This window comes from Ostrea edulis, chromosome 1, assembly GCF_947568905.1.
Source record: "Ostrea edulis chromosome 1, xbOstEdul1.1, whole genome shotgun sequence".
Classification (NCBI taxonomy): Eukaryota; Metazoa; Mollusca; class Bivalvia; order Ostreida; family Ostreidae; genus Ostrea; species Ostrea edulis.
This window is the reverse complement of record NC_079164.1, coordinates 44,508,614-44,573,018: the sequence shown is the minus strand read 5'-3', so window position 1 is coordinate 44,573,018 and position 64,405 is coordinate 44,508,614. Positions and strand designations below refer to the sequence as shown.

Sequence of the window (64,405 nt, the reverse complement as noted above, 5' to 3'; positions counted from 1 at the left end):
GTTCTTTCATTAATTAAACTGAGAATTACAACATCTTATCCGGGTTAAAATTCACGATGGGTTCTGGTCTTCTGGAGTAACGCTTGTTAAGCAGCACAGATGTTATATTAGCTGCAATAATGTAGCCCTATCCAATTTTTTTTTATTCTGACGGCTACAATTCCATAGGATCTCCGTAATGGTGCAAAATAATTTTATGAATAACCGATAATAAACTCTGTATTAGTCCCAAATGTTGTTTACACCAAAAGGAGTACCAACTTTCTGCTCGGGCATGTCTAATAAAGGTGTTTTTCATTAAATATAATGTACAGCATGCAAAATTCTTCGTCTGCTCCGCCATGCTTGTTATCGCGAGATCTCGTAGGTGGATCTAATGAAACCCTAAACATTGACAATCAGCGCGAAAATGTAGTTACTCGAGCCACTTCGACAAAGAAAGGAAAATCATATTGTTGCAGAAAGAATTTACACTCTGCTGTTCGGTTTTTAACTTGATATTTAATTCAAACCTTTTCAATACCGACGAAATAGCTTTCGCCTCCATACTTGTCCATTGGTGTAAATACTACCTTATATGGCATATGCAAATGACTTGACAATCGGAAGTTGAAACTTCAGTACATCAAACATGGCGCACAAATATGAATCGATGAATTGGAATTTATCGAAATTGTTGAAAACGGTAGAATAGAGCCTCACGAATCTAAAGTTGCAGGTTGTAAATTTATATATTGACTAAGAAACATAGAATATCATTTTATTTAGGTAAAGAAAGTCAGGAAATGTTTAGAATGAGCGCAAATGTTGCGGGAGTGAATCACTCCCGCATTTGCACCATTACGGAGATCCTAAGGAGTTGTAGCCCTCTCCCTAAAAAAATAAAAATCAGAGAGGGCTACATTATTGCAGCTAATGTTATATATATCTTGCAATTTGTGTCTCTTTGCAATTTTACTAAATGAAATCGGATTAAATTTAATTCAGCAAAAGCACTTATCAATATCTATCCACAAATAAAAATTTTCTGGATGTGTTATATGCATTATATTTTATTCCAACATTATTCTACCATTTATACATGACGATGACCGGTAATGTTATCTTGTTATTTCCCGTAAAGAAATCTAACTGCTAAATATCTCCGAGAGATCCACTCTTAACGTTAACGTTCACACATATTCGTACACATCTACAACAAGAAATCTGCCTGATGAATGGATTAGCCCTAGCCCCCCCCCCCCCCCCCCCCCTAACACTCTTTATGATTTTTATTTTTTTTTGCGGCGATCATTTCTCTAAAATGTGTGGATTCCGTCATCTCACCCCAAATTTGATTTATGTAATCGTTCCGCGCTTTCTGTAATTTAAGAGATTGGCCTTCTACTGGTATAATAGAAACAAATATTCGTAAATTAACACGGGTTCCAGGGTTTGGGACACGTTGCAGCAATGACAAGCGGCAGGTGAGGGAGATTTCATACTACAAGTCGCTTCAGCTCAAAACCCACCCCATTTCTTTCATTTATCACAATCTTGCGTGGATTGATACTTGACAGGGCTTTGTCTCTTCCACTGGCAGGCAAAGGGGTCATGGTATATGAATTTGTTACGTGTGAATAGTCCGCACTGACACTTTTCAGTCTCGGATTTTTCATCGTAGAGGAGATGGTTTACGAAACCGATGACAAAAAAACCCAACCATGCTCCAGGTTTCAAACGTTAAAAACAAGCAGAAATGGAAAGCAATGTGGTGATGTGGTACGACAATGAAGGCAGATTATTTAAAAGCAAAAAATCATATACACAAAAATAAAAATAAAAATCAGAAGGGGGGGGGGTAGTAGTATACATACTTCAGCTTCCTGTGGTAGAAGGGTAACACGCGTGAATCCTTTATCGGCGACATAGGGAAATTATAATTGTTCATTACACTTTTCTAAGAAAGATGCAGAGATAAAGTATTTTACACTTTTACTACATCCATATATGCTTTGCCAGACTTTATATGCAAAATACCTGCATACTATTTACTCAAACATACATTTTTGTAAGTACACAGCTGACATACACAAACAGCTCCACATAGTAATTTTACACAAGTCAATGTGAGTTCAAGTTGAGGGTTTTACACGAGCTGACGGAAGAAATTTTTCTATTTATTTCGGGAAACCCCTTATTACATGTAAGTAGTAGACAGATAATGAAGTTTACTACACACTCCTCCCCGTTCCAATTCTTTAAAGCTGCTTTGATGCATCTTAATGCAATAGCCGTGTTTCGAGTTCCTCCGGAACACGGTTTTTATTCTGTGTTTAGTCACGCCGCTTCAAAAATGTTCAGCAGGGTTACTTCCGGTTTCTCGTTGTTTAGTTTACCAACACGTTGTATGGGGGTACGTATTTGTTTGTCAACGTTTGATAAGCTACCATTGGTCAAATTCAACGGAAGACTTAGACAAGACGACGATGTTGCAGTGTAACTTGCATATCTGTGCAGAAGGCCCAACTGTCTAGGAATCCTAGGCCCTACATGTATCAAGTACAGTACTAGCCATAGTGGGACATGAAAAGAACGTATTAGACTCGGTGAAACATACCAAATAGGTAAATCAAAATAGTTACTACTTTTTTGTAGAACTTTATATATGATTAAACAAAACACAATGTCTTAAAGTGATTCATAAAGCCGACATCGTACCCAGTACTGACTTCTGTGGAAATGAGGGGGTTAGGATATTTATACAATGTATTCGTTCATTCCTAGTGCGGGTGTAAAGTCTCACAAATATTTCACTGCATTTTTTAAAGTGCAAAACTAAACCTGGACAGCTTTTTGTTTTTTCTATAAACAAATTCAACAATGTCATAATTTGTGGAACGCCTTTCGAATTTTACTGATTTTGATTTTTCTAACAATTTTATAAAAAATATAATTTGTTTTCATACATGATGTAAAAGAAACCAAATATAAATAACCCCCTCGTTTCCACAGATATTACACTATGTAAACTCAGATTGCCTAATATCCATTATTTTGTTGATCCTCATTCGTAATTAAATAATTTCATGCTGATTTGAGAAACTCTTTCTAAGGTGTAGTGAGACATTTTTGAAAAGTAACATTTGTGAATCAAAATTATATTTCTGAAGAATGTAGTTTACAATATATTATTTTTGAAAAATTTTGCAAGTACAACATGTACATTGGTGGAATTTTATCATTCACTGAAATTGGATTTTTACACTTTTCAAAGTTAATTTCATAAAAGATTTGAAATAGCTAAATCAAGCTCTATAGCTTAATATAGAGATTGTACTGGAGCTGTTCATGTACCTAAAGATTTCACAAAATAAGTGAAGCAATTTTGAACTTAAAATATTTTGTTCGATACATGCATGCTTGTAAAACCAGATATATATCTTGCAGGTGCTGTGATGGTGTACATATATGACCTGCTTTGGTCTGAATGGTTTGCTATTAAACTATGGACAGGACAATGGTATCATCTGTGAATGACTGACCATGCTGATTATATCAAAGCTGTGGAATATTTCTACATAAATGATCATCGTACTCATCAAAGACACAACAGAATGCGATGTATGCTACCAAAAATGACCAAGACAAAACAAAAATGTTATATGGGTGAGAATAATTTAATCATATCTACTAAGTTATAAATGATATCCTCCCTAACATCGATATTTGAAAATTATTATTTGTCAACTAATACTTGCGTCACAAGTCTTTCATTTATAAGTGACTCATTTAATAAGAAGAATTTTAGTATGAAAGTGACTCTAGTAGATACATGCATTTCAATGACTTTTCATAATTCCAATGTCATGAGTATTTGTGATCATTGCTCAAAATGTTATCATTGAACAAAATATATCTATATTCCTCTTAGTGACATCATTTCCATTCTGTGCACATAGATGTAGCAGTACAGAGAAAATCCATTATATGCATCAAAAGTTGGGAAAAGTTAATTGACTTGTATATATTAACAAAATTGAAAAAAAAAAAAAAGAATTAATGCTGTTTAATGCCATATATTGCAGAGGAAAAGAAAGAGTATCTAAGACCGTTTGTGTTCATTCAAATATTATGTTGGTAGATCTTGTTTGAGTCTGCTTTATACATGACACATGCTTAGTGCCCAGGTGGGCTCTTGTGATGAAATATGCACATTTTCGGATTCATGTCAGAAAATTGAATGCAAGCAAACTCCCATGAGTACAATGTATTAGGGAAATTAGATACATGTAAAATAAATATAATAAACTTTATTGATAAAAGTTATGAAAATTCATAGATTCAGTTTTAATATGAATGACTACATCTGATGTATTCCTGAATAAGTTCAAGAAATATATGCAGTTAATGATATTTTTCTAACAAATACATTAAATATTATTTTTGCATTTTCACAACTTTGCTTCTTGAATTGACAATAATTTATCGTCAATATTGTGGTATCCTTCCTCTTTTTTACAGGGATATAGGAAGTGGATCATCCATTTTCCTTGCCTTTCCCTCGAGGTCTTCAGACAGTGTCTCTATACATCATTAACCATGTTGGTTAGCTCTCATGATGTCATGCCATTACCTATAATACTGCCAGACTACCTATAATAATACCAAAATATCAGAATTAAAATTTCAAATACACTAGATTTGAAGCAGCAAAAGAAAAGAATTGCAGATGTGTAATACACAAAAGGATATTGATTCTTACCGGGCTGAAATGAATTAATAGTTGAACTTTCCCTCAGCTGTTTTACTGCATACCAGTCAATAATTCCAGTCAACATAAGGAGTACAGTCATTGTTATCAACCTGTGTATATATGTTGAATAGATTATGAAGAAAGAAAATCATTCTCATTTTTCTTACTAAATGAAAGAAGTAGGAGAGCACATAAATGTGAGTGGAAGTGTACATACATGTAATTTCTGATGTATACAAAGCACACTGCTTGGTCAAGTTGGAGCAAAGATAAATGAGAGTTCTTTGATATGAATTGAAATTTATTTGGAAGTAAATGAACTATCTGTATGGAGCTTGGATGAATGATTATTGCAAATCCTAATCTAGATCTGTAAGAATAGATCCCCCAATATTATAATTACATGCCCCCCCCCCCCCCCCCGAAATTGCCCATGAGCCTAAACCATGAGTTCGAAGTGTAAATTCCCTGATATATGATAATCTACTATCAATTTAGTGCCACATGATCACCATTGTAAAATGCATACATTGCTCAAATCTATGTGGATGAGGGTACATGTATCAACTAGGCCTGTTTGTAAAGGGCAGTACAAACCTCTTGGCTTTCTTAAAACTTGGATCACTGTTTGTTATCTTCGCCTTTCATATGGTGAAATGGCTAGAACAGGGATGCTTCTGTGTTGGTTCAGCTTTTACGGAATGTAGTAATCGCTCTAATTTTCTGCACTGTTCTGCTGCTCGTGGTTTCTAAACAAATGACGCCATCGTTTCCTCTGCGTGGATATTTTTTTCCAGGGTTGGGAAAGGGTGAACTTTAACATAATCCAAAGTAGATATACACCCCTTTCTTTCCATTATCTGAATTGCGACCTTTCGTGCCACAAAATGCATATTTTGTTAAAGACAGTTTTGTTACCAGAGTAAACAATATCAACCGGAAGTACCCCTGCTGAACATTTTGTTCATGTCACGTGATCGGCGTGGCTAAATGCGAAAAATCCCGGGTGTTCCGGATGAACTCGAAACGTGCCTATACACATGAATGTACAGAAAATTATACAAAAATAGATTGCTCATCGCATAGGAACCTGTAAATTAAAACATTACGTCCAACATCGACAATGAAATTAAATACAACAGAAAATCGAACGCTGACAATGTACATTAGGAAATATTTATATTGCAAATCACATTTTCCTCTATGAACCAACTGTAGCAGGTCTGGCGTTCGTATAGTCTGTACTTCGTGTTGTGTTTGTTTTATTTTATTTTGATAGTGACGACTTCGAAACGACCCAACTACACTATGATTTTAAATTTGAAAATAAATTCAAATAGAAATGAAAATAAGATAAATAACACTTTACGAATTTATTACCTGTATGAATGTGACAAATACACACTCCTAAAGCCTAGAACTTAGCTTAGAAACTATCAAGAAATATCCCAACCCAAAGGTAATATAATAATTTAGTAAGTAAAAAGGCATAGACGAACAAAACGTAATACCAAAATAGGAATAATGGAAGGAGAAGAGTAGCTAGCAAGGCCTGCTGTCTCGCTTCGACGAATAGTAAGCTGCATGGCTTTATATAGCAAATTAGACAATATAAACTCATTAAAGTTATTGGCTAAAAGATAAAGTGGGCGTGGTCAAATACAACGGGTGAATAATTTACATCGGGATCGAAATTCAGAAATAAAAGTAAAAGTAAAACCCAAACTACCAAACTCCCCGTCGAGGCCTCATTACGTCACAGTGCCTACGAATAGACCTCTCCTATGTGACGCACCACAATATACAGATTTGTATATTGTGAGTCCGCGATTATCACGCAGACAAATTACACTAAAGAAGTAGTTCGCAGTTAAAAGTCTGAAGATATTAATATTAAAAGCATTAATATAAAAGTATGGATTTTATTTTAAACATAAAATGATCAAAAGATCATTAAAAAGTAGGGATACTCTGTTCAAATTATTGTGTAAAGTAATGAATTTGATGTTTATGTTCTTGCTTTGAAAGTTGGTTACGTTTGACGTTATGTTTTTTCGTCATTCTACAGTGACGTCACAGTATACGCGGCCTAAGAAATCGCTATCCCATAATGCCTAAGTGGAAGAGTTTGGTTTGTGAGCAAACGAACTCTGGTGGAAGTTTGCCCAAACTACCACACAACCAATTTCAGCGCGCGACACAATCCGTTCACATTGATTATGAACGGATTATGAACTAGCTTAAAGCACGCGACTGAGAGAGCGTAATGGTTTGAAAAAATAGAACATCTGTTACAAAGATCTCGCAAGACACACCTTTGGATTAAGATTGTAAACTTACGTGGATTATCATCCCAATCTTGCGGTCTCCTACCTCCAAAATACAGTGCACCTTGCAATGTTGATAAAACAATGTGACGTCATGTCTATGTGTTGACGTACGTCACAATAACTACTGTTACAGAGGCTAGGAGTTCGTTTTAAACAAACGGTGTTTTAGTAAATGAATATAAATATAAGAAATGAATAGAACATTTCGCTACATCATCAGACTGTATCTATATAGCATTGGTGATGGTGGTTCTCATCAGCTCTGAGGGATAAATATCAAAATGAGCAGACATGTACACTGCATCTTCCCCTAGATAAGCTGAAGTATATACAATTGCACCTTCCAAGGGAAAGTAGGGTGCATCCATCTCCAATTAAAGCTTGTGTGGAATTGCACGTAGTCATTTCAACAGTTCATGGTCAAAGTTTGGGACAGAAGAATGGTCAAAGTTTGGGACAGCAGCTGTAACACCAAAACAGGAGTTACTTACGGAACTTCCTGGGCCAAGATTTTTCCCATGAAGCAGTGTGCAAGGATTTTCTGCTGAGGATCACAGTCTTCCTCCACAAGCATGAGGCACTGGTCAATATTTCGTGAATCTGAACTTAAATTCTTTACACCAAGTCTAATAAGTTTAAAACAAGTAACTAATAACTTTAAAACAACTCTGATAAGATCAAAGGTTTTCAGTACCCTCACCAAAGTAACTATGACAAGTCAAACAAGAGCAACGCCAACGTGGCATAATACGCCCGTAGATTTTGCTCAAGGAAAACATATTTTAGTGGGATTCATATTTTAGTGAAGTTAGCACTGTCCTCTGTGAGCTAATTCATTATTATGCTTGTAGAAATGGATATCAATATATAAAGAGGGATAGCCTTAGAATGCGCTACTTCATAAATATGCTAACGGTTCGGTTTGTATCCTGCCCACAAGGTTTTCCTAATAAGTGATACTACGACCTTGACCTTTGACCTTGAAAAACAATAGGCACCTTCCTCTCATTATGATGATCAAATATACCAAGTTATAATATCCTGGAGCTTACGGTTCGGTTTGTATCCTGCCCACAAGGTTTTCCTAATAAGTGATACTACGACCTTGACCTTTGACCTTGAAAAACAATAGGCATCTTCCTCTCACCATGGTGATCAAATATACCAAGTTATAATATCCTGGAGCTTACGGTTCGGTTTGTATCCTGCCCACAAGGTTTTCCTAAAAAGTGATACTATGACCTTGACCTTTGACTTTGAAAAACAATAGGCATCTTCCTCTCATCATGGTGATCAAATATACCAAGTTATAATATCCTGGAGCTTACGGTTCGGTTTGTATCCTGCCCACAAGGTTTTCGTATTAAGTGATACTACAACCTTGACCTTGAAACACAATAGGCACCTTCCTCTCATCAGGATGATCAAATATACCATGTTATAATATCCTGGAGCTTACGGTTTGGTTTGTATCCTGCCCACAAGGTTTTCCTAAAAAGTGATGCTACGACCTTGACCTTTGACCTTGAAAAACAATAGGCATCTTCCTCTCATCATGGTGATCAAATATACCAAGTTATAATATCCTGGAGCTTACGGTTCGGTTTGTATCCTGCCCACAAGGTTTTCCTAATAAGTGATACTACGACCTTGACCTTTGACTTCTGACCTTGAAAAACAATAGGCATCTTCCTCTCATCATGGTGATCAAATGTACCAAGTTGTAAAGTCCTAGGGCTTATGGATCAGTCTGTATCCTGCCCACAAGGTTCGGACAGACGGACGACGCCATACCATAATACGTCCCGTCTTCGACGGGCGTATAAAAAGAGGTTCATGAAGTCAATGTTTCGTCAGATAACGCCACATCAAGTGATGAAAGATCTACCGTTAGCGTCAGATAGATTGATGTTTTCCGCCACACTCAACAATTTTTCAGTTATCTGGTGGCGTCCAGTTTATATTGGTGGAAGAGAGAACCCAGATACAATGTACCTGAGAAGAGACAACCGACCTTCCGAAAGTAAAACTGGTAAACTTTCTCACTTACCGGCGAGAGCGGGATTCGAACCCGCGCCGACAGGGGTGAGAGGCCGTGTGATTTTGAGCGCGATGCTCTAACCACTCGGCCACGAATCAAATCAGCTGAAATATTCTATTAGTGTTAGATGAAAAGCGGGAAGTGGATATACAGTTCAATGAACTTTCAAAACAGACGGACGATTTCAAAGATGGCATTTTTTCATCATTGAGTCATCTAGAAAATATGCAACCAAGGTCGACAAACAATTCGACGAAACCAAAACGAAGTAGATCACCATCACCAAGTAGTGGTAGATGTTTCCATTGTAATGGCCTTGGGCATTTTGCAAAAGAGACTGCCCACAGAAAAATAGAAATGATATACCTTCCAAGCACGTAGCCTTCTCATCAATCTTAAACGAGAAGGGATCAGGTCAGCAGGATGATGACCTTCAATACACATAGAAACCTTTGATTATTCGACAGTTGAAATCTAGATCATCAATATAAGATTTCAATAATTATACAAGGAATAACTGTTGAAGGCGATATAGATAAAGCTCCAAAAGGCACCATCATTTCTGACAACGTACATTATTGATTACCAACTAAACTAGGCATAGTGAAGCATCTATTGCGTTGCATGCTGCAGGAAGAGACGTGTCCATCAAGGGATATTGATGGATTGTTTGTTTATTTTTCATTTATATTGAGAAATCAATGCTTAGCGTTCAGGGCCGTAGCAGTGAGGGTTCTTTAACGTGCCAACGCCTACCGCGACACGAAACCTCCATCTACAAGGTCATATCTAAAGATCCATGATTCCCACTTTTAAATGCCAAGAGTTTGGCGAAGGAACAATTACTCTTAGGTTTGACGCGGTCATGGCACGAACGAAGCTCGAACTCATGACCTTCCAGTTACGATTGATTGAAGAGAGAACCCAGATACAATGTACCTAGGAAGAGACCACCGACCTTCCGAAAGTAAACTGGGAAACGTTCTCACTTACTGGCGCGAGCGGGATTCGAACCCGCGCTGACAGAGGTGAGAGACCGTGTGATTTTGAGCGCGATGCTCTAACCACTCGGCCCCCATTCCAGTTACGAATCGAACGCTTTACCACTGAGCTACCGCGACTGGTAGAGGGGATATTTGCTAGCACCTATTATATTCATAGACGCCCAACAGACAATGTATAATTCATGTGTACGTTATATTTACTGTTTTATTAATCTTTTCAATGTTTCAGTTTACGTGCAATGTTTTAAAGCATGTGTTTAAGGGAACGTTTACAACTTTAAAAACTAAACAATCTGCTTTAAAGTATTTTTTTTTAACCAAAAAATTGAATAAATAAAAATACATGAAGATTGGACTATACAGTGTTAAAGGGACTAGTACCCTTTTAAGGTTTTATTCAAAACATTTCTAAAAATAAAACCCAGAATATTAACTAACTTTGGGAATGAGTTCTGGAGAACTTGTACCGAGAAATCCGAAACAGTGTTTCATAATTCTTAATGAGAACTTATGCCGAGGAATGGCTTCTCCAGAAGTCGTATTCAAACTCTGCGATACAAGTTTTTCTTCAGAGTTCGATACAGAAAATTTCCAGTCAACTAATGTTAAAGTTAGTAGGAAATATCGGTACACATGCTGATCTGAAATGTCTATCAAATATTTGCTTAATATGATTGAAGGAGATAGAAACACAAATAATGTAATTTATTTATCAAGACTGCCAGGGCCGTAAATTAACCTTCAATTTGGAGGAGGCAGGAAATTAGGCGGGGGTCTGGGGGCCGCCCAGGCCCCCAAACGCTGAGCACATTTTGTGCACACTGAACACGTTTCGTGCAAAATCCTTGATTCTAGGGCCTTCTAAGATGTTACTTGACTAACTCATTCTAAAAGAAAGATTTGGAATGCTTTTTAAGGGAGGTATCATGTTCTTAGTTATTGGAAACAACATAAATTCTAATGAACTTTAAATTTTAAATTTTTTTTGGCTCAAAAGTTGGAGGAGGCAGCTGCCTCCTCCGCCTCCATGTAATTTACGGCCCTGACTGCATGAAGAGCTTTAACAGGTCAGCATGAGATATACAAATACCATATAGTAATATCTAATATCATAATATGACCTATTAATACAACATTATACAATGCAGTGTATACACCCTGTCCTAAGTTATACATGTTTTAGCAATTCATTCAAAAACATTTTATGCTTATGTATGCTTCCTTTCAAATGTGGGGCATATTGGTTTGCACCTGTCAGTCGGTAGATCAATTTTTGACTGCTCAATATTTTTTATATTGGTTTCCTTAAAGAGTATATATGATTCCAAAAGGGTTTCAAGTGACAATCTTACTACCATCGGTCCTAAGGTCCGACAAAAATGTTCGTCATTCTTTGATTTATCAAAGGAATTCTTATCTTATTTCGTCATAATTTATTCCAGTGTACTATAGCACAATCTACTGCTTTGACTATCTTTAAAACTCTTTGTCTGATAATGATCAATCTTAGTATTATTGTTGTCCACAGATTGTGACATATTTCTAACTATCCTTAAATTGATAGTTCATCATTTTCAATATTGCCACATATTGCAAGCACATACAAAAATGTACATGTATGTTTCTAAAGCATTTTTGTTTTCATTTGGAGTAGCAGTACCAATGTGTCTACATCAACACCAAGAAAGGGTGCAAAAAGAACAATCATTCATTCACCTACTCCAAAAAAGTTGTTGGTTTAAACTCCAACCCCAAAGCAGTAAAAAAAAAAAAGACTCCATTTCCCTCTAGAATTGGTCATACTGATGAGAAAAACCACCTAGGAGACAACACAAGCAAGACTTGTTACCACGCACGGTAAAGGTATGCTCATCTTAAATTACAAAGTGTAGATGTATTTTTTTTTGTGAACCCTCTTCTACATTTAGTTTGGTTTAATGAAATACTCACTTTAAATTAGGAAAAGTTTGATCACACACACACGCACATACACAACTGTAGAACAATGTCTAGAATCCAAGATACTTGACATGATTGGTGCTACAGATGAGGTATTTATTCACTGCAATTCAATAATTCTAATAATTTAAATCATTTGTTGTACCTTTCAATGCAATGTAATTCTGTACCATCAATCTAAAATTAGCATGATCAATTTGCTCAACATCTAAAATATTGGTACAGTTTTCATCATCCCAAAGCTACATTGTAATAAATAGTAAAGCTTTGCAGCTGCTCTCTCGCCATGGTGTACAGGTATGTGTGGGTCCGGATGAAATTTACATAAAAAGAACAAATATTGAAGGCCCAAAAGGATTTAACTGATTCGCTCCTTAAATTAGTCCAACAACAGAAAGACAGGTATGTTATTAACAAGACAAAAAGCTATGATTGCTGTTAAGACACTACTGACAGTAGAGCATACAACAGTATAATACAATCACAGCAATCTCACAGGAAAGACAGGTGTGTTATTAACAAGACAAAAAGCTATGATTGCTGTTAGACACTACTGACAGTAGAGCATACAACAGTATAATACAATCACAGGAATCTCCAAACAAGTCAGCAGAAAGAATGTAATTTGAAATGAAGGTTAGCTCCGATACCCGTACATCTTACTCTAATTGTGAGCTTTCTACAAGTGTTAAGTAATCATTTTCCAGTGATTTGTCCAAGATCAAATCTGGCTTTCTCAGAACGGACTATCCAAACTATGTATGGAAGTGTAGTTTTTCCAAAAGTGTCAGTACATATGTTGTCTACTTCACCTCCTCTTAACAAAAACGGCGAAACTGTTCATTGATTGATTGAATATTGTTTTACGTTCCTCTCAAGAATATTTCACTCATATGGAGACGTCACCACTGCCGGTGAAGGGCTGCAAAATTTAGGCCTATACTCGGCACTTAGGGCCATCGAGCAGGGAGGGATCTTTATCGTGCCACACCTGTTGTGACACGGGACCTCGGTTTTTGCGGTCTCATCCGAAGGACCGCCCCATTTAGTCGCCTCTTACGACAAACAAGGAACTGTTCAGTCATCACCAGAGAGAAGTAAATGCATTGGTTCCCTATATAAAAGATGAAGATAACGAATAGTGATAAATTTCAGAAAACCCAGCATTATCCATTGACCAATGATAGGTTGTATTGGCAAACTGTATCGTCATAGAATTTACGTCCTAAGTGGAAAAGACCGGATGTATATCATTACATTTACCTTCACAAATATCACAGCAATTATGACCAACAACAATTTTATTTTTGGGGGTCAAATAATCTGCAATCATATATATGCCTCTTCGACATTCTGAATGGGAAAATACAATCTTCATTTCATGATCTTGTTTTGTTTTGTTTACACAAAGTTCATGAGAAATTTTCCCGTTCTTCCGAAACGCCCCACAAGTTGAATGAAAGTATCCTCATCACGCGGAGGGCTAACGTAAACACTGTTCTGTAAATCTCTTGAAATTTACCTCCATTTCAGCAGAACTACTCACTAAGACACTAACACATGTAAGTTTCCACTTCCATGTCTTTTCTAATATTTTTTTCACACCATCAGGATATTTACTATGATACATATTTACTAGTAGTAAAATATGATCAAACTCAAGGACTAGGGCACTGTACACAAGAGAACATTCCTTAATTGTATTACAGAATATCAGATCTTTGGAGAAATTTACAGCCACTGAAAATAAACTGTAAACTATTCACTACTTCAGAATTGTTTTTAACTTTTCTTACAGAAAATCTTAATAAGCAGAGCTTTCTCATTATTTTGCGTCGATTTGTGGGATTGCTGTTGCTGTTAATGCAAGTACTGGAGTGGAAGGACACACAGTTCTACGATTCTCCAAAAACAATCCACAAGGGTCCTCCTGGTTATGACTTTCAACTCTATAAATGTGAAAACAAAAACAACAACAAACTTATCATCAAGTGTAATGTGTCAGTGTATACCATTCAAGTGCTTTAAACTAGGGTTTCATTTATAAATGTTAAAATATTAAATGCCCTGAGCCGAATATCAATAAAAGAAACTGGTGCATGCTAAGTAATACATATACATGTATCTGCAAAAAACATATAGCTGTCTTACCATTGCAAAATAGTATGGGTTTCGTCCACAACAATCAGGCCAAGTTTCTTCGAAAAGACAGGATGGCGAAATGTATCTTTACACTTCGTTGCGTGTATGAGAATTTATGGACTTCCGTAAAGAAATTGGTATTTTCCCGCAATTACTTCACCCATGTCAATTTTAAGACTGATAATATATATAGCAGAAAGATCCAGAGTTTGAAGTTTTTCAACCTGTTCTTCCATAATACTTTGAAGTTGGGCTACCACAACCGTCACTATTTCTTTGTTCATAACACCCATACTTTCGTAGATGATCGTTTTCCCACTCCCCGTTTTAGTGCCAACAAACACATCATGCTTATCCAACAAAACTTCGAATGCCAGCTGTTGGAAATAGTTAAATTTTTCGAATCCGAATGTTTTTTGTATTATTTTCATAGGCCCCGACATCTTGTTGATAACTGCGTATATAAGCCGTTATCTCATTGGCTAATATTTTCCATCAGAATTATCGTTCTTGTGCATGACAGTGTAGACGGCAACACGTGTGACCTGCAATTTGGACGGCCAATCGACTAAGGGTTTCTGGGGAGCGGAGTGGACTGAAAACCTTTAGCTGGCGAAGATGCGGTTTTACTGATACAGTATGCTAAAATATATCAGACAGATTGTTGTATCTTGTTCTATTTGCAACAGAAGCAAGAAATCAAACAGGCAAACTAGGTGGAAACTGACATCATAACATGCAGGCACCAATGGTGCGCGTGTATTTGGATTTTATGGGGCCGTTTCCACTTCCTTCTAAACAAAATGCTTACATACTGGTGATGGTGGACCAATTTACTTATTATCTTTAGAGAAGTCGAGAGACATAGCCTACATCACATCTCTGATTACGTGAGCCTGCTTTTTTCTTAACTGGTCCCCTATTTTGACAGCTCCCAAGACCAGTTAATGTAAACCCGGGCCAGGGGACATGTTGAAAATGGATTTAAAGCAAGTAAGTGTTGATTTCCTTGTGACAGTTTTGTGCATTACTGTTAAATGTTTGAAAACAAGTTGTCTATTGCGTAAATCCAAGCACATACGAGTCGAAACGTCAGTCGAAGCATAAACCGTCACCGACTCCGGCATTTACACGTTTTCCAGAATCAAAATATGAATGCTTGCGAAGAGAAGTCGATGTAGACTATGCCTCTCGACTTCTCTAAAGAGAATACAATTTACTGTGTGTCATAAACGAATCATTCAGCTGAAGAAACAGCAAGGGCGACAATCAACCAATTTTTATATGGGCGTATATGTGTCATTTTGGGTTTCACAGATAGAGGTTCCAACTTTGAAAGATTGATTGATTGTATATTGTTTAACGATCCCCACGGGACTCCGGGTCGTCAGTACCCTTAGCTTATCGTAATAGGTGACTTAATGGGCGGTCCTTCAGATGAAATCGCAAAAACAGAGGCCCCGTGTCACAGCAGGTATGGCACGTTACAGAACAGTGGATGAATACTCCTCTTAGGCACCTGATTCCACCTCTGGTGTGTCCAGGGGTCCGTGTTTGCCCAACTATCTATTTTGTATTGCTTGTAGGAGTTATGAGATTGATCACTGTTCGTTATCTTCACCTTGCATCCTTCTCTGTTCAAAGACCGTAAGCACCGAGCGTAGGCCTTAATTTTGTAACCCTTCACCGGCAATGGTGACGTCTCCATATGAGTGAAAGGTTCTCGAGGGGGACGTTAAACAACATTCAACCTTTCAAAGTACATGTAGTCCTGTGGGGATCCGAGTTCAAACAGGTCCTCAGTACTCCTTGCTTGTCGTAAGACTAGAGGCTACTAAATGGGGCGGTCCTTCGGAAGAGACTGCAAAAACCGAGGTCCTGTGTCACAGCAGATGTGACACGATAAAGATCCCTCCCTGCTCAAAAGGTCGTAAGCGCCGAGCGTAGGCCTAAATTTTGCAGCCCTTCACCGGCAATGGCGACATCTCTATATCATCATATGAGTGAACAATTCTCGAGAGGGACATTAAACAATATAGAATCAATCAATCAACCTTTCAAAATTGAACCTTTATCTGTGAAAATTTGGTAAAGGAACCCAAATTGACCAAAACAATTGGTTGATTGTCGCCCTTGCTGTTTCTTCAGCTGATTGATTTGGTATTGACACACATTCTACCCATTTCAGTAAATTGGTCCACAATCATCAGTATGTAATGTAAAACTTATATGGTACCAATTTTGATGCACCAGATGCGCATTTCGATATCCTGGAGCTTACTATACGGTTCGGTTTGTATCCTGCTTCGAATGTTTCCCTACTAAAAAAGATACTGCGACGTTGACCTTTGACTTCTAACCTTGATAAACAATAGGCTTCTTCCTTTTATCATGGTGATCAAAAGTACCAAGTTGCAATATCCTGGAGCTTACGGTTCTTTTTGTATCCTGCCTACAACCTGGGTTTTTTTTTTTACTAAATAATACTACGACTTTGACTTTTAACCTTGAACAAAATGTGTTTGTGAAACACAAATGCCCCTGCTTATGGCCAATTCCAAAGATGGCCAAGGTCACAAGAACAAATATCTTGGAACCAGTAGCAATACCTTGTCACAAGAAATGCTCATGTGCAATATGAAAGCTCTAATATTTACCATTTAGAAATTATTACCAATGTCAACTTTTTAAAAAGTAGGTCAAAAGCCAAAGTCAAAAGATTTACACAAGGAATACTCATATAAAATATCAAAGCTCTAGCGCTCACTGTTCAAAAGTTATTAGCAAGGTTAAAGTTTTTAAGTAGTAGGCCAAACGTCAAGGTCACAGGGTCAAACATGTTGCTACCCACGGAAAGGTCTTGTCACAAGGAATACTCATGTGAAATATCAAACCTCTAGCACTCACTGTTCAAAAGTTATTAGCAAGGTTAAAGTTTTTAAGTAGTAGGCCAAACGTCAAGGTCACAGGGTCAAACATGTTGCTACCCACGGAAAGGTCTTGTCACAAGGAATACTCATGTGAAATATCAAACCTCTAGCACTTACTGTTCAAAAGTTATTAGCAAGATTAAAGTTTCAGACAGGACAAAAACAATATGCCCCCGATCTTCGGGGCACAAAAACAAAAGGCATCTTCCTATCATCATGGTAATCAGATCAAATATACCAAGTTGTGATATTCTGTAGCTTACGGTTCGGTTTGTTTCCTGCCCAAAAGTTTTCCTACTAAGTCATACTACGGTCTTGACCACTGATCTTGGAAAAAGAATTGGCATCTTCATCTCATTATGGTGATAAAATGTACCAAGTTGTAAAATCCTGGAGCTTACGGTTCGGTCTGTATCCTTCCCACAAGGTCCGTACAGACAGACGGACGACGCCATACCATAATACGTCCCGTCTTCGACGTGCGTATAAAAACGAATGTTTCGTGTCACCGTAGGTGTGGCACGCTAAAGAATCCACACAGACACAGTCAATGGCCGTAAACGCCATCATAGGCCTACATTTGAAGCCCTTCACTGATCTTGGTGACGTCTCCATATGAATTAACAATTCTCGAGAGGGGCGTTTTAAACAAAATACAATCAATCAATCGACATAACTTTACAATACATTGTCAATCCAGTATACAGACTGGGATACCCGTGCCAACCAGGATGTCTTCAATCATAAATAGTTTTAATTTGAAACCATTATTATAAGACTGTGATTAAATAAATTGTTATGAAGATGAGTTTCAGTGAAACACAACATGTCAAAGTCATGTACTATATTATTAAGATGAGCTATTTTGTTTCTACTTCCAATATTTAAGTGTTGTAGTCAAGGACGTAATTGTCTAGAGTTGGTCCAGTATTTACTTCGATATCTTCTTGGTACCAGTAAAATAATTTCGTCAGATCTTCGTTTATTTTGATGTTCTTGGTTTTCTTTTGAGATATTAGCTTTTTGGAATTACGAAGAAGTCTGGATTTGGTATTGACCGTTTTCAAGCGTGCGATCATTTGGGGATGTCTTGTAGAACTTTATGTGAATTGATTGTATCATCAACAGGTAGATCAATCCCGGCTTTGGTTGTTACCACCGGGATTTTGGCCTGCGTGTCTTCGGTGGCAGTCTCGGGGATACAAGAGAATCCCACCAGCGGACGTCTTCGATATTGTTCTAACTGCATTCTAAATTGTCTATTTTCTGTCCGCAGGTCGTCTACCTGGGTGCACAGAGGTTCCACCTTTTCTGATATCATCCGAGATATCTCCTCATAAAGGGATTCTCTTACGGCGACCTACACAGCCTCAGCAATCCTTTCTGTCTTCTGATCAAATTGTTATAGGTGTATTAACGACATACAGAGGCTGAAAAGCCTGTTGATGAGGATCTACATTAATATCGGTGGTTTGTGCAGTAGTATTTGAATGCATGACGGGTCCATTGGACGATTAAGTACATGTGTTCATGATTACATTTGGCGTAATATATTGCTCATTTGTTTTTTGGGCTAAGCGAAAGTCTTTTAGCGTTCTTATGATTGATTAAGTCGCACACAAATCACGCATACGGTTACTGCATTAAGTATAGTACAATTTGGACATGTGTTTCATATCCATATCAGTGAAAAATTCTCAAGTGGGACGTTAAACAATATACAAGCAATGAAAGGTGAAGATAACGAACAGTGATAAATCTAATAACTCCTATAAGCAATACAAATCAGAGAGTTGGGCAAACACGGACCTTTGGTATACCCCTGTATATACCAGAGCTGGGATCAGGTGCCTAAGAGCAGGTATCCCCTGTCGACCGGTCACATCCGCCGTGAGCCCTATATCTTGATTAGGTAAACGGAGTTATCCGTAGTCAGAATAAGTGTGCCAAGAACGGCCTAACAATAGGTATGAAACACGTCAGACAGCATTTGACCCAATGATAGGTTGTATTGGAAAACTAGATCGTTATAACGACCATAGAATTGCGAAATGCTGACTTTAAACGCGACTGTTGGAACCCCTGCACCATCAACTTGTTTGTCAGTAGCTTGCTGCGATTTAAAAAATGACCATAAGCAGAACAAGCTCTTGCGTATCGAATCAATCATAATTGGGAGACCACCGCGGTGCTCTAGAGGTAGAGTGTTTGCCCCTCATATGGGGTTCGAATCCCGGCCGCGACAGACCTAAGTCGTTAAAACGGGTAGTGGCAGTTCCATCGCTAAATGCTTGGGATCAGGTGTGAATGTCACCGGTGTGGCACGCTAGAGAACACTCACTGCTCAATGGTGGCGTTTCCATGAGTGATCAATTCTCGAGAGGGACGTTAAACAAGATATTGATTGTATGATTGTAACGATTGGCTAAAATAGTAAATATACCAACAGTGTAGACTAACAACCAATCAAAGTGCTGAGAACTATCTTCATTAATTGCACAAGTTTTGTTCCGATTCGGATGACATTCGCAAGTCTAGACGTTGAAATATCTTAAATGCAGAGCGGAAATGACTTCAAGAGCTCATTTTCATGGCGTTTCAAACAAAAATGAAATTCATGTGTAGACGCACGGTGCACCTTGTAATTTTAAGTATGTGGATTTTTTCAAACATGCACATGTCACGAGGTAAATAACCTACGTCTGAAACACTGAAACATCAGTCACTGTCGTTCCTAATGCTATGTTTCCACTGTCCGATTAACCATTTGTAGCTGATCGCGGAAGTTTTCTGGAATTTCAGGTACGAGGTGTTGCAAATCAAAACGTTCTTGTAGAATTTGTTGAGCTTTGATGCGATAAAGCCACGATATATGAATTTCAGGTAATACGATGTGCCACGATCTGAACACCCGTTCAGATACGATCGCATACGTTCTAAGATTGTCCCGATAAGTTCACGACTGGACCTTGATATCATACGATCACCACGATCCGGGTCCCCCATTTGGGACGATCGTGCACATGCAAATATGTTCGTGTACGTGCAAATACGTTCGTATACGTTACGATACGTTAATAGCGAACCGATGCGTTACAGTATGTAGCGATAGGATACGATTGTGATAGCGATGTCTTTCACGATCGAGGGTGATCACGGTTTAAGCTATACGATTGGATCCCGACGGGTATATATACAGCCCGACTGGTCATTGACTTCGTGATTTTTTAAACATCTGGAGAGTGAACAGTACAGTCCAAAACCACTGAGAGTGGCGGAAGTTGAGGTTGATGACAAAGTGGTATTTGCAGCATATGTCGATTTGATATATCCCTGTGAGCTCGAAATAAAGGACACCACAGAGTCGTCCACTTCTGCTTCATACTTAGATATTTTATTGAAAGTAGACATTAACGGCAAAGTGACAACTCAACTGGATGACAAACGGGATGATTTCAGCTTCTCCATCGTCAAGTTCTCATATTTATGTAGCAATATTCCATTATCACCTGCATATGGTGTTTATATATCTCAACTGATTCGATATGCAAGAGCTTGTTCTGCGTATAGTCAGTTTTTTTAAATCGAGGTAAGCTACTGACAAACAAGTTGATGGTACAGGGGTTTCAACAGTCTCGATTGAAGTCAGCATTTCGCAAATTCTATGGTCGTTATAACGATCTAGTTCGTCAATACAACCTAGCATTGGGTCAAATGTTGTCTGACGTGTTTCATACCGATTGTTAAGCCGTTCTTGGCACACTGATTTTGACTGCGCATAACTCTGTTTACCTGATCAGGATATAGGGCTCACGGCGGGTGTGACCGGTCAACAGGGGATCCTAGGCACCTGATCCCACCTTGGTGTGTCCAGGGGTCCCTGTTTGCCCAACTATCTAGTTTGTATAGCTTACAGGAGTTATGAGATTGATCACTGTTCGTTATCTTTACCTTGCATTACTGTATACTTATATTATAACAATCGTGACAGATCGTGGGGTGTCGCGACATAGCGTGGTGTTTATCTTTTAATACCTAGTGCTAACTGTCGTGATTGCCACGAATTACCATTCGTAGTTGATCGCGGAATTTTGTCTAGAATTTCAGGTTTTGATACGAGATGATACGAGTTAATCCGTTCTTATACGATTTGTTGCGCTTTGATTCTGTTAAGTCATGATAGATAAAGAAGGTGTTGCACGTCTCATGTTAATTTCCCCTAAAGGTGTTGCATGAAAAATCGATAAAATTAAGTTATTCAAATATATGATAAAACCAATTGGAATGTACATGTATGTCGGTCTTGATTCAATAGTTTTTGAAAATAAGTTTAAAAGACGTGTATTGACAAACATTAGCCAGAATAATTCGAGTTTGAATCAAGCAATAACCAATTTATAAGATTTTTAGCGTTAAAAGTGAGGGGTATCCCCGAATTTCAGAAAAACTTCCTCCGTGAAACAAAATAAATTTAGCATGAACATGTTCTTCGCGTTTTCGTCTAAAAAAAACCAAAAAACAAGAAAAAAAACCTGTCGCTTAAAAATTTTGTTTCACGAGGGCATTTTTTGTTGTTGTAAATTTCAAAGAATCGAATCGACTTTACTGGTATTATTATGCCCCCCTTTGAAAAAGGGGGCATATTGTTTTGCACCTGTCGGTCGGTCGGTCTGTAGACCATGTGTTGTCCGCTCAATATCTTGAGAACCATTCACTTGATGATAATGATATTTCATATGTGGGTTAGTTATGAGTAGAAGAGTATCCCTATTGTTTTTCAGGTCAAGGGTCAATCTACTCTGGACATAGGAATATAATGTCCGCTCAATATCTTGAGAACCCTTTGCTTGAGAGACATCAAACTTGGCACACTGGTACATCCTAAGGAGTAGATTACCCTTATTGATTTTGAGGTCATATGGTCAAGGGTCAAAATGGGCATAGGAATATACTGACCATTCAATGTCTAGAGAATCCTTTGCTTGACAGACATCAAACTTGGTATGCCAGTACATCTTCAGAAGAAGATGACCCCCATTGATTTTGAGGTCACATGGTCAAAGGTCAAGGGTCAAACTGGACATAGGAATATACTGTCCGTTAAATATCTCGAGAACCCTTTGCTTGACAGACATCAAACTTAATACACTGGTACATCTTTGAGAGAAGATGACCCCTAATGATTTTGAGGTCACATGGTCAAAGGTCAAGGGTCAAACTTGACATGGGAATATACTGTCTGCTCAGTATCTTGAGAACCTTTTTCTTGACAGACATCAAACTTGGTACACTGGTACGACTTTAGGAGAAGACGACCACTATTGATTTTGAGGTCACATGGTCAAAGGTCAAGGGTCAAACTGGACATAGGAATATACTGCCCGTTCAATATCTTGAGAACCCTTTGCTTGACAGACATCAAACGTGGTACACTGGTACGTCTTCAGGAGAAGACGACCCCTATTGATTTTCAGATCACATGGTCAAGGGTCAAACTGGACATTGGAATATACTGTCAGCTCCATATCTTGAGAACCCTTTGCTTGACAGACTTTAAACTTGGTACACTGGTACATCTTCAGGAGAAGATGACAACTATTGATTTTGAGGTCGCGTGGTCAAAGGTCAAGGGTTAAACTGTACATAGGAATATACTGTCCGCTCAATATCTTAAGAACCCTTTGCTTGACAAACATCAAACTTGGTACACTGGTACATCTTCAGGAGAAGGTGACTACTAATTATTTTAAGGTCACATGGTCAAAAGTCAAGGGTCAAATTTGACATAGGAATATACTGTCCGTTCAATATCTTGAGAACCCTTTGCTTGACAGACATCAAACTTGGTACACTGGTACATCTTCAGGAGTTGATGACCCCTATTGATTTTTAGGTCACATGGTCAATCCACTCTTGACATAGGAAGATATTGTCTGCTCAATATTTTGAATTGATGATACTACTCTCAATTAAATGATGTGTGTGTGTATAACCCTTTTCAATTTTGCACCATGGGGGGGGGGGGGATATGTGTTTTACAAACATCTCTTGTTTTCAGTTTCACTTATACGTTAATTTTCCTTAGCCATGTATGGTCTACTCCGTGGTTTAGTGGGTAAGGTCGTCAACTCTAATATGTAAAGATGTTTTCTATTTTTTTTTAAACGACCGGGTTCGAATCCCACACGAAAACATTTTTTTTTTCATATACGTTTTCCATCTATATTTTTTTTTCTTAATTGAAACACGCTTCTAGTTTTTATAAATGTTTTATTCAAATCTCTGTTTATTACTATGTGCCGAGTTTGAAATCAGCTTCCAACCTGGACACTGTTTAGTTTGTGAATAGGACTCGCAACAAACACGTCGAATATAGCATGCAGTACTTGTGTTTTAATAGTCAAGGCTGCTAACGAGAACTTGTATGTTTTTCTGAATGAAATTTGTTGACAAAGGCATGGTGCCTTTTACGAAAAACCGTTGTGAACTTTGCAAAGCAATGGAAGAAAAACTTTAAGGCCAACAAGGTAAATAACCGTTAAACAGTTTGAGTGAAGAAGATTATATGTATTCCAGTAGCATATTGCTATAATGGTGAATCAATTCTTACAGGTGCAAGTACTTCGAATGATGTTGAACTTTATTAATGCGTATTAAATTTCCCATATTTTGTTTTGTGACCAGAGTCATGTACAGTTGCCAACTGTTGGTTGTAGAAAATAATACATACGAGTATAAGAGCCTTTAGACTGTAGTAGTATATTATATTAAATATTTGATACACTCGTAACATGTAACCGTATATATTGTTGCATCTGATACTCAGAAAAAAGAAGACAATTCAATTTCACGATTTCAAAAATTATGTTTAGACTACATGTATAATGTATTGACACATAAAATGTATTAGGCTTGTCCTTAGTACTTGGGAATCCTACAGGTATTTAAATGGCAAATATGCATTAAGAATATAAATATGAATGAAGGTCAGTTCTTCGTCACGATTAGGGAAAATCCCCGCTTCGGTGCAACACCCTCTTTCAGTTGACACGATCTAAACACCCGTTCAGATGCGATCGCATACGTTCTGATAAGATCAAGTTCACGATTGGACCTCGATATAATACAATCATCACGAACCGATGCGCTATGTTGCGATAGGATACGATTGTGATCGCGATGTCTTTCACGATCAGGATCGAAGATGATCACTGTTTGAGCTACGATTGGACCCCGGCGGGTATATATACAGCCCGATTGACCATTGCCTTCATATTTTTTTTTTACATCTAGAAGGTGAACAATACAACCCACAACCACTGAGAATGGCGGAAGTTGAGTTTGATGACAATGTGGCATTTGCAGCATTACTTTTAACTATCGTAACAGATTGTGGGACATCGCAACAAAGCGTGGTGTTTACCTTGTAAACGTCACGATTTGGGAGCACGATTAGATGCGACATGTTGCGCTTTATTACAATCCAATGCGATCTGATGCAATCATAACGACTGAAAATTAATCGTGTTGATCGTAGAAAAATGTTTGACAGTCGAAAAATTTTCTACATCAACACGATTTCAATCTTGCTGGTAATCGTGATAGTGGGGACGTAGCATAAAGACATTTAATGAAATAAACATTCACATCACCAATATATTCATAGTTTTACTTTGCATCAACTGAAAATATACATTTGTAATAAAATTACATCATATACAAAAACTATATGTAATGCATGGTTTGAAAAATATTTTCCCGAAAAGTCTAGGCATACAGACTAGGAAACGAACTTTATACAGTCTCTTACACTTTCTGAAGCAAATATTGTTCTTGGCGAAAAGCTTTGCTGCGTATAGGTTTTCTCAGTTTAAAGAATCTACATAATGTTTCGGGTCAGTAGTGTCCGAGACTTGGCTCACACAAAGAACTTTTTCATCTGTTAAGCTCTGAAAAACTCCCTCAAATAATTCCTTCTGTTGTGTAATGTCACTGTGTGTATACTTCTGAAAAGTCTCCGATCGCAGTGAGTCTTCTTCACATTGGATAGGCTGTTTCAGTTCACAGTTCTCGTCATCTAACTTGTTTATCAAATAATCAGTATGGATACCTGCAAAGAACATTTCCACTGGATACAGACATTGAGACAGATCTACTGTTCCTGGTTGTGGGAAGTAAAAATTTAAAGTCAGTTCTTCTGAATTACAGAAGGTTGTGTATATAGACATTGTTAATTAAGTTATTGTAGCAAAGATGGGGAGAAAAATGTTTAGATCAATCGAAGGCCGAACCCCTGAGCTAACTACGCTGTTAGAGTGATATACTAAACTGTAAGATTTATACCTATTAAGGAAATCATACAAGAACTCTTCTTATTTATGAGATGAAGGGGAAAGTTTTAGGGGGGAAATGGCAGAAATGTTGCGTATGACCACAACAACAAAAACTGAAGTGCATTGCCGATTTCACACCTTTTCTTCTACAGATTTACAAAAGTAACTACTTATCATATGATAACTGCTGTAACAATGCTCCCGATACATATCCATTGGGAACTTAGTAGTATTGAAGTGACTTTTTAAAAATGCCAGTTTTAAATGATTATAACTTGACCGTTTGATCACCATCTATAGAACGCTGGAATTTTAATTTTTTATCTATTGCAATTTACTTAAATTCCATACGTTCATTAAACTAAGTATTTACTGAATTCTTTTTTCGAAATATCGTTGTACATATCCTCACTTTTCTTAAACGGGTTTTTCTGGTGTGCCATATTTCCTTAAAAACTCGCTTGTTTGTTTCCAGACCTACCTTCAGTTTTTCTCATCGTGTCCAGAAACGGTGCTTCTGTGTTGCAAGGTTGGTCCAAAATATTAGTTGCTGTCTCTTCAGCACCAAGCAAAAACAACAATGACAGTTATTTCTCAATACATTTAAATGTAGATTGGTTAATTAATTTTTTTTCTGATATCGTCCATCATTTCATTTGGATTAAACATTATAGCATGTGGAAAGACAGAGGCATGTCGGTGAAATGCTTTGTTTCACAAATGTATTAAAAGAATGAAAGAATAAAAACTAATTCGCATTTCCCCGATATGCAATAAAGTGTTTTGAGTCCACGTGGTCATTATTAATGTAAAACTTATACGGTACCAATTTTGATGCACCAGATGCGCATTTCGACAAATAATGTCTCTTTAGTGATGCTCAACCGAAATGTTTGAAATCCGAAATAACAATGAAGTTTTCGAGCTATTATAGGGAAAAACAGTGTGCTAAAAAACGTCTAAGGATAAGAGCCATGCGTGAGGGAGATAATCCTTAATTTTGAAATGAATTTCTACATTTTATAACAGCAATTAAATATACATCCGTATTTCCAAGCTAGTAACGAAGTAAATAACCCAAAGAAATATGTTTTAAAAGTATTCAAAATTGATTTTATTTGCAATTTTATATAGATTCGGAATTTCATTGACAGTAACAAATAATTCATTAGAAATACATGTACATGAAAGCATGCACTGTAACGTTTTACGTCATACATCATGAATCGTGATAGCGCTTTATGAAAAGTACGCCGGCGTGAAGCGATTCAATCCATACCTTCATTTATTTTCAAACATGAAATTGACATTTTATATTTACATTTTACTTTCATTTCTGCCGGAATCCCTGCCGTTGAAATAGACGTACAATGCACTATATTTATCAAGATTCGTGCGCACATAATGAGGAAATGGTTATCACTACAAATGTTACATATATAGATGGCCAAAACTATTGCAATACATGTATATAAGACATGTTCTTGAAATTTTCTTGCATGTAAAACCGTTTATTACCAATCAATGGAAACTCTATAAATCATCAATTACCAATGTAAACTCGAAACATTTTGTAAATTCATTCATAGCCTATAATAATTTCAATCGGGAGATACTGAAATTGTTCATTTCTTGCCAAGGTTATTTCATCAGGGGAAATTTTCTCATCAATATCTTGATACATGTAGTTTGATAGATTATATTGCAGTGGTGCTGCTGAATGATAACTTCTATCTCAATAAAAACTTTCAACCTAATGAGACGGAAGAACGACGTATGAGAACTCCCATCGTTGGATATTCACGCCCAGAGTAATTTCGACTTCGTTTTTCCAACTATCGTCCATGGACAAACTCGCTGAAAAATCCTCGTTGATGATCAATATGTACAGATCATATAGGATTTGAAAAAATCATAATTCGCGTTATGTATACATATATAGTGCCCCCTGATACCTAGCATTCTATTATCTTTTCAATTTTAACCATATTAACGTTAAACAATATGCAATCACTGGTAGACGTACGACAAACCGATTAACGATCTATTCTACAACACTAAACTTCGTAATTTCGAGATGATTATATGGATTTGACATGTTACTTTGGACCAATTCTCCTATATTCCTTACTGATCCTCACCGCAGCGGTAGTCTAGAGGTAGAACGTTCGCCCCGCATGCGGAAGGTCGGGGTTTGAATCCCGGCCGTGACAGACGTAAGTCGTTAAAAAGGTAGTGACAGTTACATTGCCAAACGTTCGGCAAGGTATGAATGTCACGGGTCCTCGGAGATGAACTTTTAAAAAATGAATGTCCCCTGTCACAGTAGGTGTGGCACGCTAAAGAACCCTCACTGCTCAATGGCCGTAAGCGCCGAGCATAGGCCTAAATTTGATATCTCTAACCGGTATAGGTGACGTCTCCATTTGAATGAAAAATTATCGAGAGGGACGTTAAATAAGATACGATCAATCAACCTTTCCTTTAAAAGGCTGTTAAAATTTGTTTTCACCTAAAACTGTTTTAACGTCTTCTGCATTCATTTAAAAAGTCCTTGGTATTCAATTCATTAGGCATTAACAATGGTTTACGTTTTCGGATATTCCTATGTTAAACTTTGAGCCTATGCCTAATGTGTAAAATTCAACCCCCTGGTGTATAAAATTTCAAACCCTTTCGTGGCCCCATTAAGACCCCGGGGTCATGGTATGAACAAACTTGATTCTATATTAAATGGGGATGTTCTACCAATACTGTACCCTTTTCATAAGACAAAATTTGGAATGAATCACTGCCTAGTACGTTTCTAATGTAAATAACGACCTAATAATTGGTATGAATTTTATGAAACAAGTCAAACAGCATTTGACATAATAAGTATTTGATAATTAGATCATTATAAGGGTCTTATAATTTGCAAGATGTTGACTTTAAACGTTACAGTTGAAACCTCTGTAACATCAACTTCTTTTGTCAGTTGCCTGCCTCGATTTAAAATTGATCATACGTAGAACATGTTCTTGCGTATCGAATTAGATGAGAAATATACCACTGAAGATGCTCCCTTACAGCTGTTTTAAAACTTTCGTGAGGAGTAAAGATAGGGGCTTGATAGAACATTTACTGGATCATGCGATCTTCGAAATGGTTTTTGTGAAGTTTCATATAGCTGTAGTATCATCTTATAGGCATCCACACGGGTTGTAACTAATATTTTGTAAATTGAAAAGTTCCAATTAACCGGTATGCTTATCATAGAAATCTCTGATTGGTTGTTTCTAATCCACAAACTATCGTATTCAACGTTGATTTTTAGCGAGTTTTTCTGTGTGTGATGACTAGAAAGAAGAAACCACTCGTGAATATTCGACGATGGAGAGCACTTGAATTTCGTTAGAAGTCAACACCTACATTTGTGTCATCTGCATTCGAAACTTTACAAAAACTAATCATTAACCTTACCTGATGAATCATTATATGTAGACATGTATGAATCGTCATCTAAAGATAGGCCCGGACCACTGAAATTTCCTTGTCGTAATGCCTTCGGATCGTTTGGATGAAATATCCCGGGCTGCTCGGTTTCAGACACCACTGGTGATTTAGGTGTCTGCCTAGATAAGACGTCTTCTGTACTTTCAGGCATAATAAGCGGTCTGGAATAACGAATAATTTCTTTTTATTATACAACTATCCTTTTCACTGACCCGATAAAGTCAATAGTCCGTCTATTGATTGTTACGCATAAGTTGAAGCAGAAACGTCCCATAGTTCACGTAAAATTTGTAGAATCGAATTTGTGATGGAGTATGATCAACTACATATTGTGACTAACAATCCTGCAAAATTTGAACAAAACCCGTACAGTGGTGTATGAGGAGTTGCATCCACACAGTGTTCCCATAGCGCAGAATGCAAAATACGGTCAGAATTCCAGAACACCAACAAAATGTGTCAAATAAACATGACGACAGGATATTATGTAGTACATATGGTGATTTACATTCCTGAAAAATTTGAATTAAATCGGAGCAGTGGTGTTTGAGGAGTTCTTATTACAATAGTGTAACATGTACAAATTCAACCAAGTCCCATAACTCCTGTAAAATTTGTCGAATCAAAAAATGGCAGCACAGTATGATCGATTACATATGGTAACTAACAATCCTACAACATTTGAACAAAATCCGTTGAGCGGTCGGTGTCGGAGGTGTTTCATCCATAACGTCAAGTGGGGCGGACGGATGCACGGACACAGGTATTTCTATGTCCCCTTCCACGTTGCGGGAGGGGGGATAAGCAATTTTCTGTCAGTAAAATTTGTAATATCTGATTAGTTATCGCGATGTAAGATAAACAAAATACATTGTAACTGTCTCGAGATATATAATTAACTTTAACTCCAGGTCGAAAACGTGACAGAGACCGAGGCTTGTTTCTTTGCCCACACCCTTGAGACGTTAAGCGCGATACAATCAATCATACAATGTTTGTCCACACCCAGAATTCACATATATTTCAGTGAAGTCAGTAACCGTGTATTTTATATAAATCAGAATAGGAATTACTCAGATTAAGGAAGTTGACATCAGTTTCATTAAAAGAAATCAATAAATTTAGGAAAAATACAATCCCCAAAATATAGCCGGATCTGAGTAATCTGACACAGTGATGGATATTCTATTCACCTAATACTAACCAACAATTGAATTCTCCTGTCTACGTCACTGATTTAAAGCAAGGTTACGTCCTGTTTAATCTTAAGTACATGTACCTTCATCTAACAGTAACTGTCAACCCCTCTAAAAGTTGGTTTTGTATTTTTCACCTTTGTAAGTGTTTATCATGTATTCCTCTTTAAATGTACATTATATCTCAGTGAATCTGAATTTAAACTAGATTAAAACATTTTTGTTACGCAATCCTTTGTCTTTTAAGGCTTTCATATAGGAGAAAGTCTACTTGTAGTGAAAAGGTTACCTGTAGGTGTCCAATAAGTTGACAATTGCTGTCCATTATTTTTAAGAATGGACAGATACTGTCCGTTCTTAAAAATAATGGACAGTAATTGTTAACGTATTGGACAATGCCAGGTAAACCCAATACCTTATTAGACGCCTACAGGTAGGCTGAAAATAAGATAAAGACAATACGTTTGTCAAAGAGATACAAATTTACTTTTAAATTCCCTACAAGTAAGAATCAACACATACATGTATATATAAAAATCACTGAAACACTTAAAACGATATTTCCCCTTAGTATAATTCTCTGCTTCAACTTTAAGATTCACAATTTTTTTTTCAATTTCATCGGCTATTATTATATCGCATCAAAACTTTTAAAAATTTGAAAGACATATTTCCATATTGTATTTGAATTTCGCTGGATTCAGAGGCACATTCCAAAATTTCTTCACAACACATTTTAATGTTTTCTTTATTAACATATCCTAATTCTGAATTATTATTTTCGCTTTCATGAATAATGTCATTTCACGAGATGGGCATATTGAGTTCTTTTGGCTGGCGTTAATTATTTCCTCATCCAAATATTCGAAAACACAGTGCTTTTCAAATCAAAATTTGGCTCCATAACTTTCTCACCTTTCATATCCAGAATATAACACTCATTAAGATAACATTTGCAGTACTTTCATTAAAATCCTTAAATTTTGATTGTGCAATGAAAGTGCTCTCCCCATCAGAGGAAGACATGTTGATATGGCTCAGTACTACAGAGTGAGTGACTATAAAACCTACAGTTCAAGACTACTTAGTACCTAACACTGCCCAATAATTGAACAAAAGAAACATACTTTTATGCAAGACTGGTTATATTGTCAAACTATTCAAAAATAGCTTTATTCACAATTATCATTGTCAATTGGTTTACCCGAGACTGTCCATTCTTAGAACAAAAGATGTAATGTTTTAAGTAGGATGTAAGCCTCAAACTGCCCATTCTGTGAGAGAAAGTTCTTTCTCTCACAGAATGGACAGTTTTTGGCTTATACCCTTTACGTATTCCAAAGAGCCTATCTTGTTCTCGATGGCATCAGTAATCACTGAAGATTTAAAAAACCCGCGGTATATCAGTGATCAGGTTTTATTATAAGATTGTCGTCGGATTATATGATGGCGCTGTCCGTCCGTCTGAGGTCATATTTTCCGGTCTTTTTCCGTATAACGGATGCATGTACGCCGTTGAAATTTGGTCACCAATTCCCCCTCAAAAAGCGCAAGAGTGATTTTGCACTTCAGCAGAATTCGTTCACCGTGACCCACTTAAGGGCTAAAAGAAGGTCAAACAGTTTTCCTGATTTTTTTTTATAACGTATGCAGATATTTCCCTGAAATTTAGTCACAAGCTTTCTTCGGAGGAATACATGTTCAGTTTGCATTTTAGCTAGATCCATCCGTTTGTCCGTCCGAGGTCATGTTTACCAGACTTTTTTCCGTAATGGATGCATCTACAGCGTTGGAATTTTGACATAATTTCTCCCTTAAGAAGCGTAAGAGTGAATTTGCATTTCAGCTGGATTGGTACACCGTCACCAACTTTAGGGCTAAGAGTAAGTCAAACAGTTTTCCTAATTTTATTTTCGTTATGGATATGTAGGTATTGCCCTGAAATGCAGTCACAACCTTTCTCTCTGTAAAATATAGATTAAGTTTGCATTTCTGTTTAATTGGTGCACCGTGATCTACATTAGGGCAAAAAGTAGATAAAATAGTTTCCTGGACTATTTCTCATCGATACAGATATAGTACTGAAATGTTGTCATTACTGTCCGACGGGCGTATGATGTACCGTTTGCGGTACTATTGTATCAAATGCGAAGGAATCGGTTACCATAGTATACATTAGATGACCTTATACATTCGATGACCTTATACATTAGATGACCTTCACACGTGCCAAAAATGAAAGTTCTGTCTCTCACAGTGTCAAAGTTCTAGAGTGTGACAGACAAAGGGATCCCTAAACGTCGTATGCTTAGCAGGCAACACAAAATGAAAATTTAAAAATGAAATTTCTGTGGGAAATTCACACATATACCTACTCACATGTTCATGGCTTTACCTTGCAAGCGGGGTCCTATTTTCTGCGACAACTTCACCTGAAAATTCTCCTGCCTGTTCTTCATCACTGTTGGCTCGCCTTATATGTCTGTCTGTAAATCAACGTCAAAGAAAGCGATTTTAGTTGTGAAAACTCTTACTTTATGTAAAAGGTAATTGATGAAAAAGACTTTTACAACATGAGTTACCTGTCCTCTGTTTACTTATGTACTTTTTACATATAACCATCACCACTATGATGATAATAATAAAGACCAGAACTCCTGCGCTGGATCTAGAACAATGATACAAATTTACTGTTACTATCGTAGATTGTGTGCAAAAAAGAGGTATTCGAAAATAAAACCACCGGCTATATCTCTGATTTACAGAAATAAATCATGTTGAATTCTAAGAAAGAAACGTTTCATTTTAATATAAGTATCATCTGCTAGTTGTAGCTTAACCATATCAACATCGCATCAGATATTTCTTACATTGACAATATTAATACATTTGCTTCCATAACAGGACCTGCTGGAGTGGTGGTCTTGAAAGTGGATATTTCAGAGATTCCAGTAGAAATATCTGTAGCAAATGAAAATGAAACAATTTCATTTCAAAATCCAAACTGTATATTCCACGAATTATTAATGTTTCTTATGATTGCAACACTATCTCTTATCAAGAGTTACATGTACCAACATTATGATTTAATTAAAGAAAAGATAATCATGTTTTAAACATGAGTTTAGTCTTCAATATCTAATGTATACTAGGGATGTAAACGAGTTCTCGACTATCACTCGGTCATACCGATCATCGAATAAAATTTTCATAATCGGGTACTTGTTGAATATAGCTTTTATTTAGTAATGTTCATAAATCCTTATCGCTTCAGTGTTTTTGTGAGTAAATATCATAGAGGGTAAAGTCAAACCGGTTTTAATTCGTTCATGTTCAAATAAATCCTTTGAATTTGGATGTCGGTCTGTAAACAGGCCTCCGAAATCCACTGTTTGGACATACTTTAGAAATCTCATGATGGAAAAACGGTGAAATGTACATTATGTGAAACTGAACTTGCATTCTGTGGAGGGACGACAAACATGTTAAAGGCCGACATCCGTCAGAATCACCGCTGAAATCTTAAATTGAAAATTTCCTGGTGACTTCGTCGCAAAAATGCATGTTACAGATCCCGAAATTATAATGGTTGCCATCACAAACACATACGAGTCATTGATTCATTTGGAGCTAGGCCCCAGGTGATAGTGATTATGGGTCTAGTGTATAATGCGCCCTCGTGTATAATGCACACCCTCAAAGTTAGGTTAATTTCCTAGAAAAAAATGCACCCCCCAACTTTCTCAGTAAATTGCATGTCCAGTGTTTATTTCGCATTAAAAAAGATAATGAAACGAAATTCAAAACAATCATACATATAAATAAGAAATTAAAATGAATTTCTGTCTTATATTGCAGGTTGATATACTTGTCATGCTAGTTTACTTGAATATAGATAAACCTAAGCCTGCCTGTCGTAAGATAGTATCGCATTGTTCTACATGTAGCTACGTGCAATTCATACGCTGTCTTTAATTCAATATTGAACAAATTTCTAAACGGCTATCCAGACGAACTGGCGTTATATCGGCAGCCTTTCATCCCGTGAAGTTGGCTATCCGTGTGCGCTGAGGTGTGACTGACGACGTATATCACTTGTACTCAGTCAGTCCATTCATTTTACCGAGTACTCGACTATTGCAAGATGAAAGCCTCCGAGTATTCGACTAGGCTCTCCGAGTAAAATGGAAATCCCTAATGTCATGTAGTTCTGATGTTAATTTTCTAAATATAAATTAAATGTTAAGCTAGTAGCAAACCGAAAGTAGTTATGGGTTCCACGGGTGATGGGTTGGGAGGAGCGTATGGGTAAATTATTTCGCAAGGTCCACATCCGGTGTTGTTTTTTCTACTACCTTCTGGACACTTCTTGCAACCTAATGAAAGATAAAAAACCGCTTAAACTAACATATTTTGTTTCTTCTTCTTGGTAACGTTACTATTGCAATTGATGAAATTTTGGAGCAACTCACTTGGAGAACTTCCATCCAAAAATAGATATTCATCTTTGGGGCATTTGTCGTCAAATCGGTTGCAGATGCATGGATTGGAACCATACCAACACTTGTACGGGTCACATTGACAGATAGCTGCTTTCGGGCATCCAATTGTGGCATTACCATTCCGGACAGGTATCTGGCCTAAAATGGATTGAATATCAAAAATACGAATCGTCATATGAAATGATTGATTGGTGTTTTCCGCCACACTCAACAATTTTTCAGTTATTTGGTGGCGCCCCCTTCATATGAAATGATAAAACATGCAATGTTAGTGAAGTGTAACCATTGCTTATTTGGGTGTAATAAGAAGTCCGTTGGGGGGGGGGGTGTTCTAATTAAAACATTTTAATTCTAAAATTATTTTTATGTGTAAAGACCGCAAAGCCCTTGGTAATAAAATTACCTTCTTGACAGTCTCCTTTGGGTTTGAAACATTTCCTATCTATTGATGGTGTAGTAACAGATTGAATTTGGAAAGGTTGAACATATCCGTCAGGACAAGACTGGCATAATTCTTTTGTACAGTTCTCGACACAGGTAATTATCTGGTGACCTAATAAGGTATTATCAAAACAATAAGCACTGAAACGTTATTCACCTGCAATACACGATATTGAAATGACAGCAACTTGAATTAAGCCAATGTATCTGCATGTACGTACAATATTTGGAAGATTCAAAATGTAATGTGTCAAAATGATATGCTTATATATAATGAAGATGCTTCAAATAGTTATGGTGGAATATATCTGTCATCACTTGTCAGATAACTATGTCGACTAGTCAAATAATTATGTCGACTTTTAAGTTAATTATACACTGTATTAACTTTTCAGATGCTTTTGTCTGCTTGTCAAATGAAAAAAGTCTTAAAAGTAACTTTTAGAAATGCACAACCACGTGACCCTGGGCCATGACGGTCGTGCCGCAGTAGGCTCCGGTGTTTTGGCTATTTTTGAAGTTCTGTGAGGGGAATTTACTTTCTTCATTCAGGATTTTCATTTCTAACTACAAACTGTAAGTCCATATAGTGAACATCCTGTTAAAAACGTGTTACTATATTTACATCGAAGTTTACCTGTTAATTCCGTCACGCACGGTTTACCTCACGATATATAGTAGTGAACACGGCTCAACTGACTTAGTTTTTTTCTCCTATTTTGTATTATATATTATAAAAATCTCATACAAACAATCTACCATGGAGACTGGGATGATCAAACCTGTCTATATTAGAAACTCTGACATTGTAATTGGCAACAATACTGTTACCGATTATGAGATTCTAGAATCTGTTATCAAATGCACCAGTGATATCAAATGTATACAACGAGATCGTGGACTCTGGAGAATCTACGTAAATACTCTCCAAAGTAGAACCAAACTACTGTCTGAAGGTTTCGACTTTCGAAACACAAATGTTTATGCTTTTGAAACAAACCCTTTCTCAGCTGGTACAAACTCTCCCAAGGAGGAAGTTTTGAGAATCACAATCAAAGGAGTTCCTCTATCCGTTGATGATGGAGCAATTATAAAGATGCTTGATAACTTTGATGTATCTCTTACAAGCCCAATAAAATATGAAAATATACGGCATCCAATAACCCGGAAAATGACAAGTATTCTAAATGGAAACAGGTTTGTCTATGCCAAACCTCTTCCCCAGGGAAAATCTTTGCCAAGATCAGCTATTTGTGCGGGCTTAAAATGTCTCATCTATCACAAAGGTCAACCTTCAAATAAACAGACGCCTATGTGTACTAACTGCTGGGGCGAGCATTGGAGATCCCAGTGTACGAAAACCAAACGCTGCAGAATCTGTCTACAAGAAGGTCATGATCCAGGATCTGAATTATGTGATGCCTTTGTAGAAAACCAGAAGGAAGTCATGTCTTTTGCTGGTTCTGAAAATCCTCTTTCCAACTTTTTCCCGTGCTCCCTACATGTATTTGGCGTTCACCATCAATCCTCCGAACACGCATTTCAGTATGTCAAGGCCATTCGAAATGGAGACATCCAAAAAGCGCAGGCTATTCAAGATGTAAACTCAGCCTTAGAAGCCAAAAAATTGGGGAAAGAGATTCACAGCAGTGATGAATTCCTGTCTAAGCGAGAAGAAGTAATGGAGGAAATTCTAAAGGCTAAATATAATCAAGTGGAAGAATATCACGCTGTACTGAAGAAAAGTACGCCCTCCACTATATATGCTGAAGCCGTCTACGACGATTTCTGGGGCACTGGCCTAAATCGGATAGGAACGGATCACACAGATCACAATAAATGGCCCGGCAAAAATATCATGGGTAAGCTTACTCACAAAATCGCTTGTGAAAACAGACCCCCGAGTCGATCAATATCCGTCCCCAGGAACACTCAGTTGTCGGACCAGAGGAACATCTCAGACATGCTCAGCAGCATTCAAAAGAACGATGCTAAAAAGCCGAGAACTGGACGAAACTCCCGAAACAGGAACACAAAAAATAGTGTTAATTCAAAAAAAGAATGTGATCAATCTGTCAATACGCCACATACCAGTGACAACGGATAGGTAACAATCATATATTGCGATTCACGGACTGAAACTGGACAATGGAATTAGATATCTACAACTTATACAAAACTATCTTTTTATATTTATTTTTTTGCAATTTTATAGATATGCAAACTTTCTTCAACTTATATACATATACATGTATTTACATATTACTGTATTTTTCCTCAAATTATAGCCTAAATGGATAAGTTTGAAATACTGTCGGTAAATGTTCGAGGATTAAACTCGGACGAAAAAAGAGTTAAGTTATATACATGGTTAAATGATATGAATGTAGATATTATCTTTTTACAAGAAACACACTATATTGAGAAAAATATATTTAAATATGACTCAAGGTGGTTTGGTAAATCGGTTCATTGTTTTAGTGATTCACCTTTTAGTAGAGGTGTTAGCATTCTTTTTAAAAAAGAATTAAAACTAGAAATAATTGAAAAACACGCATCATTGGACGGAAGAAGATTGTTTTTAAAAGCAAAAATACATGGAAAAATAGTTTCACTTGTAAATATTTACGCACCAAACACTATAAAAGAAAGATGCACATTCTTTAAAAAATTGAACAATTTTCTGCAAAAACAAGATTTTAACTGTAAAACAGATAACTTTCATGACCAAAGCAATCAACACATCCAACTTTTAAAGGTCATACATGGTGTAATTCAGAGGATATCCCTAGTAGTAGAATCGATTATATATTTCTGAATAGAAACTTTACATTCGATTTAAACAATATAATCATACGAAAAATTCCAGGTACAAACTTTGGGAAAAGAATGTCTGACCATAGGTCATTAAAAATAACGTTTAAAATAGATGCAAATAAAAGGGAAATGGATATTGGAAACTTAATAACTCCCATTTAAATGATTTAAACTATAAAAAAGAAATTCATAGAATTATCGATGAGATACATAATGAAGAATTAGACCCAGTAGATAAGTGGGAAACATTCAAAATAAAATCTCGGGATTTTTCTATTCAGTTTTCAAAAGAATCAAATCTAAATACAAAAGATCGCATTAAATCAATAGAAAAAGAAATAAATGGTATAGAGGAGCTTGATTCTTATAGTATAGATATGAATAAAAAACGTAATCTAGAATCAGAACTAGATAAATTATATGACAAAAAATGTAAAGGTGCCTTCGTAAGGTCACGATCAAAATGGATGCTGAAAGGCGAAAAATGTTCAAAATTCTTTCTAAATTTAGAGAAAAGTAGGCAGAAACAAAGTGTCATAAAAGAATTGAAAGTTAATGAAGATACTCGCATAGAAAACACCAACGATATTTTGGGTGCTATGTGTGATTTCTACAAAAGTCTATACTCGTCTGATAATATATCAGATGAATGCATAGATAATTATCTATCGTCTATTAATTTAGAAAATGTACTGAGTGAGAATGATGCAAACTATTGTGAGCAGTTTCCATCTCTTGAGGAATGCACTGATGCTGTAACAAATCTAAAAACGAACAAATCTCCAGGACTTGATGGTCTTACAAACGAATTTTACCAATATTTTTGGAATGACATAAAAGACCTATTTTACGAAGCGCTAAAAGTAATATTTGATAATGGTCAAATGACTTTTTCACAGAGAACTGCTGTTATCTCCCTCCTGTATAAAAAAGGAGATGAAACGAACCTTAAAAATTATAGGCCAATTAGTTTGACTAACACGGATTATAAAATAATTGCTTTTATTTTTGCGAGAAGACTTCAAAAGGTTGTAGGAAATATCATTAATGAACATCAATCGGCATACATTAAAGGAAGATATATTGGCGAAAATGCTAGAGTAATTTTAGATATATTCGAATATTGTGAGGAAACAGAAACAGACGGAATATTGCTATTTTTAGATTTCGAAAAGGCGTTCGATTCAATAGAATGGAACTTCTTATTTAAAACTTTAGAGAAATATCATTTTAAACATAATTTTATAAAATGGATGAAAATTCTTTATAAAAATCCGCTATTTCGATTAAAAAACAATGATCTCAAAAACATGTCCCATGTCGAGAGGCATAAGACAAGGGTGTCCTATTTCGGCAATTCTATATCTATTTGTCGCAGATATTCTAGCCTTAAAGATAAAGAAAAATGATAAAATTTTAGGAATTAAACCCTCTGAATTTAGTAAAGAGTATAAACATGTTCATCATGCAGATGATCTGACACTATTTCTTAAAAGTGTAGAATCTTTAAAGGAGGCTTTAAAAACAATCAATGAATTTTCCAAACATGCAGGATCAAAGCTAAACGTGGATAAAACCGAATGTATATTGACAGGTCCACATAGGTTGCATCGTAACATAGAAAAACTTGAGGGAATAAAAGTAAATACATCATCTGTAAAATGCCTTGGAATATATATTGGCGTAGATAAAGAAGAATGTTACAAAAGAAACTGGATTGATAAAAGTGAAAAAATGCAAAAACTGTTTGAGTCATGGAAGAAGAGAAAATTTACAATTTTTGGTAAAACTGAAATAATTAATACTTTAGGCATAAGCAAATTCATTTATGTTGTAAATTTTTCTATGAAATACTTTTGAGTAAATTGTTTATATCACCTAAGCACCATAATTTATATCACAAAGAATATAATGTCAGTAAAGAAATGTGGAAACACATTTATCAACAAAAAATCAAGTTAGCTTTATATAGAAATATTGCTGAATTTAATTATAAACTGATGCATAATTTGCTTTCCTGTAAAAAATACATGTTTAAATGGAAAAAAGAATCTTCTGACAAATGTTCTCTGTGTCTAGAAACAGAAGATATGAGACATCTTATATATGAGTGTAAAAATGTTTCATTGGTTTGGAATATGGTGTCTTTGGCGTGCAAAGTCAATATTCAATGGAAAAGTATTGTTATTGGTTTTTATTTTGAATGTAATCAAAGCACACGCCTGCTTAATAACTTTATTTCCTTCATTGCTTTGAAGATATACAAATATAAAATGTTTTGTAGACTAAGTAATCTTGAAGAAACTGAATATAGCATATCAAATCATGTCAAGAAGTGTACAGTTTTGTGGTGTAAAGTTATAAAGTATAGTAATTATGCATTGAAAACAAATGCTATTGAACATTTCATAAAACTGTTGTAATTTGTATCTATATTTTTTCTGCAATGTATTGCATTGTACCTGTGCTATTGTACTACTGATGGTATTAATATGAGTAATAAACTATGAAATCATAAAAAAAAAAAAAATTAAAAAAAATAAATGCTATAACAAACATAAAAAAAAAAAAAAAAAAAAAATTTAGAAATGCGTTCACACTCAAGATGTGCTATCCACTTAACAACACAATCTGCAAAGTCGCCATAATGATCTAACAAGTCAATATAAAGATCTGACAAGTAAACAAAATAATCTAGCTGACATTGTGATTTGACAAATCGACATAATGACATGCCACCGTAGAGTGTAAAGATCACCACGAGCGGTGTTATCATTACGAAGTGAAATATCAAGAATAAAACATGGTTCAGCAATTGATCCAGAAATATATTACCTCGCGGGCAGTTGTAAATTTTCTGACAATACTTGTTTCCCCTCTTTATATATTTGTTGGGATTCCCTGGACATTCCTGACAAAGAAGAACCTGTAACTGCATCGTAAACGTCTCTGTTAAACAAAGATTTCTTGATCATGGATCATTTGATCATTATGGTATAATTTTTAAGTAAGAATCTCATTTAAATTCCCCTTTGAGAAACTTTTATTTCACTTGAAAATCCTTTATCATGATTATCATTGGACATTCGTTTAATTAGATGTAAAAAATATTCTAAGGAAACATGTCTTTTACCTCGTATATCAGCAAGCTAAAAATAACCCTATTATTCATTCCGGAAACGTTTCATCTCACCGAAACATTTCATCTCAAACATCTTTCAAGGATATACAATAGCGGAAGGTACACGATTATATCAATATCTGCAAAAGCACATGACAATGTATGAATGAATTGATTGTATTAGTTCATTTGATTGATTGTTTATGGTTTATTGTCTTGCACCGTTTTGGCAATATTTCAGCAATTGATTTGATTTGAACATATCTTATTGTTAACTTAAGATGTTCACACAAAAGTTCTTAAAACCTATGTACGGTAACAAGTGATATCACAAAATATTTTTCTACATCGAACTACAATGATACCATAGGTAATTTTATCATATTTTACATGAAGCACTAATGAAAATTCTGACAGTAGATTTTACAGGCTTGTTGATATGGTATATACAAATACGATAGGAAACTCATAAACGACCAGATCGTTTTATAAACAATTGTATATTAAGAAATATTTTTTCATTGCCAGTAATACTAATGGAGTCGTCTCCCTATAGTAATATACAAGTGTCCATCACGTGTAAATTATCAATTCTAAAAATAGCATTGAATTTCTGGGAGTATAATACTTAGTGTAAAAGAAAAAGAAGTGGTATGCGTCCTTTGTTTTACCACAAGAACATAGAGGACTATCAATGGTGTTACATGTGAGTAAGTCTTTATCTGATACACAATTATGTCTCAGCCTCGTATGCATTACATTCCAGTAGCGTTCTCCATGCGAAAAATAAGACGGAGGGGTGTTACTGGAGGGATGTAAACCTTTTTTTAACAGAATTGAGAGAAGTTGGTAGTCTTATTTCCATGAATACTGAATTTTATTCATCTAAGGGAGAAAGGATGAAATATAAATGTGTAATCTACATTTGGGAATCCTATAATTTTGCGATTGCCTTGTGATATAATTTGACTCATGTGAACGTCATTTCACGTCGGTTAACTAAATGAAATTTGATCGGTATTGGGTTTTGGGAGGTTTCCTGTTGGCTCCCAGTGAGACCACTCTTTTTTCGAAAATCGGGGAAACGATCTTTTGCGTGGCAAGCGGGTGGTGGTCATTGTCCCAGGGTTCCTTTTCTAGTCCCATCCGACGGACATAAAAGAATTGAAAAAACAAAATATGCATACCATATCGTGTTTAAAAAGCAGTTATATCAAAAAAGTATTCAGAGTTTTCAGTAAAAATTACCAAAATTGTATAATGATAAGATAGTCAATATTTGTAAAAAGTTCTTACATTATTTGCTCATTATCAAAAGGTCTATTTCTTATGGGCGAAAATTCGTTATATTCTAAAAGAACATGATGTATAGTAATGGACAGTCACAAGATATGCATGTACATTCAGGCTGAAGTTCTCTGTTAGGTAAGTAGGAATGTATCGATTTGGATTGACCGATAAGTCACTTCATCCTGCCGTTACAAGGTTTGTTTTACTTTGTTTTGAATAGAATAAAGTTTACTTGTGTCACAGAAATCCCAATAGATTTACCAAAGATAATTTACATATATAATGGAGCTAGTTCAGCAAATAACATCGTCATCATCACGTGACATAGATTCGGGGTATGCCTTGCCATTACATTTTATTTATAAACCATATGACACTTCTGAAGCATTACTATAATATTGATTTTTGCAATGTATTGAAATTCAAAATCTAATAATATCCATGTTTGCTTCATTAGCATACCACAATGATTACACTTTTTAACATTTAATATCGAATTGTCTTATAAGCAAGGACGGATTTAAGATTTAATTTCAAGGGACATAGGATAAATCTGAAAGACAAGGGGTCTCTTTTAGGTCCCCATGCAGTTCGTCCTGGTGAGGACCCAGCTCTCGTAAGTAACATCCCGTGTTTAATTGTATTTTAATAATGAAATCTGGTGTACAGCTAACAGAATTTGCAAGTACACATGCTGCAATCTAATTTGAGAATAAATAATGTTTCAGTTTTAAACGTCATCCAGCCATGTTTGATAAAGCTGCTGGCTCCATGTGTCCAGCATATTTTTAATAGACTGACTTGGGTGACTTCCTAATTTTTTTCTATGTTTTCTCTTAACTTTCTCGATATACATGTTGTAGCACTTGTAAGTTTAAGTTTTTCTGAGGCGCAACTGCAGATTCTAAAATAATTTTATCTTAAATTCTGCTGTAATTTTAACCTGACACATCCGATATTGAAACCTAAATTATGGATGCTTCATACATTTATTTCTTTAAACTCTTAAGTGCTTTTACATAAACGATATAGTCCGTGGGGATCTGGGTTAGAATAAGTTCCCAGTACCCCTTGCTTGTAAGAGGCGACAAAATGGGGCGGTCCTTCGGATAAGACCGCAAAAACCGAGGCCCCGTGTCACAGCAGGTGTGGCACGATAAATATTTCTCCCTGTTCAAAGGTAAGCGCCGAGCATAGGTCTAAAATATGCAGCACTTCACCGGCATTGGTGACGTCTCCATATGGGTGAAAAATTCTCGAGAGGAACGTTAAACAATATGTAATACCAACATAAACCATACTACATAAATGTTTGATTTTTTTTTAAATTGAGATTTCAAATTAAATTGTTTCCTGACGAAATAAAATATTTCATATTACATTTTCCGTGTGTTTCTTTAGAACTAGTTTAGGATAGTTAATATTTTAGCGGCTGATTTAATGCTTTTGTAAGTATAGATAAGAGGTGGGCCATCTTCTCTGTAATTCATCATTCAGTAATACAAATCAAATATGCATTACAGGAAAACACAGACAAAATACCATGCTATGATCGATGATAAGAAATGTACTGGTTATATCAAAAGTAATAGCTTTTAAAAATATTACAATAATACTAATAATAATACTACAATAATAATACTATTCCAATAAGTTGTGTACAGATTTCAGTGAAATGTTTTTAATGGGTTTAATTTCATTTTATGCAGACGACGAATTTCAAATGATCATTGATTGCCATCAGATCTTATCAAGGATCTGTTTTACATCAATGACTTCAGAAGTTATTATGGCTAAGCATTGCTTATCTACATACAAATGTACGAGGGAAATCTGAATTCCATCCCGTTATGTAATATCTCATTTCTAGTTTAAATGCTCTATGCAAAAAAGTATCTAAAGTTTCTCAAGATTTTATTAAAATGATTAACATTAAAGTTTTAATGCAATACCTTCCTATTTCTTTTATTCCATTCTTACACAGACATTTTTTTCCAAATAGAAATAATACATCGATTACAACATTGAGTATGAACCCAAGGCCGGGAAAACCCCACCCCCTATAGTAAAGGCCTTACTATATGTATAAGACAATTACATGTATATCATAAACAAGAGAGCGTTCGTGGTTAATCGTTGATGATTGGTTGTATTCCATACTAAATCTTATACATGTAAATGTTACATACAATATGAACAACAAATACTCACATACAATAAAATCTGTAGACAAAACAGGTATGAGTCACACATAGCCCTTTGTTCATCAAAAATGAAAGTAGATAGTTGTTGAATAATGAGCCCGAACAATTACAATGACATATAGTTTAATAATATTAGTGAAATAAGGTCTATTCGTGGGGTTCTGGGAGGTGAAAACCATTCTAATAGCTTTAAAGATCCACATTTTATTTTTATAAATGGAGAAAGCGCAAATCATCTACATTTAAGTAAGACTACATAGCAAATCGAGTTGATATACTGGTGAAGTGGTTATCATTGGCAAATACAGGCACAGTTATTCGACGACTTGACCTAGTTTTTTCCTTTTAAGATATTTCTTTCCCTCCTTTAAATTATATACCCCATCGAAAATTATTCCGTTGGTTTTTTGGTTTGTTTTTTTTATTGGTGTAAATTTATACATCGAGGGTTAACTACGTCTGTGTGGTTTGCAATTTTGCGACAGATATTGACAAATTTCGATTAATAATGTTTAACAACTTTTAAAATTCAATTGCAATATCCTTTACTAAATAATATGTACATCTACAGAAATGAACATAATGTAGTGCCTCTCATTCCTTTTCATTAAGAAAATTTGTATTTCTTTACATAGCCAAATGATACATTCAGTTTATATTATAGATGCTTAGTACGTTATTTGGAGACACTGTAGGGTGTCTATCAAGACATACACTGTATATACCCCATTTATTAAAAAAAAAAACTGAGGAGGAAATTCCATTTCACAATCAACCTACAAGGTACAAAACATGGTAATATACTATTGCTACTTGTTTCTTCGCTATTGGATTAGGTTGTCAAAAACACACAGTAATCTATCAGGCATTCTCTTCGTAGTGCTTTTGACAGGCGGTGAACAAAATTAATTGCATATATACAGTGTATATCAAAATGTAACATTGTTGAGCTGAAACAATGGTCGTCTTCGGATTTGAGTCGGTTTGAACTTGTGGTCCGCTTTAAGAGTCTAGGAGAGAATTAAACATTCAAGAGCACATTCATCAAACAATATTGATAATTTTACATCTGCAAATGTGTTCCTATATATAACAATACTAACGGAATTGACGCTCAGTTTTGTATGGGAAATACTGAGTCATGTGATCAGAGTAGATCATGCTTAAGAATACATACTCTCGCTTCGAAGTGTATACTAATTTCACCTGATTTTCTGTTTGTGCAATGGCATATTAACGGCATGACAAATAGAAGCACTCGCCTTTAAGCACATATCAAAACATGACTAAAAATTTATTTCGTACGTATCACATGTTTACAGTCAAAAAGTCAAATGTACGATCTTGTAACCTGTAGCTCGATTTTCTACTTTAAATTTGTTTGGATTTGTGACATTGTATTGTGTATCACTATATGTATTCCTTCAAAAGTCGCGTATATTTTGACATGTCTCTTGTCTAGATGTGTTCCGATAGTTAAGTTATTAATCAACGAGTTTGGAGCAATTGCAAGTCATTTAACGTACATTTTCATGTATTCCTTTGAATATTCCATATTATAAGTACTTGTTTTAGTTTCACGAGAGGTAGTGGGAGTAATAATATCGGGGAATGGCAGGTGGATATTTAGATTTGATGTTTTGGCTGACATCATCTTTTTACGAATGCAGTATCACTCGTCATTTCCGGTTTGGTGACGAAGACATTTACAATGGTTGTGAGATAGTATTTACTGTATGTATCATTTAGACATGTGAATTAATATTCTTTAATAATTTGATTGAATATTGTTTAACGTCCCTCTCAAAAATATTTCACTCATATGGAGACGTCACCACTGCCGGTGAAGGGCTGCAAAATTTAGGCATATGCTCGGTGCTTATGGTCATTGGGCAGGGAGGGATCTTTATCGTGCCACACCTGTTGTGACACGGGGCCTCGGGTTTTGCGGTCTCATCAGAAAGACCGCCCCATTTAGTCGCCTCTTACGACAAGCAAGGGGTACTGAGGGCCTATTCTAACCTGGATCCTCACGGGACTTAATTTGAGGTTAAGGCATACATGTACTACATGTAATCAGTCATACCTGAAGGAACTATATTTGTTTAAACTACCGTTGTTAGTAACGATATTCATACATGAAGGCACACAAGACATAACATGTTTAGCCCACATGCACGAGATATTGTGATAATCATTTTCTTGTTTATAGTCACTAATTGAACTCTTTAATGTGTGTTACTTAGCTATGATTATTTGTACTTATTGATATTCTTTTCGTGCTTGTACGGTAGTCTGTACGAGGAAAAGTAGTCTTGTGTAGGAGCTAATGCAACCGTACAAGTCACTGATTGGTTAGAGGCCTGTATGACACATTTATATTTGTTAACTATACATGTAGCTATGTGGTCTAGGACTGAAGGCTATACAGTAAGTTTGCTACGATATTACGGCAGAATTTTACAAGTTGTACGGTGGTAAAATTCGCATCTCTTAAAGAAGGAAATTCGCAAAGTGAGATTACTCATAATGTAATAATCATAGTAAAAACTTAGAAATCTCCTACCACACTCAGTCATCTGCACTACTTCTGTTCTTGTCATTGTGCCATCCACGATCTCAAGACCCGTCGATGAAAACGATCCTGTCCCCTTTATTTTAAGACCCACAATTTCCATACTGAACCCTCTGTATTCCTAATATGTATATATTCTCTGAGGTTTTCCAAACTGTCTAAGTCTGTATCTTCCACTTCAGTAATTTGCCAAATTTTGATCGACCAAATTACCATCGGAAATATTTCACTTCGGTCTATCCGTCTTTTTCAAATGAAACGCTTCGACTTGTAATTTCACATATTTTTGGTCATTTGTCACTCTGAATTCAGTCATCTATATTCAAAATTGTAGCAAATGTTATCCTGAAATTTGTTTTTAAAAAATCTAATGAACTATGCTTACGAACTAAGTATGGAAGCTCAGGAAAAACACAGGTCAAAATAAAAATATAGATAAAAGAAATAAGATATCATTTTTGAAGGTGCATTGGGATATGGCATGCATTTAGTGCTTGATCAACCTACTATAAAGTCCTTCTGGCGTTAAAATATTTGATCACGTGACCACCTGTATGTCGTATCTCAATGCAGCTTTAAAACATGGTATCTTATTTTTCAAATGAAACAACACACTATATGCATACAAATACTCTCTCTCTCTCTCTCTCTCTCTCTCTCTCTCAATGAGAAATATTAAACACAGACAGACAGATAGATAGATATGATTGATACAACAGAAGAAATCATCCATATGATGTATATAATATAAAGTATGGAAGCGGTCTGTTTTAATTATCACCTCAGTGCTCCCAGTCACAACCTGCTGTAAATAGAGTGGCCTAATTTATTTTTTTTACAGCAACACATTGACATATCCCATTCCCTAAAGTGTAAAAACTTTGAAACATGGAAAGTGTTCATTAGACTTCATCTCTCGGAATTATCGTGAAGAACCAACCATTAACACTTAAGGGTAACAAGTAAGACCAATTACGATTGCTGTATAAAGCTACATTGAGAACAGTTGTCAGTATTAGGGAGATTATTGGTACAGGCAGCTCTTCTGTTATGATCGATGATGACTTAATAAGAGGTAGGGCTGTATTATATTCACAACGGTCCAAGAAACTGTTTAAGACCGTCGATGTATATGGTGAGAATACGGAACCGTCGATATTTTTCTATTGCGGTTGGAAGTGTGTTAGTGACACGCGAAGAACGCTTTGTTGACTCTACATAATTATAGCTTTGTTAGAAATGAACAACTTTTATCGTTGGTAACCCGGGTTAAAAGAACATCCGGACAGCAAAAGGATTCTCAATATATATACATGTATATAATATATATATTTATATATACAAATTATTCATGAACCTAACGGGACTAAATATTTCGACCGATTTGGTTCTAGATGCGAAGTGGAGCTATTCCTGGAAAATTTTAACCTTTGCGTCAGTATTTCTCTGCATATTTCTTGTGATCGGAGTGTTAAATGGACTTTTATTTGTACACTATAGGAAAAGGACAATCAAATTACGGGATGTGTTTCTGTTAGTCACATACACAGAAATAACAAACATTTCTTCCTTTCTTTCAATGGCGCTTCTCCTATTTGAACACGCAAGTCAATACTCTGATTTGGTACGAAGTTTCTCTTTTCCTTTTCTCATCAATTGTTTCTGTCTGACACAGGTGATCATTCTCAGACTTACTCGTCTTCATGTTCGGCCTATTCAGTACAACGGGATCAAGTGTGTTCTTTTCTCAACTTGCGGTATGCTTTTGATAACGTCAACTCTCCAAATCCTAAAATCCATGAATTCCTTCGATATGGATCTCCTAATTATATCGGATGTGTCTTTCATGTGCTATGCTTTATATCACATGCTGTGTTTTATTTGTGGTGCACCAAAACTTTTTAAATACACACAGGAATTACGGAATGTTAAGCGCGAAATTAGTATGCATACCCTTTCAAAAAGAAATTATTCGTCCAGAGAGCCGTCTATGAGACGAGTTAAAGCTCCTCGACTTAGGCATTGTGGGAACTTAGTGAAATTGGTGAGTGACTCTGAATCTTCCGAATGCTTGACTGAGCATACTAAGTCATCGACTGTGGAATGCAATACTTGTAGACATGTTTCGCCTCACAGACTAGTTTCTAAATCACCAGCCTGTAACTTTACAAAACGTGATAAAGTGAAACGAAAGTCAGACACGAATTTATTCTATGAATCTAATGAGGAGATATTTTCTTTAAAGATTCGAATGGACTCTGAGGGAAAAGCCGATCGTACGAGTGGCCATAGGTCAATGTCATTTCCCCGAGAAGGGTCTGACCTTACACCTTTGACCTTAAAAATTCCACGATCTTGTTGTAATTTACATAAATCAGATACCTTAACTGTCAATGATCATACAGCTTTTAAGAATAACGTAAGTCCTGCTTCCTCAAACAGTTCAGGTATTACAAGAACTAGCAGGAGAAACCTTGGCAGCGGTTACGTTGCTGACAGCGAGATAATAAGTGTGAACTCTGAGGGTAGTGATAAAAGTCAGCAGCCGGAAGTGCAGTCCCCATTTGCCACCACCTTGCCCAATTCTCTATCATTCCTAAGTTTCTATCGTGTACAGCAAGGCTGTCTGCTTCACAGACTACTGTGCATATGCTATACATTAACACTGATACTTGGTATATCCTCGTTGATCAAGATCTGGCATGTCTACAGCTTTTGGAGACTACAAGAAGAGAAGGACATCCATAATCAGTTGACAATACGATGTTTTGACAGGTAAATTCTTTAAAAAGAAATGTTATCCCGTTGCATGTGTGTAATACATTACTGACGGGCAAAGGTACCGAAAGGAAATTAGATACACGTATCATTTCATGACTAATAAAGCTGCATGACACAGCATTTGCATCAAGGAAATTGATTTTGTTATCATATATCTCAATTTTATTCCAATAAGTAACTTACACATTGGTAATAATTTATCAGATTAGTCTTCAGTGTAATCACTCTACAGTTTATTCACCGTGAAGCTATACATAGTGCCGAGCTATATACATGTACAGCAAGTAAGAAGAAGAATTGTGATCGGGGGATAGTAGAATAAATAACAGGGTAAAAACGAAATTCTAAACAAGACAACTACAGAGAACCATACGAGAGGTCTAGATAATTCCTGCAATCCCCCAAATGTATACTCTTTGATAGCCTTTATCAAAGAATATGAAGGGTTCTTTTCAGGTTGTAACGCCAACATTTTTATAAACGGCACAGATCGTCAAAACATCTGTAATATGTTAAACGTATCCATTTTTCTTCGTGAGATTCCAGATTTCTGCTTGATAAACTGGACCCAGTTATCGATAAAATAAGAGTTTTTAAAACATGCAAGTTTTTGCGTCATATATCATATTTCCTGTAGACAATAACAATGAGTCGGTCCAACAGTATCAAAGGAAATCAAACATTTGGACATCTAGTCGATATCCTTTTGATCATTTCGAAGTCTGTAGACAAGTCTCACTCACTATAAATGCATATATAGTAGATATTTCTCTCTGTAGGAATAAATATTTCTGATTTTGAAAAAAAAGTTTACTGTTTGATTTTAAATTTCAATCAAATTCATCATCTACTGAGAAATTTACTCATTGTATAGCATTTTTGTTAACTATTCATGCTTCACGTCAAACAATCACCAAATGTATTTGTTGTCGTTGTCTTCATCACCATCGTTGTATAAAGGCTGGAAAGAGAATATTTTCTTTTTCGAAGATCATGGTAAATAGAAGGCCTATTCAAAAGAACGAGACAGATCATTCTATAAGCAAAAGAGTATAAATATTTTTTGAGCATACAATCTTATAAATCATTATCAGGAAAATGTAAACCTTTTGTCAAAACTGCAAATTATATCTTATACATGTATATGCAATGTTTAAACTTCCTCTTTGAAAAAAGGTGTAATCGTTTATGCTTACGATGCTTTTCTACCATTTGGTGTAAAATATTTTGCAGCTATCATACTTATGGTATTCTTGAGTATCTATACGTGTCAAATACATAGCCAATACTGACAAAGAACTAATTTTCTTACGCAATCCAATAAAATGGAGAATGATGATTGCAATTTCCCCTTTTTCAGGTTGATGGATGTCTGCGTTGTCCTGCTGACTACGAGTGCAGTTCGACTGGTTGTTCGGCATAGAACTAATCGGAGACGAAAACCCGACATGTTAAAGACAGAATCTAACACTGTCACGTGATCCTGCGTTTCTTCTTAGAGTAATAAATGTGTCTATTCCATGTCTTAAATCAATCATTTTTGTATTGAATGTGAAGGTTTAATTATTAATATCCCGACTGACTATGTCCTTGGTCTGTGAAATATTCATTTGCTTGAGATTGTATTCTTTATCACATTTCTAGAAAAATAATATTGATGGTTTGTACTTGAGTTCAGAGATGCATCTTCAAGTTCAATTTATTACACTTCGCCAACAAATATTTTTAGATTGACATTTTATGATTTGAATTTATAAGTCTGAGCAGATCTTGAATCAAAGTATTTGCTTCTTCGTCAATCAAAATTCATACATGTTCAAAATTCCGAATTTTCTTGTCAACTTGTATTTGATATATAGTTCAATACCCTTTATTGTTTGACATATCTCTTTAATTGCCTTCATAATGTCCATCTCAGGTCTTTGATAGTGTTTTAGATATGATGTCCAAAATTAGACTTCGCATGTTGATACATGTATGAAGGTCTTGAATGTTGTGATCTCTCACATTAAATCCGAAACCTTTGTTTGAGTTACAGTTTGGGTTCTTTACAGGTTCACAAGTTGATACCATTCCAACGCGGCCAAACATCTGATGAGGCACGTTCATGAAGATCTATATTGATGTAGATCGAATTCCTCCTCTCTGATTCATTCTATTGCCCATCTTATTTTATGTGTTACTGTGTTCCTCCTAATGAATGAAATTTTCCTCCCAGAACCATATCCTCAACAGCAAATAAATTAGAGCTTGCCAAGAAGGACGGTAGACTGCATGATTCCAATACTAACAAGAAGATAAAGCTTAATTACGTGTTTTCCATAGAAACACTTCGCTCTGGGTACAGTATAAACAATTAGTTATTTATAAATGTTCATGCCATCTTTTACAATACACATGCATATATTTACACTAGAAGATAATTGAGGTTTCAAAGAGTGCCCTTGAGAATACTAACGTCCCTTAGTCGTAGCTCAAATGTATTCGGTTTTTTTGTTGTTGTTTTTTTGTCTGCTAAGTTTTTGTCTTGCACTCTAGTTCCATTTCATACGTTCACAATTTCCATTGAGTTTGTTAAATGTGATGAAAAAAATGATTGTGGTTATCTCATTCTTTTCTATAGCTCCTAGCAATAAAATTCAGTTCGTTGATTAAATGTTCTGTCTGGCAACTAATCAAAACATTGAGATGAAAATATCCATACAAACTGCCAAAGAAATTGACGGTGTGGGTTCCACTGTCGGATGTCCGAATAAGAGACCTAGTGTTCAGTATATTTCTCTTGGCACAGATGTATATTTTCTACGGATATTATATATATGGCATACCTTGTAGAGGCCTATGTAGTGTATCTAGTAAGTTTCATATTGTAAATTGATCGCTGAGGGCCTACAATTAATTCACAACACACTCGCTCTGTTTCAGCATTCAAATTCTGGATAATTAGCGGAAATAACTTTATGTTTTGATACATGATATTATTCTAAATATCATTACATTGCTTGCTTTAGAAATGTGATAAATGCTTTAAAATACGATGCAAACGTTGGTTTGTTTGTTTTTTTTAATTTTGCCTCACCTTGATTTCTTTACATCTATCAATATAAGGGATCCAGAAATAGCATCGATATACACGGGCGATCGGCTATAATATAGTATTTATAAGTTTCTGTTAAAGTATTGGAATGTGCACTACCATCTATAATTATAACCTTAATGGTTTTTATCTTCATGAAAGTAATACGACAAAAATATCTATTTCCATGACAATGCACTATTAACCCCATCTGAGGACTACTCTCTGTAAAATCAATGCTACTCCCTGGCTACTCATTAACGTAGTTCCACCCTCTTGTGACGTCATAAGATGTCACAAAGTCAATGATTTAATCAAACCTTGCCAACCATACAATATTTAAAAAGTCTAAGTTATATATGAATATTCAATTATTTGTTTCAAAATATTGAATCCAAGGGTACATATGTAATTCCATTATGCGATAGATTTCCTTTATTTTTCATAAACATTTTGTATATTTTTTAAAGAAACGGTTTAATGAAATTGTTATGAATACTTTTATATCAATTTAACCAGTTTTATGAAATATTGATAATGCTGTTTGAGGAAAATTACAATTTTTTGACGGTGATAACAGGTATGTGTGTGCTAATTGACAACAAATTCATTAATACCGCAACATACTTATTTTATCATTTTATTTGTGACTAAGATATATCCATTTGAAGAATCAACAATAGAATATAAGATTGAACTTATAATTCTAGAAGGGTGGAATTACCTTAATTTTCAATAATACTTTTAACTAATCAGAATGCTTAGTAGTTCCAAGAATAATGAGATTTATATGACTTAATGCTATTACATGTAGCAGACGTCAAAATACATATATATCAACTCGAATGATGGCGGGAGGAAGGTTTAATGAATAATTATGCCAATATTATCATAATAAAACTGTATAATATGGCCACATTCACAATATGAGTAAAGTAACAGAAACCAGCTTCATATAAAAAAAAAAAAAACAACCCAGAATCCTGGATTAATAACGCCAATTTGTGTTCTGTCTATCTTCAGCAAAATAGTTTGAAAGAGCCATACATGTACATCAATGACTATGAATTTACCTCACAGAACAGGTTTTTCTCTTCTCTACCATTTTGGAAATGCAGAAACGTTAAGACAGTTCTAATTGAAAACAAATTTTAACAGTTTTTAAAGGAAAGGTGACGATAATAAACATGATCAATCTCATAACTTCTATAAGCAATATAAAATAGAATGTTGGGCAAACACGAACCCCTGAATATACCAGAGGCGGGATCGGGTGCCTATGAGGAGTAAGCATCCTCTATCGACCATTCACACCCGCTGTGTGCCTTATATAAAAAGTTAACCCCTCAGATATTAAGCACATCTTAGCAGAATGATGTAACTGTAAATAATCGTTCAATACTTATTGGTCCAATATATTACATATTTACTACTTTAACCTATAAAGTTGAAAATTTGTATGTCGATTGTAATTTTCAGAAGGGTTTGGGAAAGATTAGATTTTGATGTGGAAGGATTCTTTTGTCACAATGATCTAAATTAGTGTCAACAATCATACCCCTAGGCCTGTATTTCAATTTTGCAATTCATGCTACAGATAGTGGAGACTTTGAACTGTTTTAAAATGTTTTAAATTTATCAATTTGTTTGATATATTTTTGTAAACAGAACTCTGATTCATAAAAAAAACATTTATATTGATTATGCCCGACATGTTATATGAAAATTCAGCTTAATTCAACACTTTGATACCTAACTCCCATTTTCTTTTAAAGTTTCATCTTAAATTTTAAACCAAGACTTTGTGATTTATGATCAAGATATAGGGCTCACGACGGGTGGGACTGGTCGACAAGGGATGCTTATTTCACTGTTTGTAATCTTCACCTTTTTATGCGCAAATTTTCAACATAAAAATGGCAATACTCCAACTATGTTATTTTGAACTTTCAAATTCCATATATTGAATTTTTCAGTATATTAAGTACAAAAATTTCATTATTAAGAAAGGGAGAAGATAACTTCACGACCCCTATGAAGAATACAAAATTAAGAGTAGGGCAAACATGGACTACTGGACATACCGAAAGTTGGATTGTATTCTTTGGGGGAGTAATCATGCCCTAATGACAGGTCATATCTGCCCTATATCTTGATCGGGTAAACATTGTAATCCGCAGTCAAAATCAGTGTGTAAAGAACGGCCTAAATTGGCACGAAACAAGTCAGATAGCATTTGACCCAAATTACAGGCTGTATTTATAAATTAGGTCGACAGAATTTGCAAAATGCTAACTTTAAATGAGATTCTTAAACTCCTGTAACATCAACTTATTATGATACATAAACATCATATGCAGGTGATAATTGAATATTGCCAAATAAATATGGAAAGTTGACGATGGAGAAGCTGAAGTAAATCCGTTTGTCATAAAGTCGAATTGTTAGTTTACCGTTAACATCTATGTTCAACATCTAACTATGAAGCCAATATGGAAGACTTTGTGATTTCTTTTATTTCAAGGTCACTATGATATATCGAATCGACATAAGGAAAGGCGATGCTACGAACAGCGGTCAGTCTCATAACTCCAATAGAATATGACTGAAAATGATTATTACTTACTTAATCCTCTTCACACTGGTCAGTGCATAAGGCTTCCACAGCTGCTCGCCATCTGTCTCTGTCTTGTGCCTTTCTTTCTGCCTCTCTCATTGTTATTCCAATTGTTTTCATTTCTGCTTCTACAGTTCTGCTCCAAGTTCCTTTAGGTCTTCCCCTTTTTCTCTGTCCTTGTGGTGTCCATCTAAAGCCTATTTTTGGATGTCTATTGTTTTCCATTCTCAGGACATGCCCTATCCACCTCCATCGTCGCCGTTTAATTTCTGTATTGATGTCTCCAACTCCAGTTCTTTCCTCTACTTCTTTGTTTGAAATTATTTGTGGCCATTGTACTTTAAGAATTTTTCTGAGACATCTTCCTTCAAATCCTCTTAATTTTGATTCTATTAATTTGTTTGTCTTCCATGTTTCACTTCCATAGAGTAATACAGTTCTTACATTACTCTTATATAGTTTGATCTTGGTTTCCTTTGCAATTCTTCTAGCTTTCCAGATGTTATCTAGCCTTTTAAATGCTGTCGCTGCCTTTCCTATCCTGATCTTAACTTCTATTCCAATGTCACCGTTATTCGCTAGCGTGCTTCCAAGATAGCAGAAGTTTTCAACTTGCTCTAAATCAGTATCATTTAACTTGATGGTATTTCTGTTCTTTGGATTAACTGTCATTATCTTTGTTTTCTTAGAGTTTATCTTCAGTCCTAATTTTGATGCTTCAGATTGCAATTCAGATGTTTTACTTTGCATATCCTGTTGTGTGTGTGATAAGAGGCAAATATCGTCTGCAAAATCAAGATCTTCAAGGCTAGATGTAAGTGTCCATTGCAGACCTCTTTTTTCTCTAGTAATTTTTCTCATTATCCAGTCTACAGTAATCAGGAACAGAAAGGGAGAAAGGATACATCCTTGTCTTACTCCAGATGTGATGTTGAACCATTCTGAGTGTTTACCCTCATGTCTCACTGTGCAGCAATATCCATTATACATATCCTTGATGATATCAATAATTTTTGTTGGAATTCCATAAGATTTCAAGATTTTCCATAATGTCTCTCTATGGATACTGTCAAACGCCTTTTCAAAGTCGACAAAGTTTAAATAGATGGTAGATCTCCATTCTAAAGCTTGTTCAATGATGTTACGGAGTGTGAAAATATGATCTGTACAGGATCTACTTCTTCTAAATCCAGCTTGTTCTTCTCTCAGTTTCAGGTCAATGGCATCCCTTAGTCTTTCGAGTATTATTTTACAGAGTATTTTACCAGGAACAGATAGTAATGTTATTCCTCTCCAATTTCCACATAATGTTAAATCACCCTTTTTGGAAGCTTTATGATGACACCTTTCTTCCATTTAAATGGTACCTTTTTACTTGTCCAAACAGTGTTAAGTAAGTCAATCATCATGTGTGCATTGAAGACTTCATCAACTTTCAACATTTCCGCTGTGATTCCATCTACTCCAGGTGACTTCCCTGATTTAAGTTTTCTGATTGCAAAACAAATTTCCTGTTTTGTAATTTCACCAAGATTAATGTCTAGTTGTTCTATCTCGTCTGTTTCTATGTGGTTTAGATCTGGTAGTGTTTCGGGTGTTTCTCTGTTTAAAACTTCTTCAAAATGTTCTTTCCATCTTTTCCTCTGTTCTTCCTCTTCACAGACCTGTTTTCCATCCCTATCTCTTACTGACGATGACATGTTTTGTATGTTGCCTGAAAGCTGCTTAGTAATCTTATACAATGTCTTAAGATCTCCTTGTCTAGCCGCATAATCTGTTTCTTCTGCTTTTCTTTCAAAATAATGATTTTTATCTGCTCGTGCACTTTTCTTAATGTTTTTATTTGTTGAGGCGTAGTTTTCCTTTAAGGTGGCTTTAGTTCCTTCATCGCTTGATGCAAGTAGTTTTTCTTTTATTATCTTACGATCTTCCACCATTTTCCACGTTTCCATCGACATCCAATCCTTCCTTTTCCCCTTCCTAATTCCAAGAATCTTATCACTGCAGTGTTTGTAAATACTGGACAGTTTCTCCCATTTAACATTCACATCTTCTATTGGTATTTGTTCTAACAGTTCAAAGCGATTTCTTAGTTTCAGTTTAAAGTGTTCTTTGTAGTTTTGATCTTTCAATTTGTCAACGTCATACTTAATGCTTCCATTTTGTGTTCTGTTCTTTATTGACATTATTGATAATAGATAAAACGTCGTAGATATATCTAAATGTCGAGTTGAGGGCCATAGCAAGATATTTTTTCATCTCATATTATGTTGAAGCTTTTGAATAAATTTTGCCTCGTAAGAATATAGAAAAGGTCAGCTAGTAGAGGAGCACAATTAGTGTCCATAGGAATTCCAACAGACTGTTAAAGGACCTGATCACCAAAGACCACGACGACACACTCATGTATTGTCAGTAGTAGTAAATTGTGCGTAGAAATCAGAGTTGTGTTTGACAAAGTAATTTTTGGAATGACTGATCACTACATATGAATATTTTCTTTTTCCATTTTTGTTGTGGATGCAACTGTTTATAATAGCAAAAAGTCCAATCTTCACTTTATATTGAGGAATTTTCATATAAAGTGTTGAAAAGTCATACGTTTTGATGTTTTTGATTTGAGAAAAGTTTTGTGATTTAAAATTTTCTAAAAGTTATTTAGATTAATTTTAGAATCTACATTTCATTTACACCACTTCTGGCAAATGTTTGGGCACACTACTTTAAAGTTTCTCCTTCACTGTAAAATATTTGTGAGGAGCAATGATAAGGGCTTGGTAGAACATTTATTGGATTCAGCAATGTATCTATATTTGTGTGAGTTTTAGAAATCCAGTATAGGTACAGTAACTCATATTCATTTCATGTAAGTCCAAATCATTTTGCCTATTTAATAGTTCAACAAACATGTGACATACAGTCAAGGTTACATTGGTCAGGAAAATTATCAATACTGTATCCTTTGGCCATTTATGTCTGACATCCAATACTGGCATATCTGGCATTGTTTACTTCAAACCCTTGAATCTTACAAGTATTGCATCAATCTGATGATTTTAATTAAACTGAATCTATTTGTTTAATGCTTAATGCACTGAAGTAAACAAATAAAGATTAGACCTCAAGATCATAACTGCAATCGGCAAACTTCGATAGATTCCGGTACCCTACATCTAGCCTCGGATGTATGACGGTAATTGATATGTATATACGTCTAACTTTTGTAATGCGGTCGTCGATTTACTCCGTCGGTAAAACTGCCGCATTCAGAAAGTAGTGATCAAAATATGTTCTTTAAAATGAATTTATCGAGTTTTCCTTAGAAAACTTTCCTCTATTTCGAGGGAAAAAAACCCATAAATCTCAAAGAGAAATAGTTACAAACATTGAGAGTGTCTAAAAAAAAATATGTTAAAATGGACTGTATTTCGCGGGAGCTGTCAGTAGTTCCAGTTGATCAGTGATGTTAAACATGTTGTTATACGTCACTGTATACGTACTATGGCTGAAAACATCATACATCCGAGGTTAGATCGAATCGATCGAGATGATCCGAATGCATAAACTGAGAATGGATTAAGTCAAAACTGTGATCACATATCGTAAGATTTACCTAGCACAGATGTTTGAAAATATGCTGGTTTATTAAAAAAAAAATCTAATGCAAACATATACTGAAATTTTGTTTGTTATGAAAATTATTTCAAACGTTAGCTGGATTTAAAATTTAGACTTATAAGTCTGTTCTCAGTTTATGGACTTAAGGCCTGACTTTAGATTTTGTCTTTAACATCTTCCAAAGCAATTTATGATGACGTTCAAAACGCACGTATGGCTGAATGTTTTTCAGTATTTCAGTCAGAGAGAGAGAGAGAGAGAGACGAGTTAAGCAAAGATCGATATTGCTTTCATTTTTCAATATCATCAATTATTTATTGAAAAAGACATCCTTCTAACTTCTTTATTAAACTTTAGCTGATCACGTTTTACTTTATTTCATTTTCGTGAGGAAAATATCTGCAAGATCGACGAATATCAGTCATATTGAACTGATCAAGTGATCTAACTTTGTGAACAGGCACTGTAAGCAATGTTGAATAAAAAGCAATTGCGTATGGAAGTTGTATTCTGAACCTGGTCTATGATGAGAATTCATGTACCAGTAAAACCCTGGACTTTAACGGTCACTTGAGAATAACAGCAATAATTAAAAAGTTTCAATTGTACTTCTTTCTACTCTGTGAATTGGATGCATTCAGGATTTTGTAATCCAAAGCAATGCTCTAGAACATAGATTTTTAATTTTCAGCTTGGTTACGTGGGCTTTGATCAAAGTCATGAGTAAAAATCTTCTACGTATCTGTGGTACAAGTAAGAATTAATGAGAAATGAAATTAGTACAACAAATTTTAGTAAAAATGCATTACAGTGTGCGTGTGGGTAGGTGGATGCGTGCGTGCGTGTGTTAAAGTTTCGTATTGTGAATGACCTGTTTAGACTTTTCAACATTCGAATGTTTTTATCTAACAGAATTATTTATATCTTTCTTATCATAGAAAATCAAAAACAATTGTGGCAAATTTTTGGCACATGGATAATTGCAGCTAGAATGTTGTATCCCGTCTTTTTGATATACTGTTAAGTCTTGAATTTTTTTTACCTTTCCATATTGTTTAGGCCAAAAGATGACCTACAGGTCTATCATACATGTAGATAAAACATGTTCTTCTTTTCCACTTACCACCAACGTATGTGTTGTTAAGGGAGATGCTTTGAATAAACTCTTCTATACGGTTTTAATAAAATTAAATATCAAGACATCAAGATGAACGATCGAAGATAACGAGTAGTGATCAATCTCCTAAATACCATATATAATACAAAATTGAGAGTAGGGAAAACAAGGACCTCTGAAAACACCAAAGATGGGATCAGATGCCTAGGAGTAGTAAAATCCCTGGTTGACTGGTCACAATCGCCGTGGATCCTATATAAGGAGTAATCGGTAATCAAAATTGGTATGTATAGAACGGCCTAACAATTGGTGTGAAACACCATAGACAGCAATTGCAAATCACATCCTTTTAACGATCAAATAAAATTTGTGAAATGCTGACTTTAAACAAAACTGTTGACACGCCGGTAGCATCAACTTATTTATCAGTAGCTTACCTCGATTTAAAAATTAATCATACGCAGAATATGCTCTCGCATATCGAATCAGTTGAGAGACATAAACACCATATGCTAGTGATAATGGAATATTGCTAAAATATGATGAAGTTGAAGTCATCATGTTTGTCATAGAGTTGAGTTGTTAGTTTGGCGTTAAATTTTATGAATGAAAGTGAGTATTGTCAATAGATAAACGTCACCAATGTATCTAAATGTCTAGTTGAAGGCCACAGCAAGAGATTTTTGTTCTTCTCATGTAGAATCTTTTGAATAAAATCTGCCTCATAAGGATATCAAAACAAGTCAGCTAATAAAGGAGACAACTTCATGCCCATAGAAATTCCCACAGACTTTTGGGATACTTTATTACTAAAAGATTACGTAGAGATATCAATTACAACACTTTCCTAAATACAAATGTAGATGTATAAATAGACATAATTTACCGACACGAAATTGCTTCATATTTTCATATAAGTGCAAATGTTTCATTAATAAGTTTTTATATAACATGAACAAAAATATCATTCATCTTTTTTAAATCCTATCAATCTGTCTTTTAATATATGGAGAACGCATCAGAGTTTTGTGTTTCAGTTGTAATGATAAAATGGATTGAAAAAGAGAAGTGGAATCTAAATGAAATAAAAATCAAATTAAATGCTGACTGAGTCATCAACTACACATCGAATTCAAATTTCTTTCTGATCTTGTAAACCTTCGGAGATATAGATATGAAAATAATCCAAATTAATGACCTCAGTGGCTACCAGTAAATGATCAAGATTTATCAATTCTTGAGCAGGGAATCCTAGATGCTCCAAATATTATTGATGGCTTTGGATATTAATATAAAAAAAAACAGTTTTGTAAAGAAAATGCCGATAGACTCTAGTTTGGTAAGGCAGCTACATTATAGGGAATTTCATACCATGAATTGAAAAACAGCAAACCTATGACAGAACAACAAATCTGTGACAGAAAAACTTTATCTGTTTATACAGACTGTTAAACTCAGTAAAGATGATTAATTTCAGTATATTTAACATTCATTTGCGGATCTAGACGGGGGAGGGGGTTGCAAGGTCTGCAATCCCCTTTTGATTTTGGAGTGGGTGAGAGAGAGTTCATTTATGCGGAAAAATGACTTTCAATTGCTTATGTCTGCCCAACACGAGGTTAGCGCTTGGAAACAGAAGTGGTCAGTCGTAAATTCAGTTGATGCCAAGTGAAATGCATTTTGGAATTCAATAAAGATATTTTCCAACATGCAGAAATCATTATTCTTCATTGACTGCACCTTACCCGTTACCAACTGCAAAGCAGAAAGGTCCTTTTAATTTTAACACGTACTTGTAATGACGTACTAACGTTCCACAATGGGCAAGGAGAGACTTTCTGGAGTGGCATTAATGGATGATTAACCCCAATATCAAACTTGATATTAATTATCCATCAAAGAGATGCATGCATATGCATCCAAAAAGAATCAATTGAACTCTTCTAGGGGAAATGTCAAATGATCAATGCCGGATCAAAATTTAATTCTAAATATATATGGGGGAGGGGTTCAAAACTCCTGCAAGTTTATGCAATACGGGACTTTCGAGATACAGATCTACTCTGACTTTTATAGCGCGTTGAACCTAATGTGTAGGGCATGCCACTTCCGGATTACAATAACAAGTAAATAAACAAGCATGGCATACTTCAATTGCTATCAAATTCCTGCATTTAAATGCTATCTTTGAAAGAAAGGAATCACTACAACCATTTTTATAGAAAAATGTGTTTGATTGAATTATGTGGTTTGTCGATGGAAATAAATCTAGGGAATATCCTGAGAATATCGGTAAAATTTCACGCCTTGCATCCAATGATACGCGTCTAAATGCGCCTTTTCCCTTCCATCTAATTTACAACTAGGTACATGAACTAAGCACCAGTAGTGACTTGGATCGCCATCGTAAGACTGTGCATAGCTCTTTACGGACCATCGGCTAGCGAAACACCATTTGTATAGATGTCAACTTTGCCCTACAATTGGTTATTATCACGTGACTGTGGTGTATAAGTCAAATGTAATCGGTCGCTTCGGCTCATCCCGAAAGTTCCGTATTTGACATCGATATTCATGTACACTGATTGTTATTTTCAACATCATCAATTTTGTTTTAAAGGGGAGGGGGTGTTGATGAAGACTAAGTGAATTAAGTTTTTTGTCAGACATTGAACATTTATCAATGAACATTGTAATACATTTGTTATTTTTAATTCTTTTTAAAGGATGTTTTAACCGGTAACTAACTTATAAAACTGCATGAATACGATAATTTAAAATATAAAATACATATCATGGTATAAACAACAGTCAACAAATCCTCTGGTTCACCCCCCCCCCCCTTTAAAATCTAGATCCACGCCTGATGGTATGGTCGAGATCAATCTAACATTATAGAGTCCCGTATATTTCAATACTTCTGGTTTTTTGTTTTGGGTTTTTTTTTTTCTTTTTGTTACAACAATGACATTTTTCAAAACAAACAGCACAGCAAACACATTATGCGCATTTATTTCAGACAATATCGAATTTGCGATTACATTTTCTGTTATTTTTCATACCACCAAACACTTAGAATAATTTATGTAACAACTTCCTTTTTATCTATATTATTTTCTGTATTCCGAAAAATATGTCCATTCACACAAATACGATGCGTGTGATGAAAAAATAAACTGAAAAAGTTAGATTTTTGTGGGATTTACTAAAGTGAGGCATTTCACCCCTCCTGGGTCTCTGGCTGTTTTACAAGAGCTGAGGTGACGCATGCGCTGAAGTCACTGTTTATCATGGAGACGAATTTGATAGCGAAAGGATGTAGTGTTTGAAATGACGACGATTATCGTTGCTTTAGTGTGGAATTGAATGGTTTCAATTGTATTCCCTTGCGGAAAAATCATTCATGAATTGATTTATGTACAGATGTAAGTTTTCGAACGATTCACATCAAATGTAAGCTGAAATAAATTCAAACCGAAGCACGACTGATTTCCCACATACTTTATGAAGGCTTGGACAGAAACGAGGGGGATAGGAAAGACCGAATATAAATAACCCCCTCGTTTCCACAGAAATTACTCAATCTCCTAACTCCTATAGACGTCTCCATGTGAGTGAAATATTCTCGAGAGGGACGTTAAATAATATTCAATCAATCAATCATAACTTCTATAAGCAGTACAAAATAGAGAGTTGGGCAAACACGAACTACTGGATATACCAGAGGTGGGATCAGGTGCTTAGGAGGAGTTAGCATCCCGTGTCGACCAATGCATTTAGCAATAACTAGAGTTTAAAGGTTAGTATAACGAATACCAAATGAAGGTTATTCGTTTTATAAAAGGGATATCTTTCGAAATAAAAAGAGTTATCATTCGGTTTTATGTAAAATTGCAAACGTTATCATTTGACTATTTACGTCAATCACGTACATATTATTAACATGGGAAAATGTAAGTGTCTTAATTCCATTATGTTATTTCCTCTGCTTTCCATGCTTATTGATTACATAAATCCCCATTGTTCACAGCTATACTCATTATGGAAAAGGAAAACATGTTTCAGAAATTGTGCCTAATCC

The 64,405-nt window shown here is 35.6% G+C and overlaps 2 protein-coding genes across 11 annotated transcripts; one reads left to right on the top strand and one right to left on the bottom strand.

Moving 5' to 3' along the window:
* Nucleotides 1-24,791: 24,791 nt before the first annotated feature.
* LOC125652595 (uncharacterized) lies at nucleotides 24,792-45,280 on the bottom strand. 10 transcript variants are annotated; one of them, XM_048881936.2, is made up of 12 exons: nucleotides 44,552-44,624; nucleotides 41,059-41,186; nucleotides 40,761-40,857; nucleotides 35,071-35,220; nucleotides 34,638-34,805; nucleotides 34,425-34,541; nucleotides 33,036-33,126; nucleotides 32,748-32,833; nucleotides 32,561-32,651; nucleotides 28,937-29,130; nucleotides 25,956-26,030; nucleotides 24,792-25,251 (listed from the first exon to the last, which is right to left on the bottom strand). In XM_048881936.2, exons 2-12 carry the CDS (start codon nucleotides 41,095-41,097, stop codon nucleotides 25,007-25,009), a joined length of 1,353 nt encoding a protein of 450 aa, XP_048737893.2. In that variant the 5' UTR covers nucleotides 41,098-41,186; nucleotides 44,552-44,624; the 3' UTR covers nucleotides 24,792-25,006. The 10 variants fall into 10 exon arrangements, with proteins under 10 accessions (XP_048737893.2, XP_048737887.2, XP_056006266.1 ...); XM_048881930.2 differs by having other exon boundaries at nucleotides 44,548-44,566; XM_056150291.1 differs by having other exon boundaries at nucleotides 41,059-45,280.
* A 3,186-nt stretch (nucleotides 45,281-48,466) lies between these two features.
* Nucleotides 48,467-51,921, top strand: LOC125652582 (uncharacterized). The gene is made up of 2 exons (XM_048881909.2): nucleotides 48,467-49,890; nucleotides 51,257-51,921. The coding sequence occupies exons 1-2, from the start codon at nucleotides 48,467-48,469 to the stop codon at nucleotides 51,375-51,377; spliced, it is 1,545 nt and encodes a 514-aa protein (XP_048737866.2). The 3' UTR covers nucleotides 51,378-51,921.
* Nucleotides 51,922-64,405: the final 12,484 nt, after the last annotated feature.

Excerpts from the sequence above, each read along its gene's own strand:
- LOC125652582 (XM_048881909.2), top strand. The coding sequence starts at position 48,467 with ATGAACCTAACGGGACTAAATATTTCGACCGATTTGGTTCTAGATGCG. Across the intron at positions 49,891-51,256 it reads ACAATACGATGTTTTGACAG|GTTGATGGATGTCTGCGTTG; the intron begins GTAAATTCTTTA and ends CCCCTTTTTCAG.
- LOC125652595 (XM_048881923.2), bottom strand. The coding sequence starts at position 44,589 with ATGTGTGACTCATACCTGTTTTGTCTACAGATTTTATTGTAT. Across the intron at positions 34,542-34,637 it reads TTTGGATGGAAGTTCTCCAA|GTTGCAAGAAGTGTCCAGAA; the intron begins GTGAGTTGCTCC and ends ATCTTTCATTAG. Across the intron at positions 32,652-32,747 it reads CATAAGTAAACAGAGGACAG|ACAGACATATAAGGCGAGCC; the intron begins GTAACTCATGTT and ends GTTGATTTACAG.